The sequence below is a fragment of the Budorcas taxicolor genome, chromosome 6, assembly GCF_023091745.1.
Source record: "Budorcas taxicolor isolate Tak-1 chromosome 6, Takin1.1, whole genome shotgun sequence".
In the NCBI taxonomy this organism is placed as follows: Eukaryota; Metazoa; Chordata; class Mammalia; order Artiodactyla; family Bovidae; genus Budorcas; species Budorcas taxicolor.
In genome coordinates, this window is record NC_068915.1 from 102,248,706 (window position 1) to 102,311,514 (window position 62,809).

At 39.3% G+C, this 62,809-nt stretch overlaps 1 protein-coding gene across 1 annotated transcript; it reads left to right on the forward strand.

Annotated features, from left to right (window-relative positions):
- Positions 1 to 15,919: 15,919 nt before the first annotated feature.
- On the forward strand, positions 15,920 to 54,772 carry NUDT9 (nudix hydrolase 9). Its single transcript, XM_052642125.1, has 8 exons — positions 15,920 to 16,244; positions 27,728 to 27,967; positions 36,100 to 36,195; positions 39,894 to 39,980; positions 45,587 to 45,698; positions 47,429 to 47,575; positions 49,275 to 49,359; positions 54,301 to 54,772. The coding sequence occupies exons 1-8, from the start codon at positions 16,138 to 16,140 to the stop codon at positions 54,474 to 54,476; spliced, it is 1,050 nt and encodes a 349-aa protein (XP_052498085.1). The 5' UTR covers positions 15,920 to 16,137; the 3' UTR covers positions 54,477 to 54,772.
- Positions 54,773 to 62,809: the final 8,037 nt, after the last annotated feature.

The following is a 62,809-nucleotide window of genomic DNA, read 5'->3' on the forward strand; positions in this document are numbered from 1 at the left end:
AATCCCAAAATTATATAGGTCAGCACTAAATGAAATCCCAAGTGTCCTTATAATAGAGAGTCAGAAGGAGGACTGATACAAACAGAAAAGAGGAAAGCAATGTGATCGTTTGGAGTGCTGCATAGTGCTGTGACCATAAACCATAGGGTGCCAGCGGCCACCTGAGGCAAAGAAGGGGGATTGTCCCACTAACCCCCAGGAAGAGTGTGGTTCTGACACCTTGATTTTTTTTGTTGTTTTGGCTGTCCTGAGTCTTCTCTAGTTGTGGTGTATAGGCTTAGTTGCCCCACAGCCTGTGGGATCTTGGTTCCCCAACCAGAGATCCAACTCTCATCCCTGGCTTTGGAAGGCAGATTCTTATCCTCTTGATTACCAAGGAAGTCCCAACTGACAACTTGATGTTGGGTACAGTAACTAAATTAGGACTTCTGGTCTCCAGATTGTAAGAAAATAAATTTCTGATTTTTTTATACTACTAAGTTTGTGGTAACTTGTTACAGCATCCTGGGGAAACAAATACATCTGCGCTTACAAATTATTAGATATACTGTGTGATCTTGGGCATATTACTTAATCTTCTTGAGTCTGTATCATCCTCTCTAAAGCAGGGAAAATCACATGAGTCCTCTTGGGATTAGGGTCATAATTAAGTATGGTGATGGGACTTCCCTCGTAGCTCAGACTGTAAAGAATCCGCCTGCAGTGCAGGAGACCTGGTTTGATCCCTGGGTTGGGAAGATCGGCTGGAGAAGGGAACGGTTACCCACTACAGTATTCTTGTCTGGAGAATTCCATGGACAGAGGAGCCTGGTGGGATATAGTCCATGTAGTTGCAAAGAATCAAACACAACTGAACGACTAATGCTAAGTGTGGTACTATGTATAAAGACCATAAGAAAGGGTAGGCACCATTATTACAATTTTTGTTAGACATTTAGCAAAAGTTATTTTTAATTCTCATAGCTCTATGATGTTGAGTACCATGTTTCCTCATTTTGCAGCTAAAGGAAACAAGCATAGGGAAGTTAAGTAATTTGCCCAAATTATAAGTCCAAAGGAGGAAAAGAAATATGATGAGGACAGGACTTTGGAAATATCTTTAGAGGTGTTTTTTTATATTCTGTGTGACTTACTGCTCTGGGTCACCCCATCCATTGCCATAATAGTTTCAGTGTTTCAGAGGGAAGAACAGACATGAAATAGAACAAAGTAGTGACTGTCAAATGGGATTTCTGAGGCTCTAGCACAGGACTAATCTTGAAAGCCAGGCTTTGTCATGTGAAAAAGGGCTTTACAGTTTCCTTCAGCATGCAATAACTTAAGAAACAGGACTGGTGGGTGTGAAGTTTCTCCTGAAAAGAACATGGAAGATATGAAGAAATTCCTTGCCATAACGGAAGAGAAGAGGGAAGTAGGCTACTTCTGACACAACGGATTATGGGAAAAAAGAGAGAGCTAACAGTAGTGAATTCAAATATTAGGAATCCAGGGACTTCCCTGGTGGTTCAGTGATTAAGACTCCATGCTCCTAATGCCAGTGGCCTGTGTTCCATCCCTGGTTAGGAAACTAGATCCTGCATGCCACAACTAATTAAAAACAACAAAAAAGAAAAGAGTCTGCAGGCTGCAACAAAGATCCTGTGTGCCACAACTAAGATCAGGTGCAGCCAAATAAATCAAAAAAAAAAAAAAGAATCTAGTAACTTGGCTTCCCACTCCAACCCCCATCCTAATCTTTTATTTATCCAGTTCCAACTTTTATACACTTACTTCTTTATGTTATGAGGAATAAAGTTTGGCAGAGTATTAATGACCGATAAGACCTTATGTGATTTGAGTCTTGTGTCAAGATCTTCATATAAAATAAACCCTTCCATAGCAGCTAGCCAAATAGGGGCTTATTTTCCTCATTGCTCCTGAAGCAGTATATTCAGGATTGGTGCAACTACTTGAAGAAGTCATAAGAGACCCCGGCTCCTTCTTGTCATCCTAGTCTGCCAACTTTATAGGTGGCTTTTGTAATTACGGTCTCAAGGTGATTGCTCCTTCTTCAGAAACTGTGTCCTCCTTTCGAGGAGAAATAAAGGAGGGAGGGGGGAAATGGCAAATGGTTAATAGTTCCTGCCATATGAGATAGTCTCTTTTTCACCAGGAAAACAATAGCCTTCCCAGAAGACCCATACAGCAGGCTCCACTTTCATTTCATTGGCCAGGAAAGGTCAAATGACCACTTTACCTGCAGGGATTGCAAGGAGATAAGTTTTTATCTGGACATATTTCTCCATATGACATGGAAGAAGAGAGAGCAGGTAAACAGGTACTGGGAAGCAGCGAGCTGTGTCCACCATACTGGTTCACCTCTCTGGTTTCTTTGAAGATCAGGATTCCTCTGGTTTACTGCTTTGCCATAGTACACTGACCTTTCCTTTCCTTTTCTTTTTAAAATTAATTAATTAATTTTATTTATTTCTGGTTGCGTTGGGTCTTTGTTGCTGTGTGTTGGCTTTCTCTAGTTGCAGCCAGTGGGGGCTACTCTTCAATGCAGTCCACAGGCTTCTCATTGCAGTGGTTTCTCTTGCTGCAGAGCCTGGGCTCCAGTAGTTGCAACATGCAGGCTCAGTAGTTGTGGCAGACAGGTTTAGTTGCTCCGAGGCATGTGGAATCTTTCCGGACCAGGGATCAAACCCGTGTCCCCTGCAATGGCAGGCAGAATTCTATCCACTGTACCACCACCAGGGAAGTTTCTCCCTTCTTTAATTGGGGCCAAACTCTTTCCTATCGCAAACACTTTTGCATTTATAGTCCTCTCTGTCTGGAATGCTCTTTTCCCAGATTTTCCAGGGCCTGCAACTTCATGTCATCGGTAACTTGCAGAACTCCTCAGAAGGGCCTTGTCTGACACTTCTCCCTTGTCATCTAAATTAGCCACTTCTGCTCCAGTTAGTCTTTTCCACAGCAAATTGTCTGTTTCATCGCACTTCTTCTAATCTGTAATTCCCAGTTTGTTTACTTAGTTATAGTTGATTTCCCTCCCCTTGAAAGTAAGCTTCCTGCAAGCAGGACCTGGTCCAGCTTATTCATGAAGGGGTTCAGAACAAGTCTCCCTTAAATGTGTCAGTTTGGCATGTGAATTATTTTGAGGTGAAGAAAATCAGGGCCCCAATGACTCAGGAAGACCGTTCTATTGCCCCCAAACTGCCTAAAAGAAGTTAGAGTGTCTGGCCCAGAAAGAGATTACTACAAAGAATGTGGGCTAGGTGTGGTGGGCTGGGGAGAGCTCAGTGGATCCATTTACTTGAATTCCTCACTGTGTCCCATTGTCTCTGCATAGCATGATAAAACATTTGCTCTTCTCATCTTTCTGTGAGTTGTCTTCCTTCTCTTTGAAGACCCTTGAGCCTAATTCGTCTCCTTAGCTCTGGATGGCCTATAAGCTTTAATTGGCTGCCTGCCTTTGACCCTCTCATGTCCGTGTGAAGCTCCCATATGTATGAAATAAAATTAAATTTAGAAGCGTGGACTTCCAAGGTGACAAAGTGCTAAAGAATCTGCTTGCTAATGTAGGAGACTCCAGAGATGCAAGTTTGCTTCCTGGGTTGGGAAGATCCTCTGGAGAAGGAAATGGCAACCCACTCCAGGATTCTTACAAGGAGAATCCCATGGACAGAGGAGCCTGGCGGGCTACAGTCCATGCGGTCATAAAAGTCAGACATAACTGAGCATACAGGCACAGAAGGGTAGAGGAAAATTTTTTCCTCCCTTACATTCACAGTCATGTTCCTGACATTTCAGGAATGCGTGCCTACTAAGTAACTTCAGTCGTGTCCAACATTTTGGGACCCTAGGGACAGTAGTGAGAATTTAATTCTTAGGTAGATTGATAAGGAGTCTGGGGCCCTCAGGGAGGAAGGGGTCTGGAGCCCTTGAGAAGCAGAAAGGGGTCTGGGGCTTTCAAGGAGGAGAAAACGACAAACTTTTTTTTTCTACATTCCTTCCTCTTAGTCACATAAAACGTTTTTTCTTTAAATCCGGAGCTAATGGCCCAAGGGTATGGTTTTGCTTAAGCTCTGTTCAGTTCAGTTCAGTTCAGTCGGTCTGTCGTGTCTGACTCTGTACCCCATGGACCACAGCATGCCAGGCCTCCTTGTCCATCATCAACTCCTGGAGTTTACTCAAACTCATGTCCATTGAGTCGGTGATGCTATCCAACCGTCGCATCCTCTGTCATCCCCTTCTCTTCCTGCTTTCAATCTTTCCCAGCACCAGGATCTTTTCAAATGAGTCAGTTCTTCTCATCAGGTGGCCAAAGTATTGGAGTTTCAGCTTCAACATCAGTCCTTCTAATGAATATTCAGGACTGATTTCCTGAATCAAGAGTCTCAAGAGTCTTCTCCAACACCACAGTTGAAAAGCATCAATTCTTCAGTGCTCAGCTTTCTTTATAGTCCAACTCTCACTCCATACATGACTACTGGGAAAACTATAGCCTTGACTAGATGGACCTTTGTTGGCAAAGTAATGTCTCTGTTTTTTAATATGCTGTATAGGTTAGTCATAACTTTTCTTCCAAACTGTCACTGTCTGCAGTGATTTTGGAGTCCAAAAAAATAAAGTCTGCCTCTGTTTCCACTGTTTCCCCATCTAGTTGCTATGAAATGATGGGACCAGATGCCATGATCTTAGTTTTCTGAATGTTGAGTTTTAAGCCAACTTTCTCACTCTCATCTTTTACTTTCATCAAGAGGCTCTTTAGTTCTTCGTTTTTTGCCATAAGGGTGGTATCATCTGCATGTCTGAGGTTATTGATATTTCTCATGGCAATCCTGATTCCAGCTTCTGTTTCATCCAGTCCAGCGTTTCTCATATAAGTTAAATAAGCAGGGTGCCAATATACAGCCTTGACACACTCCTTTTCCTATTTGGAACCAGTCTGTTGTTCCATGTCCAATTGTAACTGTTATTTCCTGACCTGCATACAGATTTCTCAAGAGGCAGGTCAGGTGGTCTGGTATTCCCATCTCTTTCAGAACTTTCCTCAGTTTATTGTAATCCACACGGTCAAAGGCTTTGGCATAGTCAATAAAGCAGAAATAGATGTTTTCTGGAACTCTCTTGCTTTTTCCATGATCCAGCGGATGTTGGCAATTTGATCTCTGGTTCCTCTGCCTTTTCTGAAACCAGCTTAATCAACAGGAAGTTCACGATTCACGTATTGCTGAGTCTGGCTTGGAGAATTTTGAGCTTTACTTTATTAGTGTGTGAGATGAGTGCAATTGTGCAGTAGTTTGAGCATTCTTTGGCATTGACTTTCTTTGGGATTGAAATGAAAACTGACCTTTTCCCATCCTGTGGCCACTGCTGAGTTTTCCAAATTTGCTGGCATATTGAGTGCAGCACTTTCACAACATCATCTTTCAGGATTTGAAATAGCTCAACTGGAATTCTATCACTTCCACTAGTTTTGTTCCTAGTGATGCTTCCTAAAGCCCACTTGACTTCACATTCCAGGATGTCTGGCTCTAGGTAAGTGATCACACCATTGTGATTATCTTGATCATGAAGATCTTTCTTGTATAGTTCTTCTGTGTATTCTTGCCACCTCTTCTTAATATCTTCTGCTTCTGTTAGGTCCATACCATTTCTGTCCTTTATTGATATACCAAAGCCTTTGTGTGGATCACAGTCAAAGAACCACAGACTTGTGGATCACAAGGCTGTATATTGTCACTCTGCTTTAGTTTGACCCCAGATAAATAGCAGGGAGGGAACACAGCTCCACCCACCAACAATAAATTGGATTAAAGATTTACTGAGCAAGGCCATCCATCAGAACAAGACCCAGTTTCCCCCTCAGTCAATCTCTCCCAGCAGGAAGCTTCCATAAGCCTCTTATCCTAAGCTCTGTACTAAGGATTATATACTGGAGAAGGAAATGGCAACCCACTCCAGTGTTCTTGCCTGCAGCATCTCAGGGACAGGGGAGCCTGGTGGGCTGTCGTCTATGGGGTCGCACAGAGTCGGACACCGCTGAAGCGCCTTGGTAGTAGTAGTAAGGATTATATAACAAAAATGTATCTTGCTCAAGTGCCGGGGTCCAGCCCTCGCAGGATCCAGGGGAACCTGAAGGAAAAATGGTGTTGGCAGATGATTTAGAGAGAGATAAGGAAAGAATATTGTAGATAAAAAAATAGAGGAGAGAAAGAGGCTGATATTCCTTGGTTTACATAGAAAGCTAATAAAGTCTTAGAAGCCCAGGCAGGAAAGTGAACGCAGAGAGCCTCTGTGTTCCAAGGGATCAGCCTGAAAAAGAAAGTAATAGAGAAAAAAAGAGAAAAAAGAAAAACATGGGGTGACCAAGCTTCTTTGAGCAAGGCCCAATAGCTTTATTTTTAAAAGGTACTTTTATACCTTGTCTTATACATAGAGGGAAATGAAAGATGCAAAGTCATACAGAGTCAGCCCAAACATTACATCTTTTTTGTCTTTATTGAAACCAGGATTTTTTCTGCAAACCTTTCCCAGAAACAATATTGTGTACATTATCTTCTGGCCTTGGAGGCCTGTGAACATTTTATGACCCTCTTTTGATAAAGGCTGCTCAACCAGAAAACTTATTTTTCCTTGAAATGTTTTTTCTTTATATTTCTAATCTATGTCAGCCTCAGAAAGTATTAAACAAGTTACATTTCTCACAGAGCAAAGGTGCAGTGAGTTACAAGAAAGAACCAATTAGCTCAAAAGTCTGATGTGGTGAATTTCAAGGCTACACTTGTTTTTCTTACTTTCCAACTATGTTAACTAATGCACTCCCAGGTGCACAGTGGGTAAGAGATATGAGAACTTAGCAACAAGCATTGGCCCAATAATGAAATCCTATGCCAGCACTACTCTAACTTTTAACTCTTTAAAAGGCTCTATGTTTTAGGTTTTCCGTGCCTCTCACAGTTGGGAGGCTGTAAATAATCATATGCGTAGCTGCAAGATTCTGGATATACCTGCCAAGCAAGCTAGAATGCTAACAGAGGGGGTTTGATCTGAAATATTCCTCTCATGTCCAGGAGACTTATTAGCTATAGCCCTAAGGTGATTTTCTCCAGAGAAAGGTGGTCAGGAATAGCTCCCTGTTAATGTCAGAGGAGTTGGTGAAAGTCATGACAGATTCTGGTTTTGGGGTAGATGCTCAAGAAAGCCTAGGAAGCCCATTGAGTCCTGAAGCCTTGCTTAACAGTTCTCTTCCACATGACCTTGTCATGGGTGGGATCTCCCGTGGTGGCTCCCGGCACTCAAGGACATGTTTCTCCTTTTTAACAGGAACTTCTAATTAATCTTGTTATTTTATGTTGTGGGAGTGGGTCTAGTAAGACCTTTCTATTGTTAGTTCTAATCTTGGTTTTCCCAGGAGTCACGTATGGAGTGAGAGTTGGACTATAAAGAAAGCTGAGCACTGAAGAATTGATGCTTTTCAACTGTGGTGTTGGAGAAGACGCTTGAGAGTCCCTTCGACTGCAAGGATATCCAACCAGTCCGTCCTAAAGGAGATCAGTCCTGGGTGTTCATTGGAAGGACTGATGTTGAAGCTGAAACTCCAATACTTTGGCCACCTGATGAGAAGAACTGACTCATTTCAAAAGACTCTGATGCTGGGAAAGATTGAAGGCAGGAGGAGAAGGGGACGACAGAGGATGAGATGGTTGGATGGCATCACTGACTTAATGGACGTGGGTTTGGGTGGACTCTGGGAGTTGGTGATGGAAAGGGAGACCTGGTGTGCTGCGGTTCATGGGGTTGCAAAGAGTTGGACATGACTCAGTGACAAACTCAACTGAACTGAATTTTGTTAATTTAAGATGTATGTTGTGGGAGTGGGTCTGGTAAAATTACATAAGGCCTTGATAAGACTAGTGAGTGGGAGCACTCTCTGTTCCCCTTCTGATGTCTATGTCAGAAACTCTGTGTCCTTTTTTATACTTTAATAAAACTCTGCTACACAAAACTCTTGAGTGATCAAGCCTGGTCCCTGGTCCTGAAGCTAAATCTTCTTTGGAGATCATGAACCCAACATCGTTCACCATAAGCTATCAGTAGTTTGCCAGGCTCCTCCGTCCATGGGTATCTCCAGGCAAGAATACTGGAGTGAGTTGCCCTTCTCCAGGGCATCTTCCTGACCCAGGGATGCAACCTGTGTCTCTTACGTCTTCTGCATTGGCAGGCGAGTTCTTTGCCACTAGCGCCACCTGGGAAGCAGTTGCTGGTAAAAAGTAAGTGATCAGTTAATATCTGTGGTATACAAAATAAATGGAAAAGGGGGGAAACAGTTGGAATTCTTTTAGCATGTTTATCAATTCCAGTAATCTCCTACACTGCTTCCCTACTGAAAAGCATTTATTTCTCAGAGTCTTTTGTCTGTTTCACCCACTATTATAAGATGCCCTTAAGTGTGTGCAGACCTGGGAGTAGACATCTCTGAAGGGAGATGGAGACCTGAAGGAGACCTGGCTGGTGGAGCCAACTGTGGTGCAGGTCCAGGTCCAGGGACTTGGTTTTGTCTGCGTGGGACTTGGTTTTGTCTGCGTGGGACTTGGTTTTGTCTGAGTGGTTGTGTAGTTTCTTAAACTGTGTCCACTCCAACTTCCCCTCGAGGAATGTAGTGTTTGGAGACTAGGATTTGAGGAACTTCTATGAGGACACCTTCCTGTTTTTCCTGCTCTTTGGTCAGAGGTTTTGTGACTCAAACTGCCTCGTTCCTCTTCTCCCTAACGACTAATAAGTCAGCTGAACTATTGATAATTTGGTTGCTAAGCAGAGCCTTTTTTTAAACAGAGACTGCCTAGTACTTTTCCAGTGTTGAAAAAGGGACAACAGGTCCACACTAAAGTCACTTATGCTAAGTCCCCAGTATTCTTGCTTGGAGAATACCATGGACAGATGAGCTTGACAGGTGATAGTCGAAGGGGTCACAAAGAGTTGGACATGGCTGAGCAACTAACTCTTTGTTCACTTTATGCTAAGCCCCACAGAAGCAAACTAAAACTTCATACCCAATTGTGGTTTCAGGCTCTTTGAAATGTAATTTTTTAACACCAATCAGCCTGGAATTTCCTGACCAACACCAGTGAGGTGATACCCATCATAAACCCCAACGCTTCTCCCAAAGAAAGATGATCTTGCCTAAAATAATAATGCTTTTTTTTTTTTTTTTACTTCCTTTTCCTGCTCCTTCCTGCTTTTTAAAAATTTTTGGCTGCACTGTGAGGCATGGGGGATCTTAGTTCCCTGACTAGGTATTGAACCTAGGCCCTTTACAGCAGAAGCAGAGTGCTCTAACCACTGGCCCACCAGGGAATTCCTCTTTTCTGCTTTTAAAAACCTTCCATTTGTACAGCTCCTTTCTGTTTTAGATGGGATAATGCCTGATTCATGAATCATTGAACAAAGCCAATTAGATCTTCAAATTCACTCAGTTGAATTTTGTTTTTAAGTTTAAGCAGAGGTTAATGGCTATCAACAACTTTGACAACAAAGTTTATCTGACTTCAGGAAGCTAAGTCCAGATAATTACTTTTCAAAAGGTTTAAGTATATCTTAATAATAGTACTTTGCTACCTGGATAGATTGTTGAAAGTGAAAGTGAAGTCACTCAGTCATGTCCGACTCTTTTCAACCCCATGAACTGTAGCTTACCAGGATTCTCTGTCCATGGGATTTTCCAGGCAAGAGTACTGGAGTGGGTTGATCATCAAATCTGGACCCTAAAGTGGTAAGGACATATTTTGTTTAGTAACATTGTAACCAAAAGTGGGGTGTGGGGTGTGCCACGCAAAAGCCAATAATTAGGCCAGGTTGGTGGAAAGGCAATTGTGTTTTACTTTGGATGCTGGCAAGGGGATGGGGGGGTGGGAGGGGCAGTGGGTGTGGCCAAAGGCTGCCCCCCTGCAGCATCCCATGGACAATCAGGGGGCTAGAGCTTTTCTAGGCTGAGGAAGGGGCTACCTGAAGAAACAGCACAGTCAGCTCTGACAGTTATCTGGAAATTGGTCATTGGTGATTCGACTAGCATCATCTTGACTGTTTTAAGTACAGTTAATTTTAGGAAAGATATAAGCATCTGAATGCAGAGTTCAAAAGAATAGCAAGGAGAGATAAGAAAGCCTTCTTCAGCGATCAATGCAAAGAAATAGAGGAAAAGAACAGAATGGGAAAGACTAGAGATCTCTTCAAGAAAATTAGAGATACCAAGGGAACATTTCATGCAAAGATGGGCTCGATAAAGGACAGACGTGGTATGGACTTAACAGAAGCAGAAGATATTAAGAAGAGGTGGCAAGAATACACAGAAGAACTATACAAAAAGATCTTTACGACCAAGATAATCACGATGGTGTGATCACTCATCTAGAGCCAGACATCCTGGAATGTGAAGTCAAGTGGGCCTTAGAAAGCATCACTACGAACAAAGCTAATGGAGGTGATGGAATTCCAGTTGAGCTATTTCAAATCCTGAAAGATGATGCTGTGAAAGTGCTGCACTCAATATGCCAGCAATATTGGAAAACTCAGCAGTGGCCACAGAACTGGAAAAGGTCAGTTTTCATTCCAATCCTATAGAAAGGCAATACCAAAGAATGCTCAAACTACTGCACAATTGCACTCATCTCACATGTTAGTAAAGTAATGCTCAAAATTCTCCAAGCCAGGCTTCAGCAATACGTGAACCGTGAACTCCCTGATGTTCAAGCTGGTTTTAGAAAAGGCAGAGGAACCAGAGATCAAATTGCCAACATCCACTGGATCATGGAAAGAGCAAGAGAGTTCCAGAGAAACATCTATTTCTGCTTTATTGACTATGCCAAAGCCTTTGACTGTGTGAATCACAATAAACTGTGAAAAATTCTGAAAGAGATGGGAATACCAGACCACCTGACCTACCTCTTGAGAAATCTGTATGCAGGTCAGGAAGCAACAGTTAGAACTGGACATGGAACAACAGACTGGTTCCAAATAGGAAAAGGTGTACGTCAAGGCTGTATATTGTCACCCTGCTTATTTAACTTTTATGCAGAGTACATCATGAGAAATGCTGGACTGGAAGAAACACAAGCTGGAATCAAGATTGCCGGGAGAAATAGCAATCACCTCAGATATGCAGATGACACCACCCTTATGGCAGAAAGTGAAGAGGAGCTAAAAAGCCTCTTGATGAAAGTGAAAGAGGAGAGTGAAAAAGTTGCCTTAAAGCTCAACATTCAGAAAACGAAGATCATGGCATCGGGTCCCATCACTCCATGGGAAATAGATGGGGAAACAGTGGAAACAGTGTCAGACTTTATTTTTTGGGGCTCCAGAATCACTGCAGATGGTGATTGCAGCCATGAAATTAAAAGACGCTTACTCCTTGGAAGAAAAGTTATGACCAACCTAGATAGTATATTCAAAAGCAGAGACATTACTTTGCCGACTAAGGTCCGTCTAGTCAAGGCTATGGTTTTCCCAGTAGTCATGTATGGATGTGAGAGTTGGACTGTGAAGAAGGCTGAGCACCGAAGAATTGATGCGTTTGAACTGTGGTGTTGGAGAAGACTCTTGAGAGTCCCTTGGACTGCAAGGAGATCCAACCAATCCATTCTGAAGGAGAGTAACCCTGGGATTTCTTTGGAAGGAATGATGCTGAAGCTGAGACTCCAATACTTTGGCCACCTCATGTGAAGATTTGACTCATTGGAAAAGACTGTGATGCTGGGAGGGATTGGGGGCAGGAGGAGAAGGGGACAACCGAGGATGAGATGTCGGATGGCATCACTGACTTGATGGACGCGACTCTGAGTGAACTCCGGGAGTTGGTGATGGACAGGGAGGCCTGGCATGCTGCGATTCATGGGGTCACAAAGAGTTGGACACGACTGAGCCACTGAACTGAACTGAATTTTCGGTTGTAGGGTGGTTTCACTTCTATTTCTTGAGGCCAGTTCTCAGTATCATGGCAGCTTATGTCACACTTACCGTCTGGTCATCATGTGTTAACTTCTCCGCCTTGTGGAGCTTTCAGTACCTATATGACAGCTCATAGCATATGGCTCAGAATATCATCTACAGTCCTTGCTGCTGCTAAGTCGCTTCAGTCATGTCCGACTCTGTGTGACCCAATAGACGGCATCCCACCAAGCTCCGCTGTCCCTAGGATTCTCCAGGCAAGAACACCAGAGTGGGTTGCCATTTCCTTATCCCATTCATGAAAGTGAAAAGTGAAAGTGAATTCACTCAGTCACGTCCGACTCCTAGCGACCCCATCGACTGCAGCCTACCAGGCTTCCCCATACACAGGAATTTCCAGGCAAGAGTACCGGAGTCGGTTGCCATTGCCGTCTCCCTATAGCCCTTGAGAAGGAACTAAAGGTCCTTGACTGTACTTAATTGTTAAACTGATTCTTTGGTCCCTTTGACTATTTTCCTTTGTTTCTGCATGTTCTCATTTCTCTGATCAAACGTATTCTTTGGCTAAAGTTCTTCCACAGACAAAAGGCAGGCAGAGGATGTGAGGGACAAGGACGATAGGGTCTTTCAGGAAACTCCACTTCCTTGAAACAGAAGGCTGGAGACTATTCAAAGGCTGGAGTGTGCTAAGGGGTGGTAGAGAGGTGGGTGGGTGATCCATGTGACTAGGCCATCTGGGTTTAACAGGTATTTGTCAGAGGAGAAGCAGCAGTGCTAAAGAAAAGTTCTGGGTGGTAGATTTATACCACCAGGGCAGAGAAAAGATTTCTAATTGCAGGCTTTCTAAACTGCCCCAAGAGAGGTGTTTGGGGTCTGACTGCCTATCCAGGTTTTGCCTTGAACAAAAGGGGTTGAAGCAGAGGGTGGGGGTGGGGGTTGATGCTGGGATCACTCTATGGACAAGACCTGAGGTGCTAGAATCCATAACAGAGTAATGAAATACAATTTATCTTTTCAGGCAGGACAAGAAAAAAATTAAAATTCTCTGAGAATTGAGGCTCTTCCCTTCCTAACGTGCAGTGTGTATTACCCATTAACCAGAACTTCTCAAAGATCAGTTTGAGAATTTATAAAATTCTCAACAATAAAGATAAAATTTTCCCCTTTATTCTAACCCTAGCGATGTAACTTCTTAAAAGAATGTTCTTTCCCAGCGCTGTAGGGGGTCATAGTAACTTGATGCTGTCTTGGCATGTGCTTATCTGGGGTATGTATTTTGGTGAAATTGATATAAATATATCAATGATTTTGAAGGATCACCCTTTGTCTCAAAAATACATATGACTATACTTTCAACTTCTAACAGGCAGAACGGTTCTCAGAGCTTTCTGAGAATCTTCTTCCTGCATTAATATCATCAGTTCAGTCGCTCAGTTGTGTCCAACTCTTTGCGACCCCATGAATTGCAGCATGCCAGGCCTCCCTGTCCTCACCAACTCCTGGAGCTTACTCAAACTCATGTCCATTGAGTCAGTGATGCCATCCAGCCATCTCATCCTCTGCCATCCCCTTCTCCTCCTGCCCCCAATCCCTCCCAGCATCACAGTCTTTTCCAATGAGTCAGCTCTTTGCATGAGGTGGCCAAAGTACTGGAGTTTCAGCTTTAGCATCATTCCTTCCAAAGAACACCCAGGGCTGACCTCCTTCAGAATGGACTGGTTGGATCTCCTTGCAGTCCAAGGGACTCTCAAGAGTCTTCTCCAACACCACAGTTCAAAAGCATCAATTCTCTGGTGCTCAGTTTTCTTTATAGTCCAGCTCTCACATCATCAGTTAAAATCATCAGTTTGGCTCAAATAAAATTCCCTTTTTTTCTTCTTAACTTGATAGTTAACTGAATTTTCATCAACAAAAGTCTGATTCAGTTTCTCAGTACAGAGGTTCAGATGGAGCCTTCATGTGCCAAGAACTCTACAGTCTTCAGAAAAGTTGTTAAGGTTTGATAAATCTGGCTTTTGAGATGGTGAGAAGTTTTATGTCAGTGTCCATACCCCACCACTGAAACAGTGGATTACATACTTAAAAGGTAAATATCCACACACTTTAATAAGAGAATTAAATACATGCACCCCAATGTTCACAGAAGCACTGTTTACAACAGCCAGGATATGGAAGCAACCTAAATGTCCATCAGCTGAAGAACAGATAAAGACGTGGTACATATATACAATGGAATATTTCTTTGCCCTGAAGAGGAATGAAACTGTGTTATTTGCAGAGATGTGGATGGCTGTCATACAGAGTGAGGTAAGTCAGAAAAACAAACATAGTATATTAACACATATATGTGGAATCTAGGAAAGTGGTAAAGATGATCTTATTTGCAAAGCAAAAATAGAGGCACAAATGTAGAGGGAAAAAAAGTATGGATACCAAGGGGGAAAGAGTGGGGAGTGGAATGAACTGGGAGAATGGGGTTGACATATATACACTATAATGTATAAAATAGATGACTAATGAGAACCTGAGGCTGTATAACTAGAGATTATCATACTGAGTGAAGTAAGTCAGAAAGATACTAACCATAGGGTATCACCCCTATGTGGAATCTAAAAGAACGACACATAGGAATCTATGAAACAGAAGCAGAACCATAGACAACAGATCTGTGGTGACCAAGGGGTAGGCGAGGAAGAAGAGACTTGCTCCTGGAAGCTTGAGGTTGGTAGATAGAAATTATCACATTTAGAATAAAGAAAAAAACAAGGCCTTAATGTACAGCATACGGAACTACAGTCAACATCCTGTGATAAACTATACTGAAAAAGAATATTAAAAATACATTAAAAAATATATTTAACTACTGCGTCTTACTATGGTTTTTCCAGTAGTCATGTATGGATGTGAGGGTTGGACTGTGAAGAAAGCTGAGCGCCGAAGAATTGATGCTTTTGAACTGTGGTGTCGGAGAAGACTCTTGAGAGTCCCTTGGACTGCAAGGAGATCCAACCAGTCCATTCTGAAGGTCAGCCCTGGGTGTTCTTTGGAAGGAATGATGCTAAAGCTGAAACTCCAGTACTTTGGCCACCTCATGCGAAGAGCTGACTCATTGGAAAAGACTCTGATGCTGGGAGGGATTGGGGGCAGGAGGAGAAGGGGATGGCAGAGGATGAGATGGCTGGATGGCATCACCAACTCGACGGACGTGAGTTTGAGTGAACTCCGGGAGTTGGTGATGAACAGGGAGGCCTGGCGTGCTGCAATTCATGGGGTTGCAAAGAGTTGGACACGACTGAGCGACTGAACTGAACTGAACTGCGTCTTATCATTTCAGACCTAAAAAAAGATAATGACAAACAAAGTGTCAAACAAAAATCGCATTACAAACTGTTCTGAACAATGTTGATTTACAATTTCCGGTTCGGCTAATCGCTGCCTCTGAAGTTATATATCAGATGTTGCCCTTGTCCCTCCTCCACGCTGTGTGCTTATTTCACAGCTGGTTTTACTCCTCCGCAGGTTTGCTAAGGCCACACACGTCAAAGCCTCCTGAAATTTACCCATGATGTGAACATCTTGGTAAAAAAGGAATTGAAAAGCCTCAGATATGGGAATTCCAAGTCTGTCACCTACCTCCTTTCCCTGTAACCACTTGTAATCAGATATGACTTGGATTGTAACCCCTTCCTCCCCGGGGAAAAAAATTTAAAAAAAGGAGGGCACACTTTTCTTAATCCCCTTCCTTTTTCTTCTCCTTTCCAACTTCTCGGTTTCTTTCATCCTCCCTTTTCCCTACCGCTTTCTCGATGGTACCCCGAGACCCCTGTCCAACCCCCCTCATCATCACCGGATCCACATGAACGAGAAGCCGAAGAAAGTCGGCGCTACGAAGCCCGCACCTCCTCGCTTTGCGGCGCTGTCGTAAAGTGCCGTCACGCAGCCGGGCGTTACGGCCGCGGCGGCTGTTTTCCAGGCAACTGGAGCTGGTACCTCGCGCGTCACTTGCGGGTTCAAAGTGGGCTGTTAGTTTGGGAGGGCGTCTAGTCGCTGTGTGTTAATGAGACTGACGTAGCTACTTCTTCTCCGGAACCGGAAGGCTGCCCGGTCCCAGTACCCGCTGGACACTCGGGGCTCAGGGCTGTGGGGCAGCTGGAGGCTGCGGCTCAAGCTAAGAGCTACCTCGCTCCGCGAATCTTCCGCGGGCCGCTGATGGCCGGAGGCTTCCTGGGGAAGACTTTGGCCGCCGTGTCCCTCTCTGTCGCCCTGGCCTCTGTGACTGTCAAGTCCTTGGGCGGTTGCAGCGTCGCGGCGTGCAGGTATTCCCGCTTCTAGTGCTGACTCCTTTTCCCGAGTCTTTCCGTTGCGGCTGGGAACCAGCTTCTGGTCGGGTGGTTTCAGGAGGCTCCGCTTGGGCCCCAGCTTTTTACAGACATACGCACGTTTTTTAAAAAAGACTCTAAAATTTTTTACCTGCCTTTTGAGAAAAGCAAGTGGTGGCACGCTTTCTTACGATACTTGAAATTTGTCGTCTTCCGTGAGTCACTAACATTGTTTGTCCCCAGAGAGTTTAAATAGCGAACCGTTTAAATGGTGTAAAATGAAAAGTGCAAGTCGTCATTTCTCTACTTCTCCATTTCAGTGTAGATAATATATTTATTATTTACCTCTTTTTAAAAAAATTGCCTTGGATAAATTTAGGGATTTGTGGTATCTCATACTGTCTCCTCTTATTCTTTTCTCCTGGTTTCTGAACACATGTCCTAGGTACCATGCCCATGCTAGGCACTGAGTAATAAACAAGTGTTGTGAGGCTGCCTCTAGGAGTGTGTGTGTTTTTAATTACTTTTGTCACCTCATTAGACACAAGGAAATTTTCTTCTATTTCTTCCATTTTTTTCTTCTATCTCCCCCCCCCCGCCCCCACCCCCTGCAACTCCAGTGATAGCCCTCTGGACTGGAGGGTTTCGGTTGAGGGTGTGTGAGCAAGTTGCAGCAGGTGGACAGGCTGGAAACGTCCCCTTCCTCTTCTGGTCCAGACTTTACACTTGTGGAACAATTTCCCTGCTGACTGTAGCTGCCTCAACTTTATTTCCTCAGTGTGAACTGTACAGATATTAAGCCGAAGTTTCTGCTGTGTTCTTTAATACCTAATTGACCACAGAGGTTCTAGCCCTTTTCTTTACATTTTGGTTTTGTCCTGGGGATCAGCAAGTACTGCAGACTTTGTTTGTAGGATGGGGAGGGAGAGAGGGCTGATTTCTGTGGTTACTGTCCCACTGCTCATGTAGGATGTTTCGGCCCCCTTATTTCAAAGGTATTAACTTCCCTCGTGGCTCAGACAGTAAAGCGTTTGCTTGCAATGTGGGAGACCTGGGTTTGATCCCTGGGTTGGGAACATCCCTGGAGAAGGAAATGGCAACCCATTCCAGTACTCTTGTCTGGAAAATCCCATGGATGGAGGAGCCTGGTAGACTACAGTCCATGGGGTCCAAAGTCGGACACGACTGAGCGACTTCACTTTATTTCAAATGTAACTCTCTCGTGGGGCATGTTGGTGGTGGGGCTCTTTGTGTTTGTGGTGAGGAAACTGGGGTTATATGGGAGCTCTGTTATTTTCTGCACAATTTTGCTGTGACGCTGAAACTGCTTAAAAAAACAAAAGTATTAAAAAAGCAGGTAGAATCCTTTGTTACTTTCCTCAAAGCACAGAGGGACTGGTATGTGGAAAATAAAAGACATAATGCTCTTGTTTTTTTTTAAAAAGTTGACAAAACCAATGAAAGCATAATGTTTCAAGCAAGAATGGTTTGAGTATCAAAGGAGTAAAGGAGATCTTGGGGGAATTTTGATAAAGGCTTCTAATACTTTTACTAGAATTGATTTGACTCCGATTTGACTTCAGTTCAGTCACACAGTTGTGTCTGACTCTTTGCAACCCTATGAACCACAGCATGCCAGGCCTCCCTGTCCATCACCAACTCCCGGAGTCTACCCAAACCCATGTCCATTGAGTCGGTGATGCCATCCAACCATCTCATCCTCTGTCGGCCCCTTCTCCTCCTGCCCTCAATCTTTCCCAGCATCAGGGTCTTTTCAAATTAGTCAGCTCTTCGATGAGGTGGCCAAAGTACTGAGTTTCAGCTTCAACATCAGTCTTTCCAATGAACACCCAGGACTGATCTCCTTTAGGATGGACTGGTTGGATCTCCTTGCAGTCCAAGGGACTCTCAAGAGTCTTCTCCTTGACTATGAAGGTATAAAAGTAAAGTTTGTTGTATAATGCAGTTATGTATAAAATGTAACAAACAGAATAAAAACAAAAATTGAATTGTTTGTTTGAAGACTTAGTATATAGATTTGGTTTTAATCTATTTACCTGTAATATAAAATTTATTTTCCCTTCAGTTTTATTGAGATAAAATTGATATACAGCACTGTATAAGATTAATGTGTATATCATAGTGATTTGAAACACAAACATCATGAAATGACTGTCACAATAAATTTAGTAAACATCTGTCATCTCCTATAGACACAACATTAAAGAAGTAGAATAAAAAATTTTCGTTGTGAAGAGAACTCTTAGGATTTACTTTATATATAATATAGAGCAGTATTTGTTGTATATATCAAGTTGTACATGTTGTACATTATATCCCTAGTACTTATTTATCTTATAAAGATAAAGAAAGTCATATGTACTTTTTGACCACCTTTACTCAGTGCCCCCCTCCCCTCCACAACCTTTATGAGTTAGTTTGTTTGTTGAAGTATAATTGACCTGTATAACACTATGTTAGTTCCTGTTATACAGTGTAGTGATTTGATATTTCCATACATCTTAACATGATCTCCAGGGTGTTTAGTTACCATATGTTGCCACACAGGGATAACAGTTATTCTCCACGTCTTACATTTCATACACATGATTCGTTTATTTTGTACTTAGAAGTTTGTACCTCTTAATCTTATCCCTTTACTACTTCTTTCCACCCCCTACTATCCTCTCTTTTGGTGACTGCCTGTTTGTTTTGTGTATCTATGACTGTGTTTCTGTTTTGGTACGTTTATTTGTTTTGTTTTTTAGATTCTGCATATTAGTAGAATCATAGAGTAGTTGTCTTTCTCTCTTTTCTGACATTTCACTTAGCATAATACTCTCTAGGTCCAACCATGTCATCACAAATGGAAGTATTTCTTTTTTTAAAAAAAATAGCTGAGTAATATTCCATTATGTGTGTGTGTGCATGATATCTTTATCCATTCACTTATTGATGGGCAGTTAGGCTACTTCCTACTGGTGATAGAAGCAAGGTCCGATGCTGTAAAGAGCAATATTGCATAGAACCTGGAATGTCAGGTCCATGAATCAAGGCAAACTGGACGTGGTCAAACAGGAGGTGGCAAGAGTGAATGTTGACATTCTAGGAATCAGTGAATTAAAATGGACTGGAATGGGTGAATTTAACTCAGGTGATCATTATATCTACTACTGTGGGCAGGAATCCCTTAGAAGAAATGGAGTAGCCATCATGATCAACAAAAGAGTCCAAAATGCAGTACTTGGATGCAATCTCAAAAACGACAGAATGATCTCTGTTCATTTCCAAGGCAAACCATTCAGTATCACGGTAATCCAAGCCTATGCCCCAACCAGTAACACTGAAGAAGCTGAAGTGGAACGGTTCTGTAAAGACCTACAAGACCTTTTAAACTAACACCAAAAAAAGATGTCCTTTTCATTATAGGGGACTGGAATACAAAAGTAGGAAGTTAAGAAACACCTGGAGTAACAGGCAAATTTGGCCTTGGAGTACAGGATGAAGCAGGGCAAAGGCTAATAGAGTTTTGCCAAGAAAATGCACTGGTCATAGCAAACACCCTCTTCCAACAACACAAGAGGAGACTCTACACATGGACATCACCAGATGGTCAACTCCGAAATCAGATTGATTATATTCTTTGCAGCCAAAGATGGAGAAGCTCTATACAGTCAGCAAAAACAAGACTGGGAGCTGACTGTGGCTCAGATCATGAATTCCTTATTGCCAAATTCAGACTTAAATTGAAGAAAGTGGGGAAAACCACTAGACCATTCAGGTATGACCTAAATCAAATCCCTTATGATTATATAGTGGAAGTGAGAAATAGATTTAAGGGACTAGATCTGATAGAGTGCCTGATGAACTATGGAATGAGGTTCGTGACATTGTACAGGAGACAGGGATCAAGACCATCCCCATGGAAAATAAGTGCAAAGAAGCAAAATGGCTCTCTGAGGAGGCCTTACAAATAGCTGTGAAAAGATGAGAAGCGAAAAGCAAAGGAGAAAGGGAAAGATATAAGCATCTGAATGCAGAGTTCCAAAGAATAGCAAGGAGAGATAAGAAAGCCTTCCTCAGCAATCAATGCAAAGAAATAGAGGAAAACAAGAGAATGGGAAAGACTAGAGATCTCTTCAAGAAAATTAGAGATACCAAAGGAATATTTCATGCAAAGATGGGCTCGATAAAGAACAGAAATGGCATGGACCTAAAAGAAGCAGAAGATATTAAGAAGAGGTAACAATAGTACACAGAAGAACTGTACAAAAAAGATCTTCACAACTCAGATAATCACGATGGTGTGATCACTCACCTACAGCCAGACATCCTGGAATGAGAAGTCAAGTGGGCCTTAGAAAGCATCACTACGAACAAAGCTAGTGGAGCTGATGGAAGTCCAGTTGAGCTATTTCAAATCCTGAAAGATGATGCTGTGAAAGTGCTGCACTCAATATGCCAGCAATATTGGAAAACTCAGCAGTGGCCACAGAACTGGAAAAGGTCAGTTTTCATTCCAATCCCAAAGAAAGGCAATGCCAAAGAATGCCCAAACTACTGCACAATTGCATTCATCTCACATGCTAGTAAACTAATGCTCAAAATTCTCCAAGCCAGGCTTCAGCAATATGTGAACCATGAACTTCCAGATGTTCAAGCTGGTTTTAGAAAAGGCAGAGGAACCAGAGATCAAATTGCCAACATCTGCTGGATCATGGAAAAAGCAAGAGAGTTCCAGAAAAACATCTATTTCTGCTTTATTGACTATGCCAAAGCCTTTGACTGTGTGGATCACAACCAACTGTGAAAAATTCTGAAAGAGATGGGAATACCAGACCACCTGACCTGCCTGTTGAGAAATCTGTATGCAGGTCAGGAGGCAACAGTTAGAACTGGACATGGAACAACAGACCAGTTCCAAATAAGGAAAGGAGTACGTCAAGGCTGTATATTGTCACCCTGCTTATTAACTTATATGCAGAGTACATCATGAGAAACACTGGGCTGGAAGAAGCACAAGCTGGAATTAAGATTGCCAGGAGAAATATCAATAACCTCAGATATGCAGATGACACCACCCTTATGGCAGAAAGTGAAGAGGAACTAAAAAGCCTCTTGATGAAAGTGAAAGAGGAGAGTGAAAAAGTTGGCTTAAAGCTCAACATTTAGAAAGCTAATAAGATCATGGCATCTGGTCCCATCACTTCATGGGAAATAGATGGGGAAACAGTGTCAGACTTTATGTTTTTGGGCTCCAAAATCACCGCAGATGGTGATTGCAGCCATGAAATTAAAGACACTTACTCCTTGGAAGGAAAATTATGACCAACCTAGATAGCATATTGAAAAGCAGAGATATTTCTTTGCCAACAAAGGTCCATCTAGTCAAGGCTCTGGTTTTTCCTTTGGTCATGTATGGATGTGAGAGTTGGACTGTGAAGAAAGCTGAGTGCCGAAGAATTGATGATTGATTTTGAACTGTGGTGTTGGGGAAGACTCTTGAGAGTCCGTTGGATTTCAAGGAGATCCAACAGTCCGTCCTAAAGGAGATCAGCACTGATTGTTCACTGGAAGGACTGATGCTGAAGGTGAAACTCCAATACTTTGGCCACCTCATGCAAAGAGTTGACTCATTGGAAAAGACTCTGATGGTGGGAGGGATTGAGGGCAGGAGGAGAAGAGGACAGCAGAGGATGAGATGGCTGGATTGCATCACTGACTTGATGGACATGAGTTTGAGTGAACTCTGGGTGTTGGCTATGGACAGGGAGGCCTGGCATGCTGCGTTTCATGGGGTCACAAAGAGTTGGACACGACTGAGCGACTGAACTGAACTGATGGTTGGTGATGTTGCTGCTGCTGCTGCTAAGTCACTTCAGTCATGTACGACTTGTGCGACCCCATAGACGGCAGCCCCCCAGGCTCCACCATCCCTGGGATTCTCCAGGCAAGAACACTGAATGGGTTGCCATTTCCGTCTCCAATGCATGAAAGTGAAAAGTGGTGTTGAGCGTATTTTAATGTTCCTGTTGGCCATCTCTATGTCCTCTTTCAAAAACATATGTATTTGGAGCTTCCACCCATTTCTTAAGTTGGGTTCTTTGTTTTTTCTAGTGTTGTATTATGTAAGTTCTTTGTATGTTTTAGCTATTAACCAATTATCAGATATATTGTTTGCAAGTATATTCTCCCATTCAGTAGGCAGCCTTTTTGTTTTGTTGGTAGTTTCCTTTGCTGCTCAAAAGCTTTTTAGTTTAATGCAGTCCCATGTGTTTATTTTTGCTTTTGTTTCCCTTGCCAGAGGAGACATACCCAAAAAAATCTTGCTAAGACCAGTGTCAAAGAATGTACTGATTATGTTTTCTTCTAGAGGTTTTATGGTTTCAGGTCTTGCATTTAAGTCTTTAATTCATTTTGAAATTATTTTTGTGCATGGTGTCCGAGAGTAGTCTGGTTTGTTTCTTTTGCATCTGTTGAAAAGGCTACCTTCCCTATTGTGTATTTTTGCCTCCTCTGTTGTAGATGAATTGCCCATATAAGTGTGGGTTCATTTCTGGGCTTTCTTTTCTGTTCCATTCATCTTTTGGTTTTTAGTCTCTGCTTCTTTAATTTTTGTTCTGGTCTTTATGATTTCTTTGCTTCTACTAGTTTTGGGTTTTGTTTGTCCTTCATTTTCTAGCTCCTTTAGGTGTAAGGGTTGGTTGGTTGGTGGGTTGAGATTTTTGTTTTATGAGAAACAAGAGACCTTGTTTCACGAAATAGGCTTGTAATACTATGAACTTGGGGTTGTAAAGAGTCGGACATGACTAACTTTTATTTTCCATCTTAGAACTGCAGGTCCTTTAATTGTTCTGAAGTTGATTGAAAATAAAATTGTTTAGAAAATAAACCGTGCTAAGAAATAATAAAACAGAAGTAAAAAGTAGATTTACATTGGGATTGGTGGTGCTGAGCTCTGTTAGATCAGCTTCTGATCTCTCTACGACATCTGAATGAAAGCCTTGGGGCTACGTGAAAGTCTTGCAGCCCTGTGTACATGTTGGTTTTAGCCCAGCAAGACTTTTGTCTGACTTCTGACCTGGAGATAAAGATAATAAGGTAATAAATTTGTATAGTTTTAAGCTGCTGAATTTGTGGAAATTTGTTATGGCAGCAGTGAAAAAATGAATACATTATGTACATACTCTTAAATATATGTTCTTTATTTTTTCTACCATTTCTGTGTAAGATGGGATCATATTATACACACTTTCTTGCATCTTGCTTTTCATTTTCAACAATATCATATAAAATACTGTCACTTGATGTCATTATTTTTAATAGCTACTTAATAGTCTTCCCATGGTGTAGCTGTTCTAATATTTATTAAGCCATTCTTACATTATTGGGCATTTCCTTTAATTCTCATTAAACATTGCTGAAATAAATACTTTTTGTATGTATAATTGGTTATTTCATTTTTATGGGGTAGATTAGTGGAATGAAATTACTTGAGTTGCAGGATGTAAGTATATTCATCTTTATTGCCAAATTACTTTATAGAAATTCTGTAGCAGTTCACATCTGTACCAGCAATGTATGGGAGATGGTGTTACCTTTTTAAAGGTTTGTCAGTCTAGATGGAAAAATGAATTTAAGGTTACTTAAATTTTCATTTCTTTAATTGCTAGTGGTTATAGCTGTCTTTTATGTTTATTAGCCGGTTGGATCTGCTTTTTTTGATTGTTTGGTCATAATCTGCCCAATTTCCTATTCCAGTTCAGCCTTTGTCAGTTTATACAAACTCAGTATATTATAGTTATAACCCTTTGAATGTCATCTACAGTATAGTTTGTGATTTGCTTTTTTCACTCCATTGATTGTGTCCTTTGATACACAGAAGTTTTACTGTTGATACAGTCTGATTTAACGATTTTCTTCTGTCGCTTGTGCTTTCAGTCATATCTGAGAAATCATTGCCAAATTCAATGTCATGAAATTTCCCTCTGTTTTCTTTTCAGAGTTTTATAGTTTTAGGTCTTAATGTTTGGGTCTTTGATCCATTTCAAGTTAATGTTTGTGTATATGTAAGGTATGGGTGTTTGCATGTGGATATCTAACCTTCCCAGCACCATTTGTTGGAAAGACTGTCTTTGCCCTTTTGAAAGTTGACACCCTTTTTTGAAAATCATCTGACTATATACATAAGGCTTTTTTTTTTTAAGCTCCTAACAGTCTTTTTTTTTTTTTAATATTTATTTATTTATTTATTTTTTAAATTTTACTTTATTTTACTTTACAATACTGTATTGGTTTTGCCATACATCAACATGAGTCCACCACGGGTGTACATGAGTTCCCAATCCTGAACCCCCCTCACACCTCCCTCCCCCTCCCATATGTAAGGGTTTATGTCTGGACTCTCTATTCTATCCTATCGGCCTGTATACACACACACATGCACATATATATCTTTTTTCTTATTCCTTTTCCATTATGGTTTATCACAGGATATTGAGTATAGTTCCCTGTGCTATACAGTGGGACCTGGTTGTTTGTCCATGTTATATATACCAGTTTGCATCTGCTAATCCCAAGCTCTATTCCTTCCCTCTCCCCCTCCTTCTGCCCTTTGGCAACCACAAGTCTGTTCTCCAAGACTGAGTGTGTTTCTGTTTAGTAGATATGTTTATTTGTGTCATATTTTAGGTTTCACACGTATAAGTGATATCATACAGCATTTGTCTGACAGAGACATTTTTGGGCATCAGTTGAGAGTATCACATGCTTTTTTCCTTCATTCTTTTAATGTGATATGTTATATTGGTTCATGTTTGTATGTTGAACTGTTCTTGAATTTCAAGAATAAATCCCACTTGATGATGATGTATAATCCTTTTAATGTGTTGCTGAAATCCGTTCACTACTATCGTTTTTAAAAAATTATTTATTCATTAATTTTTGGTTGTGCCAGGTCTTTATTGCTGTGTGTGGGCTTTCTCTAGTTGTGGTGAGTGGGGGCACCCTTTGTTGTGGTGCACGGGCTTCAGTAGTTGTAGCCTGTGGGTTCAGTAGTTGTGGCTCGTGGGCTTTCGTTGCTCCTTGGCATGCAAAATCTCACAGGATCAGACCTCTGTCCCCTGCATTGGCAAGTGGATTCTTATCCACTGCACCACCAGGGAAGTCATGTTCACTGCTATCTTGTAGAGGATTTTTTCATTGATATTTTCCAGGGATATTGGTCTGTAGTTTCTGGTAATATCATTGTTTAGCTTTGGTATCAGGGTAATAATGCTGATCTCATAGAATTTGGAAGTATTCACTCCTCTTCAGTTTTTTGGGGAAGCATTCGAGGAGTGTTAGTGTTAATTCTTGCAGAGAAGGCAATGGCACCCCACTCTACTACTCTTGCCTGGAAAATCCCATGGGTGGAGGAGCCTGGTGGGCTGCAGTCCATGGGGTCGCTAAGAGTCAGGCACGACTGAGGGATTTCACTTTCACTTTTGACTTTCATGCATTGGAGAAGGAAATGGCAACCCACTCCAGTGTTCTTGCCTGGAGAATCCCAGGGACAGAAGAGCCTAGTGGGCTGCCGTCTATGGGGTCGAACAGAGTCGGACACGACTGAAGCGACTTAGCAGCAGCAGTGTTAATTCTTCCTTAAATGTTTAATAAAATTTATCAGTGAAGCCATCTGTTCCTAAGCTTTTCCTTGTTGGGAGTAAATAAGTTTTTTAAAAAAATTATTTATCCTACCCCATTCACATTTCAATACTTGTCCTTTTTTTTTTTTTTTTTAAATGATTCATCAGATAACCCAGGATCATTGATTGCACTTAGTTTTCATGCTCTCTATCTGGATGAGTTCCTTCAACTTTTATCTTTCACGACCATAGCGATTTAAAAAGTATGGACCTTTATTATGTAAGATATCCCTTATTGTGAGTGTGTCCTGTGTTTCCTTATATCTAGACTCTGATCGTATATTCTCATAAGGAATCCTCAGGAATGATTGCTGTATACTTCTCAGTGTATGTATGATATCACATGAATTTGACTTATTTCAACACCCCATCAAGTTAGTGTTTTTCCCATTGGCCATTGATCTCAAGTAGGGCTAATCGTTATTGTGAGAGCAGAAGGGACCTGATCTATACTAGAGACCCTAACTTAGGGCCATTAGGGATTTTGATCTTTAAGAATAATGAGAAGGCATTTAAATTTTTAGTCAGGAGGAGAAATGAAAGATCTTTGTGTATGTTATGGTGTAAAGGTTAAGTTTCAGTTTTTTGTTTTCCTTTTTGTGTATATACTATGTAATTATTTTAGCTCTACACTTACTTTACTCTAAAGTGCTTTTTTAAAAAATTTATTTTATTTATGTTTATTTTTGGCTGTACTGGGTCTGTGTTGCTGCATGCAGGTGTTCTCTAGTTGCAGCAAGCAGGGTCCTGTCTAGTTGTGGTCCCTGGGCTTCTCATCATGGCGGCTTCTCTGGTTGCAGAGCACAGGCTCTGGAGTGCGTGGGCTTCACTAGTTGAGGCACATGGGCTCAGTGGCTGTGGCTTGTGAGCGTGTGTGCTTCAGTCGTTGCAGAGCATGGGCTTAGTTGCCCCATGGCATATGGAATCTTCCTGGACCAGGGATTGAACCCATGTCCCCTGCATTGACAGGTGGTTTCTTAACTACTGGATCATCAGGAAGCCCTACTCTAAAGTTTATAATATGTACATCTATCAGAGTCTGGCTTCAAGTACTATTACATTAATTTGAGTACAGTGTAGGAACCTAACAACAGTACATCTCCATTTCGTTTTCTTCTTTTGTGCTATTTCTGTCATCCATTTTTTACATATGTATGTTAGACCAGAGATCCCCAACCCCCGGGCCCCATTGGAAACTGGGTCACAGAGCAGGTGAGCAGTGGGCGAGCAAGTCAAGCTTTACCTGCCGTTCCCCATTGCTTGTATTACCACCTGAACTGTTCCCACCTCAGTCACTCCCATTACCACTGGGCCTGAATTATCCATCCCTGCCCCCTCACCCTGATCAGTGTAAAAATTGTCTTCCACAAAACCAGTTCCTTGTGCCAAAAAGCTTGGGGATTGCTGTGTTAGACCATTAGTTTATTATTATTTTTTTAAAATGGATTCCTTCATGTAGGCTTTAATAGTCTTTCTTTACATTTGTTTTTATGGTTGAATTTTTATTATAAAATTATCTTCTCCAACATTTGTGCTAACAAAAGTAAACTTCTGTCCCTTTTTCTCAGCTAAAATAAACTCTGTGAGCAAGTTTCAATTAGTAAGATTTAGCAATATTTTTATGTTTATAAACAGTTTCACAGATATTGGACCTTTATTCCAGTATGCATCAAATTAGGATTTTCTGATTTTGAAATTGGAAAGTTGTATTTTGGAGACTGTGAATTAGGTTTTTAAGTTAATTTAAGTATTTTGTACTTACATAAAACATTTTTATTTTTTCTCCCCTCTCAGAAACTCACTTTCATCCTGCAGATTTCATGTTAAATCCAACATGATGTCTGGTTTTAATGGTACCATAGAGAATTCCCACAACAAGGCTCGGACATCGCCTTACCCAGGTTCAAAAGTTCAACGCAGCCAGGTTCCTAATGATAAAGTGGGCTGGCTTGTTGAGTGGCATGACTATAATCCTGTGGAATACACTGCAGTTTCTGTCTTGGCTGGACCTCAGTGGGCAGATCCTCAGATCAAGTGAGTAAATTAGCTGGTGTTAGCTGGGTAGGAGATTCTGGAGAAGATAATGGTTGTATTTGTAAATTGTCATTTGATAGCAGAAAAATAATTTTTATCTAGTGCTTGACTTTAACTCTTTCCACATGTACTTGAAATTTGCCAAAGCTATTCAATTCATGTTTGTTATTCTTTTGGGGGTTTTGTGATGATCTTTCCAAATAGGTAAATCTATTTTATCGTGGAGTTTTTTATTTTATGAAATGACAAGTGGTAGTTTCTGTTTTCATTTCTTCTGTTTGGGTTATCAATAACATCTTTTGTGGTTATTTTCCAACATAGCTAGACTGTGTTTGAATAGTGAAAATGTTTTTCAGAAACTTTTTATGGGTTACTAACAACAAGATGATCATAAGATTTGACCAGTGTGAGACGATGGAAAAGGGATAAATAAAGAAGAGAGGAAAGAGGAAAACAAAAAACTCAAGCAGAAATGTTTTGATTAGAAGTAGAATGGCTGAATGAATAAAAAAATAAGACCTGTATATATGCTATCTACAGGAGACCCACTTCAGACCCAGAGACACAGACTGAAAATGAGAGGTTGCAAAAAGATATTCCATGCAAATGGAAGTAAAAAAAAAAAAAAAAAAAGCTGGAGTAGCAATATTCATATCAGATAAACAAGACTTTAAAGACTTACAAGAAACAAGAATGCTACATAATAATCAAGGGATCACTCCAAGAAGGAGATACAACAATTATAAATATTTCTGCACCCAGTATTGGAGCACCTCAATACATAAGGCAAATGCTAGCAGCCCTAAAAGGGGAAAATGGCAGCAACACAATAGTGGAAGACTTTAATACCCCACTTCCCCAATGAACAGATTATCCATACAGAAAATAAATAAGAAAACACAAGCTTTAATGACACAATAGATCAGATAGAATTAATTGATATTTATATGACATTCCATCTGAAAGCAGCAGAATATACTTTCATCTCAAGTGCACATGGAATATTCTCCAGGATAGATCATATCTTGGGTCACAAATCAAGCCTTGGTGAATTTAAGTGTATCTAGCATGTTTTCTGACTTCAACACTATGAGATTAGAAATCAATTACAGGAAAAAAAGAAACTGTAAAAACATGAACACATAGAGGCTAAATAATAGACTACTGAATAACAAAGAGATCAATGAAGAAATCAAAGAGGAAAGAAAAAAATATGTAGAAACAAATGACAGTGAAATCAGGATGACCCCAAACCGTGGGATGCAGTAAAAGTAATCCTAAGAGGGAAGTTAATAGTAATTCAGTCCTTCCTCAAGAAATGAGAAAAATCTCCAGTAAACAACCTAACATTGTACCTAAAGCAGCTAGACCAAGAAGAACAAACAAAACCCAAAGTTAGTAGAAGGAAATAAATCATAGGCAGAGCAGAAGTAAATAAAATAGAAATGAAGAAAACAATAGCAAAAATCAATGAAACTAAAAGCTGGTTTTTTGAGAAGATAAACAAAATCAATAGACTTTTAGCCAGACTCATTAAAAAAAAAAAGTATTCAAGTCAATAAAATTAGAAATGAAAAAAGAGAAATTACGACTGACACCCCAGAAATACAAAGAATCATTAAAGACTACTATAAGCAACTCTATGCCAATAAAATGGACAACCTGGAATACATGGACAAATTCCTAGAAAGGTGCAGTCTCCCAGGACTGAAGCAGGAAAAATAGAAAATATAGACAGACCAGTCACAAGTAATGAAATTGAAACTGCAGTTAAAAATTGTCAAACAAGTCCAGGACCAGATGCCTTCATAGGTGAAATCTATCAAGCATTTAGAGAAGAGCTAACATCTATCATTCTCAGACTCTTCCAAAAAATTATAGAACACTCCCAAGCTCATTCTGTGAGGCCATCGTCTCCCTGATACCAAAACCAAAGATACCACGAAAAAAGAAAATTGCAGACCAATATCACTGATAAACATAGTTGCTAGAATCTTCAGCAAAATACTAGCAATGTGTTACAAGAATCATACACCCTTGATCAAGTGAAATTTTCCAAGGGATGCAGGGGTTCTTCAATATATGTAAGTCAATCAGTGTGATACACCATGTTAACAAGTTAAATTTTTTAAAAAAAAGGATCATCCCAATAAATGCAGAAAAGCTTTTGACAAAATTCAACACCCATTTATGATAAAAACTCTCCAGAAAGTGGGCATAGAGGGAACCCACCTCACCATGATAAAGTCCATACGTGACAAACCCACAGCAAACATCAGTGGTGAAGAACTGAAAGCATTTCCTTTAAGATCAGGAACAGGACAAGAATGTCCACTCTTGCTGTTATTCAGTATGGTTTTGGAAATCCTAACTGTGGCAGTCAGAAAGGAAAAAGAACTAAAAGGAATACAAATTGAAAAGAAGAAGTAAAACTGTCACTGTATGTGGATGATATGAGTATATATAGAAAATCCTGAAGATGCCACCGGATAATTAGAGCTAATCAATGAATTTGGTAAAATTGCAGGATACAAAATTAATGCACAGAAATCTCTTACATTCCTATATACTAACAATGAAAGATCAGAAAGAGAAATTAAAGAAATAATCCCAGTTACTATTGCAGCAGAAAGAATAAAATACCTAGGAATGAACCTACATGAGGAGGTAAAAGGCTTCCCTGGTGGCTCAGACGGTAAAAGAATCTGCCTGTAATGCAGGAGACCTGGGTTCGATTCCTGAGTGGGGAAGATCCCCAGAGAAAGGAATGGCAACCCACTCCAGTATTCTTGCCTGGAGAACTCCATGGACAGAGGAGCCTGGCAGGCTGTAGGCCATAGAGTCACAAAGAGTTGGACACGACTGAGTGACTAACACTTTTACTTTCAAGGAAGTACTTGAAAAAGTCCTATATTCAGAAAACTATAAGACATTTATGAAAGAAATCAAAGATGACACAAACAGATGGAGAGATAGATATACCATGTTCTTGGGTTGGAAGAATCAATATCGTGAAAACAACTATACTACCTAAAGCAGTAGTTTTGATGAAAGTTTTACCTTCATTTTTGTTTTGAAGGATTTATTAACCAAAGAAACCACACATCACACAAACAATTTCAGTATTTAATAGAAGGTTATTTGCCTTAATTTCTGTATACAGTCAATAAAAGAAGAGAAATAGAAACAAAGAGAAAAGTAATAGTGTGTACATCACCAAATTTGGGTCAACCAACCTCCAGACCTAGACAGTGCTGGTAAGTCCCTCATTAACAGCAATCTGGAGTCCTAATTGGGAAAAAGTCCTAGGTGGTGTGTCCACCCTGTGGGTGAGACTTCAGATTGTAGTTTTGGGGGCTCCCACTTACAATCCCAAGCAGCAATTGATATCATCATCAATTTGTCTACAAAAATGCAGCTGTGGTTTTACTTTAACTTGTTGCTGTTTGTTTCACCTTGTGAGTCTTAAAGGGTAGGGAAGTCTCAGGCAGTAAAGAATCCACCTGCAATGCAGGAGACCTGGGTTCAATCCCTGGGTGGGGAGATCCCCTGGAGAAGGGAATGGCTACCCACTCTAGTATTCTTGCTTGGAGATTCCATGGACAGAGGAGCCAGCTTCTTAGACCCTGGAGGTGGAAGGTGGGGTTAGGGGAATTGGCCAGACCCATTAACCCTCAGGGGCTTAAGAGAATCTAAGACCCATTCCCTATCTTATCTAAAGTGCCACCTGACTTGCTTTCCTTGCAGGCAGGCACAGAATCTTTGCAGTATCCAGGGAGATCAGAGGCTGGCTCTCCTCCTCTTGATGTCTGCACAAGACTTCCTCCATTTTAATTTCCTTAATATAAGTCTATAGATTCAGTACACTCCCTATCAAATTACCAATGGACTTTTTTACAGAATTAGAACAAAAAACTTTTTACAGTTTTTGTGGATCAATAAAAGATCCCAGATACCAAAGCAGTCTTGAGAAAGAAAAACGGAACTGGAGTAATCGGGCTCCCTGACTTCAGACTATACTACAAAACTATAGTCATCAGTACAGTATGGTACTGGCACAAAAACAGAAATATAGATCAATGGGACAGGATTGAAAGCCCAAAGATAAACCCACATACCTATGGTCACCTAATCTATGACAAAGAAGGCAAGAATATTCGATGGAGAAAAGACAGTCTTTTCAACAAGTGGTACTGGGAAAACTGGACAGCTACATGTGAAAGAATGAAAGAGAACACTCCCTAACATTATATATAAAAATAAAACAACATGGAATAAAGATCTAAGTGTAAGACCAGGCACCTATACTACTCTTAGAGGAAAACATAAGAAGAACATTCTTTGACATAAACCACAGCAATATCTTTTTTGACCCACTTCCTAGAATAAGGAAAATAAAAACAAAATAAACAAATGGGACCTAGTTAAGCTTAAGAGCTTTTGTACAGAAAAGAAAACTATAAATGAGATGAAAAAACAACCTTAGAATAGGAGAAAATATTTGCAAATGAAAGCCACCGAGAAAGGACTACCATATGACCATAATTCCAGAAGACACATGCACGCCATTGTTCATTGCAGCACTATTTATATTAGCCAGGACATGAAAGCAACCTAGATGTGCAACTACAGATGAATGGATAAAGAAGATGTGGTATGTATTTGCAGGGGAATATTACTCAGCCATAAAAATGAACAAAATTGGGTAACATTTGTGGAGATGTGGATGGACCTAGAGTCTGTCATAGAGTGAAGTCAGTCAGAAAGAAAAAAAGTATCATATATTAATACATGTATGTGGAATACAGGAAAATGGTATAGGTGATCTTATTTTACAAAGCAGAAATAGAGACACAAATGTAGAGAAGGGGCATGTGGGCATGGACTGGTGGAGAAGGGGGAGTGGGGTGAATTGAGAGGTTGGGATTGACCTATATACACTACCACGTGTAAAATAGACAGCTAGTGGGAAGCTGCTGTATAGCACAGGGGACTCAGCTCAGAGCTCTGTGGTGACATAGATGGGTGGGATGGGAGGGGGTGGGAGAGAGGCCCAAGAGGGAGTGGGTATATGTATACATATGGCTGATTTATTTTGTTGTACAACATTGTAAAGCAGGTATACCTCGATTAAAATAAATACTTTGACTAAATTCAGAGAAGTGCTGTGTTGTTTCACATTTTATATTTATGTTTCTTTGATAAATATAATGATAGAGTTGTAAAATGTACTGACTACAAGCTAGGCACTGTATACTAAATGTCTTATAAGCACTGTTTTATTATAACTGTTCTGGAAGGCAGACAGGGTTGTTATTTCCTCTTTATAGGGGAAAAAAAAAACACACAAAAATGGAAGGACAGAGTTTGTCCTTTACATATGGTCATGGAGCTGGTAGATGGGATAGCTTGGCCTTTAACTCAGTATGACTTTAGAATTTATGCCCTTAACTACTCTGCTGCTAAATGGCCATTCTAGTTTTGGAATATTTTATAAGTTTGATTTAATTGATAAATTTATTGTAAATGATAGTCCTCTTAAGGCATTATTTAGTCAGTTAAATAAACATTTTTGCTAGTTGGGTTGATCTAGTATTAGTTCATTAGGTTGTTAAACTTTACCAGTCACATATTGCTGTGACTTAATTTTGATCCACAGTTTCCTTATTTAATCCAAAGATGTGTTTGTGATAGTATTTGGGTTGTTAATTAATCATGAAGCCAACTTGTAGAGAAATTATTACCTGTAAATGAGTTCCATTTCCCTCGTTTTAGAGGATGTATTAATATATATTTACATGTACATTATACATGTGAGCGTGTGTTAGTCGCTCAGTCGTGCCTGACTCTTTGTGACCCCATGGACTGCAGTCCATCAGGCTCCTCTGTCCATGAGATTTTCCAGGCAAGGATACTGGAGTGGGTTGCCATTTCCTTCTCCAGGGGATCTTACCAACCCAGGGATCGAAGCCGGGTCTCCTGTACTGCAGGCAAATTCTTTACCGACTGAGCTACAAGCATGCACAATTAGCATTAGTGACATTACAAGGGGTGCTATACAGTATAAATAGAGAAAGACTGAATGAGTCTTCCTCTGTTTCATTCAGTTTATTTTTTATAAGTTAAATTTGTATCACTGTCTAAATCAAGCCTTACTAATGTTAATGTTTAAATTATAACTAGATTCATGCTTCCCCCTCCCCAGAAAATGGCTCTCTTTATCTAAAATTTTATTCTGAAACATTTCCAACATATAAGAAATTTGAAAGAACTTTACAGGGGACACTCATAACTCACCACTTTAATTTTCTTATTACCATTTTATTATACTTAATTCATCACATATATATCCATCTATCCCTCCTTCATCCATCTTGATTTTTGATATATTGGTACATTTCTGCCTGTATATGCAACAAGTATTTCATTAACTAGCATTCAATATTTATTTAGCTTCTTTTATTCTAAAAAATTTTAATAGAGTATTGTTGATTTACAGTATTGTGTTAGTTATCAGTTTAGTTCAGTTGCTCAGTCGTGTCCAACTCTCTGTGACCCCATGGACTGCAGCACACTAGGCCTCCATGTCCATCACCAACTCCCAGAGCTTGCTCAAACTCATGTCCACTGAGTCGGTGATGCCATCCAACTATCTCATCCTCTTTCGTCCCCTTCTCCTGCCCTCAATCTTTCCCAGCATCAGGGTCTTTTCCAATGAGTCAGTTCTTCTCATCAGGTGGCCAAAGTATTGGAGCTGGAGCTTCAGCTTCAGCATCAGTCCTTCCAATGAATATTCAGGACTGATTTCCTTTAGGATTGACTGGCTTGAATCAGTTATATATATATGTATATTCACTCTTTTTTAGATTCTATTCCCATATAGGTCATTACAGAGTACTGAATAAAGTTCCCTGTGCTGTATTAGTGAGTTCTTATTAGTTACCTGTTTTATACATAGTAGTGTGTATATGTCAATCCCAATCTCCCAATTTATCCCCCTACCCCACCCTAGTAGCCATAAGTTTATTTTCTACATCTGTGACTCTATTTCTATTTTGTAAATAAGTTCATTTGTACCATTTTTTTCTTTTGAAGATTCCACATTTAATGGTGAAATTCTAGAGTTCCAAGAACATTATAACTCTGGCTTTGTAATGTCATGATTTTTACCATTTAATTTTATAGGTATGTTAGAAGTCTTGGGAAAATGACTGGATCATTCAAGTTGGAAACTATTTCCAAAACAGAGCACAAATATCTCTATGCTCTTGCTTACTGGAATTAAAGCAAGAAAGGAAGTGAAACTTGTGTCAGAACTGCCCATGAACTGTCCAGTGCTATATAACTCTTTATTCACTGTCAGTGCAGTTATGTCAGCAGTTTCATAATGGTGAGGAAAGTAGTTTGTTTATAGCTTTTAAAAAATATTTTTATGGAGTGTGACATAAATGCAATTAACTATACATTTCTTAGGTGTGCAGGTGTAGCTCAGTTAGATTTTATATTTATCTAACTCTGTAATCCAGATCTGTGTCCAGATCAAGATCTGGAGTAGTTACAGCTTATAGCTGTTTTAATCTACATCACGGTTATTATTTCCAGTTTATTATATCTATTTTAATCTGCATCATGGTTATTATGAAGTTTGTGGGGTGTTTTCATGTTTTGTGGGGTTTACTTTCATACAGATATTAATCAGTGTTCATTAGAAGACATTGAAATTAAGTCTTTGAGACAGAAACAGCAAAATGTCAGAAGGAATCTTATTTTTAGAAGTGTTTATTAATAGGAACCAGTAATTGCCATATTGTGCCCACAGACAAATCTGCTTTACTGATAGTAATGTATTCTTTTCTGTAGTATGTAGGAGCAGCTCCAGTTTGCCTGCCATAAGTCCTTCCCCACAGGGGTTACAACATACCTTCTTGTCTTAGAAAGTCTTTTGATTAAACAAAAAATTTTTGCCAGAAAGTGTTTTGAAGGAGTTGATGAGTTTGTAAATAAAAACTAAGTTTGTAACTAAAAATTTAGTTTCAAGGATACTGGTTGTTATAAATAACTGGCTGGCATTATTAAGCTGTTGGTAGTATTGGATCATTATTTCTTATTTTGCATTGGTATTCTCATTACAGTGAAAGCAACTTCTCTCCCAAGTTTAATGAAAAGGATGGGCAGGTTGAGAGAAAGAGCCAGAATGGCCTGTATGAGGTTGAAAATGGAAGACCTAGGTAGGTACTGGGGTGGGGCATCTTATAATAATGGGTCTTTAAAAGATAGAAAATAATTGTCAATGAAAATTCACTTAACAATCAAGGTAAGAAGAAAAAAGCAAATTTTATGTAAACCAAACTGAGTTACAACTTGGAAGACAGACTCTCAAGAATCTCTGAGAAGTGTTCCACCTGTTAGAAGATACTGTTGTTGTTTAGTCGCTAGGTTGTGGTGAACTCTTTTGTGATCCCATAGCCTGCCAGGCTCCTCTTTCCTTAGGATTTCCCAGGCAAGAAGGGGGATCCTCCTGACCCAGGTATCAAACCCACATCTCCTGCATTAGCAGGTGGCTTCTTTACCACTGAGCCACCAGGGAAGCCCTGTTAGAAGGTGTAGTCATACACATTTTCTAGACAAAGGATTGTACATCAAAATGGGGTAAAATACTGATATTTTACATAAGGTTCCCCACAGATACATAGTACAGGTGAGCATGTGCAAAGCAAGCAGTGAGACACCATGTCGCCTTGCAGAGTTGGGAGAGCATGCTGTTTTTTTAAGAAGTTACATTGCTAGTGTCAGAAGAAAGGGGAAAATAATAATCTTTATGGTCAAGAAAGCACTCTTATCTTGGAGGAGGTCTGGTTGATGTGCAGATACACTGCACATTAGGGATGCTAGGAGGGGCCCAGATGGACACAGAAAATTTTAGGTCTAAATTTTTTTGTCCTGCCTTAAAATACACATTTTATTTTATCAATGTAATTAACATTTATTGAGGGCTTGCATATGCCAGGCCTTGTCTGAAAGAATTTATATATGTGATCTAATTAAATCATAGTAATAACCCTGTGGGTGGATATTTTTAGTTCCATTTACAGATAAGTAGAGAGAATGCGAGTAGTTTGCATATGGTGAGTAAGTGCTAGAAGGGATTGAATGCATCTTCTTATAACTTTACCTTGAAATAGAAATAATAACAGTTGACTCTTAAACAAAATGGGGTTTAAACTACACAGGCCCAGTTATACATGGATTCTTTTTCAGTAGTAAATATTATAGCGCTACTCCATCTGAGTTTTGTTGAATACCTGAATGTGGAGCCACAGATACAGGTGAACTGTGTGTACAGACAGTGGACTATAAGTTTATATGGAAGCATTGTTCAAGGGTCAACTGTAATTGAATAAATTAACAGAAGGAAAGGATTAAGAATTGTGTTTCAGTGATTATTTATAAAATGAGATAATGCTTTTAGGAATTTATCCAAATATGTAAGAGTAAAAATAAAAACAACCCAACAGTGTAACATCATTTTTTTCTTTTGGCCATGTCCTGTGGCAAGTGGGTGGGATGTGGGGATCTTAGTTCACCAGCGAGGGATCAAACCTGTGTCCAGTGGAAGCATGGAGTCTTAACTACTGGACCACCAGGAAATCCCTCTTTTTGTACTTTTAAAAGTGATTTTTCAACACAACTCAAAAATTTTCAGTTTTTCTTAAGTCATCATAAAAGGAAAAAATGTAAAAATTAACATGCCTCCAATAAAAAAATAGAAAAATCACAGATTTGGTAATTATACATATCACCTTGTAGAAATGTTGCAAAAGCTAAAAATATTTTTAGTTCTTCTAAAGCAAGGACGTAGTAGTGCTCCTCTCATGCCAACCTGGTCTTTGCTAAATTCTTTCTTTGTTCATAGCTTACTCACTTTTCTGTGTTACTGAGTCTTTTCAAGTCAAACTTGCCTTGCATTTGACTTACTCCTTAAGTTCTCTTCTGGGCAAAATATATTAAAAGATATGTACACATATAAAAGGACAGAAAGGGCAAAGGAAAGATAGCCTATTGTTTTAGTCAAGACTCTCTTGACTAATGGAAACCAACTCTAGCTTGCCTGAGTAAAAAAGTGAACTTTACTCCACGACTATAGGATCATCTCAGGAATCCAAAGCAGAAATGCAGCTAACTTTAGGAAAGGGTAGAGTTTGGAAATCCATTAGAACTGTCTCTGCCTTATGTCTGCTTTCCTTTATATGTTGCCTTTGTTTTGCTTTTTCTGCAAATAGCTTTCTCTGTTGCTCAGGCGGTAGAGTAATCTATATGTCTTTTCTACAGCTTTTAGTTTATCAGTTACAGGCTTGGTCTTTCTCTCTCTTAATATTGGCTTTGATCATTTGTATTCAAGGGTGTATGGTTACATGGAATAAAACATAGTTACTGACCACCCTGCCCCTCCTCCTGAATTTGAAAAGTAGAATAATTGCAACCTGGCCAAGTGTCTTGCCTTTCTGTTTTTATTTCTAAGTCTTGCTGAAATATTTTTGAGTCCAGTATAAAACAATATAAAGATTGACTCAATTTTAATAACAGTTGCAAGGAAGAGCGAAATAAAACAGAGTGGCTGGAACTTCCCTGGGGGTGTAATGGTTGAGAATCCACCTGCCAGTACAGGGAACATGAGTTCGATCCCTGGTCCAGGAAGATCTCAAATGCTGTGGAGCAACTAAACCTGTGACCCACAACTTCTGAGCCCAGGTGCTGCAGCCACTGGAGCTCCTGTACCTAGAGCCCATGCTCCGCCACAAGAGAAGCCACTGAAATGAGAAGCCTGAGCACTGCAGAGGAGAGTAGCCTGTGCTTGCAGCAACTGGAGAAAGCCGCTACAGCAACAAAGACCCAGTGCAACCGTAAATAAAAAAATAGTTAAAAAGATAGCTGAAAGGGAAAACTTGACAAGTTGTTTATTTACTTTCACATACTGGGAGGACCAAAGATATTAAATAGACAAGATTGCAGATTAGGGCATCTCATTTTATATAATGAAAGTTAAACATTTAAGGAATATTGACTGGAAGAAAATTACTCAGGCGTGAGTGTGCCCTGTTTATCTGACAGACTTTTATACATTGGGTTGTGGCATTAGGTTAAATAGTTGCTAGCATTTTTATAAAATTGTTTTTAAAAATTGAATTTGGTATATATGAAATCTTAAAATATTAAGTATTTCTACTTCATTATATGCTGTGTGCTGTGGGCTAAGTCTCTTTAGTCGTGTCCGACTCTGTGCAGCCTTTATGGACTCTAGCCTGCCAGGCTCCTCTGTGCATGGGATTCTCCAGGCAAGAATACTAGAGTGGGTTGCTATGCCCTTCTCCAGGGCATCTTCCTGACCCAGGGATGGAACCTGTGTCTCTTATGTCTGCCTTCATTGGCAGGCAGGTTCTTCACCACTAGCACCTCCTGGGAAGCCCTCATTATATGCTACACAATATCTATTCCTGATAATAAAAATCTAGAACCCAGTATGAAAAAAATGGACTTTAAAATGTAATCAAAACTGTATGAGTGAGACAGGTTGTAAGAGAGTGACGTATGAAAAGAGGATGATGAGAAAGGGAAGAGAAGTGTGGATATATTGGATAAAGTGTTGCTGTTGCAGAGTTAGACTGTGATTAGGTGCCGAGCATTTCAGTCTTCCAGATTTAAAACAACTTTGGAAATGAGATCCTCCTCCTCAATCAAGCCCAGGCATGAAAGAAAAGTTAAGTAACACTGTAAAGAAATACGTACTTTGAATGTCGAACATGTAGTAGTGCTACTGGATTTGTGTGGAGATCTTATTTCCCTCTTGGTACCTTGTTGTGGGCCATATCAAGTTCGATTCAAAAAGATGAGTACATTCAGTTGGTTTTATAGTTTTTTGTTTTTCCAGAAATCCTGCAGGACGGACTGGACTGGTTGGCCGGGGGCTTTTGGGGCGATGGGGCCCCAATCATGCTGCAGATCCCATCATAACCAGGTAAGAGCTGAAAACACATTTCAGTAACAAAGAGACAAGTAATTGGAAAAATACAGACACTAACCATGTTTTTGGCTGCATAGAATATAATCAATATATTGAATTAAGTAAATAAATTGAAGAAGGTAGGGAAAACCACTAGACCATTCAGGTATGACCTAAATCAAATCCTTTATGATTATACGGTGGAAGTGAGAAATAGATTTAAGGGCCTAGATCTGATAGATAGAGTGCCTGATGAACTATGGAATGAAGTTCATGACATTGTACAAGAGACAGGGATCAAGACCATCCCCATGGAAAAGAAATGCAAAAAAGCAAAATGGCTGTCTGGGGAGGCCTTACAAATAGCTGTGAAAAGAAGAGAGGTGAAAAACAAAGGAGAAAAGGAAAGATATAAGCATCTGAATGCAGAGTTCAAAAGAATAGCAAGAAGAGATAAGAAAGCCTTCTTCAGTGATCAGTGCAAAGAAATAGAGGAAAAGAACAGAATGGGAGTGACTAGAGATCTCTTCAAGAAAATTAGAGATACCAAGGTAACATTTCATGCAAAGATGGGCTCGATAAAGGACAGAAATGGTATGGACCTAACAGAAGCAGAAGATATTAAGAAGAGGTGGCAAGAATACACGGAAGAACTGTACAAAAAAGATCTTCATGACACAGATAATCGTGATGATGTGATCACTAATCTAGAGCCAGACATCTTGGAAAGTGAAGTCAAATGGGCCTTAGAAAGCATCACTACGAACAAAGCTAGTGGAGGTGATGGAATTCCAGTTGAGCTGTTTCAAATCCTGAAAGATGATGCTGTGAAAGTGCTGCACTCAATATGCCAGCCAATTTGGAAAACTCAGCAGTGGCCACAGAACTGGAAAAGGTCAGTTTTCATTCCAGTCCCAAAGAAAGGCAATGCCAAAGAATGCTCAAACTACCACACAATTGCACTCATCTCACACACTAGTAAAGTAATGCTCAAAATTCTCCAAGCCAGGCTTCAGCAATACGTGAACCGTGAACTCCCTGATGTTCAAGCTGGTTTTAGAAAAGGCAGAGGAACCAGAGATCAAATTGCCAACATCCTCTGGATCATGGAAAAAGCAAGAGAGTTTCAGAAAAACATCTATTTCTGCTTTCTTGACTATGCCAAAGCCTTTGACTGTGTGGATCACAATAAACTGTGGAAAATTCTGAGAGAGATGGGAATACCAGACCACCTAACCTGCCTCTTGAGAAATCTGTATGCAGGTCAGGAAGCAACAGTTAGAACTGGACATGGAACAACAGACTGGTTCCAAAGAGGAAAAGGAGTACGTTAAGGCTGTATATTGTCACCCTGCTTATTTAACTTCTATGCAGAATATATCATGAGAAATGCTGGGCTGGAAGAAACACAAGCTGGAATCAAGATTGCTGGGAGAAATATCAATAACCTCAGATATGCAGATGACACCACCCTTATGGCAGAAAGTGAAGAGGAACTAAAAAGCCTCTTGATGAAAGTGAAAGGGGAGAGTGAAAAAGTTGGCCTAAAGCTCAACATTCAGAAAACAAAGATCATGGCATCGGGTCCCATCACTTCAAGGGAAATAGATGGGGAAACAGTGGAAACAGTGTCAGACTTTGTTTTGGGGGGCTCCAAAATCACTGCAGATGGTGACTGTAGCCATGAAATTAAAAGACGCTTACTCCTTGGAAGAAAAGTTATGACCAACCTAGATAGCATATTCAAAAGCAGAGACATTGCTTTGCCGACTAAGGTCCGTCTAGTCAAGGCTGTGATTTTTCCTGTGGTCATGTATGGATGTGCAAGTTGGACTGTGAAGAAGGCTGAGCACTGAAGAATTGATGCTTTTGAAGTGTGGTGTTGGAGAAGACTCTTGAGAGTCCCTTGGACTGCAAGGAGATCCAATTAGTCCATTCTGAAGGAGATCAACCCGGGGATTTCTTTGGAAGGAATGATGCTAAAGCTGAAACTCCAGTACTTTGGCCACCTCATGTGAAGAGTTGACTCATTGGAAAAGACTGTGATGCTGGGAGGGATTGGGGGCAGGAGGAGAAGGGGACGACCGAGGATGAGATGGCTGGATGGCATCACGGAGTCTGAGTGAACTCCGGGAGATGGTGATGAACAGGGAGGCCTGGCGTGCTGCGATTCATGGGGTCGCAGAGAGTCGGACATGACTGAGCTACTGAACTGAACTGAACTGAACCATGTTTTTACATGTCCATCATATACATATACATATGCAAATATATGTATACATATGTATGTGTTTAATAATATAGTTATCCCTTGATATTTTAGGGTATTGGCTCTTGAAGAGGCCCCTGTGCCTCAAGCAGGTAGCAAAATCTGTGGATGTTTAGGTCGCTTACATAAAATGGAAAAGTACGGTTGACTTGTCTTATCCGTAGGTTCTGCATTTGTGGATACAGAGAGCTGACTGTGTGTGTGTGTTTGTGTCGGTATATACACAGGCATATATATATATGTATGTATACAACCTTGAAATTAAAAGGCGGTTTCTCCTTGGAAGAAAAGCTATGACAAACCTGGACAGCATATTATAAAGCAGAGACATTACTTTGCCAACAAAGGTCTGTCTAGTCAAAGCTGTGCTTTTTCCAGTGGTCATATATGGATGTGAGAGTTGGACTATAAAGAAAGCTGAGTGCTGAAGAATTGATGCTTTTGAACTGTGGTGTTGGAGAAGACTCTTGAGAGTCCCTTGGACTGCAAGGAGATCCAACTAGTCCATCCTAAAGGAAATCAGTCCTGGCTGTTCATTGGAAGGACTGATGCTGAAGCTGAAACTCCAATACTTTGGCCACCTCATGCGAAGAAGTGACTCATTTGAAAAGACCCTGATGCTGGGAGGGATTGGAAGGCATGAGAAGGGTATAACAGAGGATGAGATCGTTGGATGGCATTACCAACTTGATGGACATGCGTTTGGGTGGACTCTGGGAGTTGGTGATGGACAGGGAGGCCTGGCATGCTGGGGTTCATGGGGTTGCAAAGAGTCAGACACGACTGAGCGACTGAACTGAACTGAGCTGGTTTTTCTTGCTTTCAGTCTTGATCACCTCCAAACCAACTTCCAAACTTTTGTCAAAATGAATGAGTTTTCTGAAATACAAATGCTAACAGCTTTTAACCTGCTTTAAAACGTTCTCTGGCTGTCTAAGCAGATGAATTTGATGAATGGTTTGCCTACTTCAACCTCATCATCTATCTTTCCCTCACTGATGTTCATACTCCTGTGTATACTTTCAGTTTCTTGAATACATTATTTTATTTTTATAACTTTGTTTCCTCCCTCTGCATCCTTGAAATCAGATTTGTCTTATACTAGCTGTTCCTTAATTTCTAGCTATCTGTACTCGTCAAGCTGTCAGTCTTACAGTTTATTCATCTACATATCTAGCTCCACGGCTAGGCTGTGAACTCTTCTGGGGGGAATTACGGATGGGGCTTCCCTGATAGCTCAGTTGGTGAAGAATCCACCTGCAGTGCAGGAGAACCCAGTTCGATTCCTGGGTCAGGAAGATCAGCTGGAGAAGGGCTAGGCTACCCACTCCAGTATTCTTGGGCTTCCCTTGTGGCTTAGCTGGTAAAGAATCCGCCTGCAATGCGAGAGACCTGGGTACGATTCCTGGGTCTGGAAGATCTGCTGGAGAAGGGATACACTACCCTCTCCAGTATTCTGGCCTGGAGAATTCCATGGAGTGTATAGTCCATGGGGCCGCAAAGAGTAGGACATGACTGAGTGACTTTCACTTTCATGGGTTAGATGTAGTGTTCAGCCACATCATAAAGATTTGGACACTCATATCTAAGCTGGTGTATTTTAATCTCATGCAGAGTGAAAATTAGATTGTAGGCTTTCTGTTTTGGTTTTGTACTGCAAGTTCAAAATCTTTATCTTTGCCTAAGGGACCATTAGAACTATTCTTAACAATTGGCAGGGGGAGGTAGATGTGGTGTAGGGAAGGGGAAAGGGAAATTTATCAACATCTTTGGGAAGGAGGCTCTGATTACAAAAAGCACATTTTGAAATTAATGTTGCCTTGATGCTTTAAAAATATTCAATTAAATTTGAAATATAAAATTAAAGGATAGAGTGAGATTTCTTCTATCAAAAAAGGGGATAAAGATTCAGAAGCATTTTTTTTTTTTTTTTTGAGACCAACTGGATATGGAACAATAGACTGGTTCCAAATAGGAAAAGGAGTATGACAAGGCTATATATTGTCACCCTGCTTATTTAACTTCTATGCAGAGTACATCATGAGAAACGCTGGGGTGGAAGAAGCACAAGCTGGAATCAAGATTGCTGGGAGAAATATCAATAACCTCAGATATGCAGATGATACCACCCTTATGGCAGAAAGCAAAGAAGAACTAAAGAGCCTCTTGATGAAAGTGAAAGAGGAGAGTGAAAAAGTTGGCTTAAAGCTCCACATTCAGAAAACGAAGATCATGGCATCTGGTCCCATCACTTCATGGCAAATAGATGGGGAAACAGTGGAAACAGTGTCAGACTTTATTTTTTGGGCTCCAAAATCACTGCAGATAGTGACTGCAGCCATGAAATTAAAAGACGCTTCCTCCTTGGAAGAAAAGTTATGACCAACCTAGATAGCATATTAGAAAGCAGAGATATTACTTTGCCAACAAAGGTCTGTCTAGTCAAGGCTATGGTTTTTCCAGTGATCATGTATGAATGTGAGAGTTGGACTATGTAAAAAGCTGAGCACCGAAGAATTGATGCGTTTGAACTGTGGTGTTGGAGAAGACTCTTGAGAGTCCTTGGACTGCAAGGCGATCCAACCAGTCCATTCTAAAGGAGATCGGTCCTGGGTGTTCTTTGGAAGGAATGATGCTAAAGCTGAAACTCCAGTACTTTGACCACCTCATGTGAAGAGTTGACTTATTGGAAAAGACTGATGCTGGGAGGGATTGGGGGCAGGAGGAGAAGGGGACGACAGAGGATGAGATGGCTGGATGGCATCACCAAATCAATGGACATGAGTTTGAGTGGACTCCGGGTGTTGGTGATGGACAGGGAGGCCTGGCGTGCTGCAATTCATGGGGTCGCAAAGAGTCAGACATGACTGAGCAACTGAACTGAACTGAACTGAACTGAACCTGTATCACATAATCTTCTTTTCCGAAATCAGGGTGAACTGTTAAAAGCAATTATTACAGATCTTTTTCACTAGTTATAGTAATAAGTCTTAAAAAGATTCCTTGGATGAAAAAGAAAAGAAACTCTTAATGACCTTCCTTTAAAATTCTGTTCTGCTTTAAAATCCTTTTGATAAATTTTACTTTAGTAAAAAGTATATCTTGAATTTTTATTATGGAGACTATAATATCCTTTATTGAAAGTAGACATTTGCCTTGATTTGTAACAGTGCTAATTAAAGAGTATTTTTTAATGCAAAACAATATTTCTTTATAAAAGTAGCTGATTTGAGGTAAATGTATATACACTCTATTATAAAGAAAAATACTTCTTTATATTTTTGTCTTAAGCTTGGTTTAGGACCTTGATCTTTGTTCTGAATCACTTATGATCTTACATTACTGTTTATAGGTGGAAAAGGGATAGAAGTGGAAATAAAATCACCCATCCCGTTTCTGGGAAAAACATCTTGCAGTTTGTTGCAATAAAAAGGAAAGACTGTGGAGAATGGGCAATCCCAGGGGTAAGCATTAAAATAAAGTCAAATCAATGTTTTCAGTTCTTTTTAGTTGCTTTACTTATATAATGCAAGGTTATTGCATATGGATCTTTTCTACTCCCTTAAGTCTCTCTCCTCCCTACTTCAGTTAATAATTCCTTTGCAGTGAAGTATCATTGTTAATGACAAATGTAGAATAATACAACAAAGCTGTTAAAATCTGAGTCTTAATTCTAAAACCCTTGAGAAAGAACATGGACTTTGATGTGAGATCTGGGCTTGTGTTTAGCCTTTCCACTTGGAGCTGAGTGCTGTGGAGTTCAGACCTTTGTTCTAAAAATAATATTTATTTCACAGGATTATTAGAGAGAGCATTTAAAGCACCTGGTATTGTAGATACTCACATGCTGAGTCTTGACTTAGAACCCATCCCCTACTCTAAGACCAAAGTAACATTTTTAGTATTTTAAAAGTAACACATTACTTACTGTTCCTTACAGTTTTTAAACTTTCTATAATATCATCAGGAAGCGTATACTTTTATTGAGTTCATGTCAGTGGTATCTCAAGTGGCTTTAAAAAAATGTGTATGTGTTCAAGAGCGGGTTTTATATTTTGTGCCATATTGTTAAACGGAGATAGTTTGATAAGAGGATGACTCATCATATACACATTCTGCTATCTGCAAGAATGGTTTCTTTCTTTGTAGGGTAAAATGGAATGAAAATGAAGATTGTAGCTGACTGTACAAGCCAAATAAACTTCACACGTGCTGAATGCAAAATACAGTGATATCATCATGGGATTTTCTGTTTTTATTGTCATTTGAAATTCTGATCAGTCAGGGAACTGTTGTCGTTAAATATAATTTTGAGAGTCGTTCATCTCAGTGTATTTTGAGCATCCAAGCATCCGAGCATACGGCAGGGCTGCATGAACAAGCATCCCTGTCTTCTTGGTGCTCACCTTCCGATGAGGGAGACCATACAAGATAAATAAATTATTGTATGTTAGGTGATAAGTATTAAGGAAACTAAAGCAAGGAAGGGGACTAGGAAGTGTTGGGAGAGCTTGCAATTTTAGATAGAGGGTGGTTATAGAAGGTCTCCTGAGAGAAGGTGGCATCTAAGTGAAGATCTTGAGGAGGTGAACAAGTTACCCATGAAGATATCTGGGGAAAGTGCCTTTAGGTAGAAGCAATACAGTTGCAAAGGCCTTAAGGTTGGGATATGTCTGGCCCATCCTGGGAACATTGAGGAGGTCACTGTGACTAGAATGGAATGACCAGTGGGGAAAGTATCAGTTTGTTGTATTCTTGCCTCCAGCCCTTCCTTCTGTAGCTTGACTTTGGAAAATACCAGGAAAGGAGTCTGACAGGGCTCAATTATCATAGGCTAACCTTGGACCATTTACTGTGGTTGAGTGTATATATGGTTGATAACCCTGCTAAGCTCCTTCTACTAGAAACAAATGATTTAGAGAAGAACATATTACAGAAGATTATGGGCAGATAGAGCAACATATCCCTGGAGAAGGAAATGGCAACCCGCTCTGGTATTCTTGCCTGGGAAATCCCATGGACAGAGGAGCCTGGTGGCCTACAAAACATGGGGTTGTAAGAGTCAGACACGACTGAGCGCCTAAACCAACACCCACCACAAAGCAATATATGTCCACTGTGTCAGTCAGTAAATATTTATTGATTGAATTAAAGCTTTTTCCTTTTTCTTTTTAAACAAAAATGTGACTCGCAGGGGATGGTGGATCCAGGAGAGAAGATTAGTGCCACACTGAAAAGAGAATTTGGTGAGGAAGCTCTCAACTCCTTACAGAAGTCCAGTGCTGAAAAGAGAGAATTACAGGAAAAGCTGCACAAGCTCTTCAGCCAGGAACATCTAGTGGTAAGAAATGATTTCTAAGAAGGATTTAGTCCTGGGGATTAATGAAAATTACTTAAAATTCACCTGAAAATCTGGTAGTTTATTCTCTGAATAAAGTGAAATACCTGTATATTTGAAATACATCTTAATAAAACAAATTAAATTGTAGCTCTTCTCTGTGAATAGATTCCTACTTAAATTTTTATAGCCCAACTTTACATCATTTATTATAATACATTTTTTCCTCATAGTTTTTCTTTAGACTCAGTGTGAGCTAATGTGATACTGAGTTCACCCATCTAACAGTAAATCTTTTCTGTTTATAAAATATTTGCAAGAATTCAGCTGTTTTGAGAAGACATTTACATTTTAACTTAGGTTGTTCAGAGCTTTTCTCATTCGTAACAGTTTAAGTCTCATGTCTGTTTTGCTTATGTATCTTTTGTGATTTAAAAAAATCACTATCAGGTATACATGTGCTAGTAATAAGGAGAAGAATGGGTTTTCTTTTTTGTTGCTGTTGGCTTTTGTTTGACGTGTTTTGTTTTCTTCCTAGAATTAGGATTTCTTAATTGTTTATATTCCTTCCCTGGTGGCTCAGAGGTTAAGGCGTCTGCCTCCAACGCGGGAGACCTGGGTTTGATCCCTGGGTCGGGAAGATCCCTGGAGAAGGAAATGGCAGTCCACTCCAGTATTCTTGCCTGGAGAATCCCATGGACAGAGAAGCCTAGTAGGTTACAGTCCACGGGGTCGCAAAGAGTCGGACACGACTGAGCGACTTCACCTTCAATTGTTTATACTGTCTGGGTTTTGGGTCACATTTGTGTTAGATGGCTGGATCCAAGTCTTTTCATGTATTAAGAGCTTAAATATTAGTCTTTACTAACCTTGTTTATAGATCTTTGTTTAACTAGAAGAATCTTTCTTTGTATGTCTAAAACTGTAATCATGGAAATTACTTTTAAATTGGTGTATAATTGCTTTAGAGCATTGTGTTAGTTTCTGCTGTACAGTGGCATGAATCAGCTATATATATACATATATCCTTTCCTTGAGTCTCCATCTCACACCCCCTGCAGAAATTATTAAAACAGAAAAATATTTATATGAAAAGTCTTAAAAAAATCATATGGCCCAAATATGATTATTCTCACATTCTGAAATTAGAATCTGAGGTGTTGAGGGTTTTGTGAATGTTAGAGCTACCTCAGAATGTTCTTGAGACTATTGTTTCCTGGGAAATTTATTTATTTAAAAAAATATTTTGTTCATTTGATCCTATTATAAATGGAATCACTTTACTTTCTTAATTTCATTTTCACATTGACTTTTTTGGCCACTTTTTCATTTTGAGGAATCTTAGTTCCCCGACTAGGGGTTGAACCTGGGCCCTGGTGAAGGCACCAAGTCCTAACCACTGGGCCACCAGGGAATTCCCTCCCTGGGACATTTAGAACAAACATATGGAAGGTTACATTAAAGGTTCTGTAATATTTACATTTCTTTTGTGTGTGTGTGTAATAAAAAGCACATAGCATATAATATGCCCACTTAAACATTTTTTAAGTGTACAATTAATTAATGTTAATTAATTAATGTTAATTAAATGTGGATTGTTTTGCAACGGATATTTCTGATTCTGAAGAAGGCAGCGTGCTCTGCTCTACCCGTTCCTTTTCACCCTATACTTTTTCTTCATCTGTCTCCTTTTAAAAAATAGATATATAAAGGTTATGTTGATGATCCTCGAAACACTGATAATGCATGGATTGAGACAGAAGCTGTGAATTACCATGATGAAACAGGTAATTTTACTAATGTTTATTAAACTAACTGAATTAGTGGATCAGTTTAAGTCCAGCAGCCTGCTGCTGCTGCTAAGTTGCTTCAGTTGTGTCCAACTCTGTGCGACCCCATAGGCGGCAGCCCACCAGGCTCCACCGTCCCTGGGATTCTCCAGGCAAGAATACTGGAGTGGGTTGCCATTTCTTTCTCCAATGCATGAAAGTAAAAAGCAAAAGTGAAGTCACTCAGTCCTTAGCAACCCCATGGATTGCAGCCTACCAGGCTCCTCTGTCCATGGGATTTGCCAGGCAAGAGTACTGGAGTGGGTTGCCATTGCCTTCTCCAGCAGCCTACTAGGACACAATTAAATTTGGACTATTTCAGTATTTTAAGTCAATCATCTAGTGATTATAGAAGTATATTTGTATGAAATCAGATTGTTGATATTAAAATAATATGTTTAAAAAAGGAAAGAATATGTAGAAGAAAGCTTTAAAAGTGTTACCAGTAACGAATCTATTTTAATCCACTGGTAGCATATAAAATTAAGGTTAAAATTATAAACTATGTGCCTTAAAGTTGTCAAATTGTTTGAGTCCATTTGTAAAAAAACAAAAGCAAAAGCAACTGGAGATTTGAGTAGGAAGTATAGGTATAATAAAGGAAATGGGATTTATGTCTGTCTTAATGTTTGAAATAATTTTATAATAAGCATGTATTCTTAAAGTGCAAAATAATACCAAAAAAATTACAACTGTTGAACAAACTTCAAATGGATGATTTTTTTCTGGTCAATGGATTTAAAAAATTTAGCAGGTGGGTGGAAATCTGTTAGTATAAAAAGAAAGGGGGAATCTGCTATTTAGAAAATTAATTGCAATTTTAATATATGTTGAGTGGCTTCTCTTGAAACATTTTATTGCTAAATTGGATGACCTTTTAGATACTTTGTTTTCATCTGTAGCAAAATGAAGTGGTACCATATCAGGGAACTAATTGTTGCATTCATGGTTCCTTTCTGAGCTGAACTGTTACTGGAAACATGGGGGGAGAGAGACTGGTGTGTCTGAGGTCTCAGGTGAGTCCCTGGGATAGACTGCCAAATGAGAGTCCTTGGCTTCGTGCAGGAAGGAATTCAAGAGTGAGCTGAAGTAGAGTGAGCACAGATTTATTCAGGGAGGTACACACTCCATAGACAGAGTGTAGGCTGTCTCAGAAAACAAGAGACTCTGAAATATGGGGTGTTTGGTTTTTATGGGCTGGGTAATTTCATAGGCTAATGAGTGGGAGAATTATTCCGTCTGTTTTGGAAAAGGGGAAGGGGATTTCCAGGGATTGGATCACACTCACTTTTTGACCTTTTATGGTTAGCCTCAGAACTGTCCTGACTCCCGTGGGTGTGTCATTTAGCATATGCTGTTGTATTATAATGAACATATAATGAGGCTCAAGATCTAGTCTGCCATCTTGGACCTAGTTGGGTTTAACCAGTTTATCTTGTGTCCTCAATGGCTGTGTCATTCTCTTAAAGGTTATGCCTTGCCCCTTTCCTGTCTTGGTATAACCCTGTGCAAATCTCGTGTTCTCTTGGACTCAAGTTTTTCCTTATAAAATGGGCTGCAACTAGAAGATTTGTCACTTTTACATTCTTGCTGAACTTGGGGGAACTCCCAGCACAAATTTCATTACTTCTATACAACAACTGTAACCAAAGTATTAGAACAATTCATTTTGGTGTTAAGAACTTAAATATTTCAGAAGGAAAAATAATGCATATGTAATTTAGAAGCAGGTCTCTGCAGCTAAAGTACTAATATATTTGTTAGCTATTTATTTTTGAAGTTAAAAAACAATGACTGATCCTCTAGTGGTTGGTTATATAGTGTCTGCATTGTTCAAATCACTGTTTTCACTGTTTCATTCTTTCTCTAAATGTAAAAAAAAATTTGCAGTCTGATAATTTCAGATCTCTGCCGTATCTGAGTTTGATTCTGGTCCTTTGTCTCCCTTTAGCATGCCTTCTAGTTTTTTTGGAAGGTGACCATGATGTATCTAGTAAAAGGGACTGAGGCAAATAGACCTCTAGTGTGAGGCTTTATGTTTGTCTAGACATAGCTAGGAGTTAGGCTATATTTATTATTTGCTATAATTGTAGGTGTCAGAAACCAAAATTTCCTCCCAGTGTTTTTTTTTTCACCTCCTTTCATCTTTTGATTTCCCTAGAGACTACTTAAATAAGGTCTGAGCCACGCAGTTCTTTCATTTAATGCTCCCTTGTTATTTTATGGAATCTCTGTTGCTGTGGATGGTAAGTTGGGAGCGACACTAAAAGTTGAGCTTCTCTGAGCTAGTGCCAGATTGAATCTCGGAGAGAGTTTTGGGTGACGTTGAAAAGCATAGCTTTATTGCTTTGCCAGGCAAAGGAGGACATAGCAGGCTCCTGTGCATATTCAAGAAGAGTTGTTGATTTTCAGTTTGTTTGTATTTTTTTGGTGTGAAGATGGGAGTGATGACTTGCAGGCTCTTTAAATGTCAGATGTATAAACTTTACTAACTTTTTAAAATTTCGCTTTGTGTTGTTTATTAGTTGACCAGAGGGGAATATACTTTTCAGATGTTATTGGATCTGATAAAGAGCGTGTTGGAGAATATTGTTATTTAGATAATCATTTTATTTTAATTTTTAGATTCAGGTTTACTTCTTAATTCTGGTTCTCCATTGGTTATCGTTCATTGTATTTGCTATGAAGGTACACAAAGAGCTGTCATTTTAGCACTGGGATTTAGAAGCCTTTGTGCTGAAATGGGCTTCCCTGGTGGCTTAGATGGTAAAGAATTCTGCAGTGCGGGAAACCTGGGTTTGATCCCTAGGTTGGGACGATCCCTTGGAGAAGGGAATGGCAATCCACTCCAGTATTCTTGCCTGGGAAATCCCATGGACAGAGGAGCCTGGCGGGCTATAGTCCTTGCGGTCACAAAGAGTTGGACACGACTGAGTGACTAACACTGTCTCTTTCATGTGCTAAACTATTCGATTGATTCTTTCAAGAAGCAGCGTTATTATTTTATTATTACAAATGTAATCATTGCAAAGGATATGTGTGTTTATAATGAGTTATTTAGAAAATAGGTGACATAAAGTGGAAAGAATTTTAAAGCAGCAGTTATTTCATTTCCCAAAGATAATGACTGTTAACATTTTGATTTATTTTCTTCCAGATTTGTACAGCTGTTTTTAAAACAAAAATGGGCTAACACTCTACATTCTATTTTGTTACTTACAATTTCACTTAATGTATTAATACATAATGGACATATTCCCATGTCAGTATGTGGAGAGCTTCTTTACTTTTAATGATTATATGGGAGTCCAATGGACTCTTATCATTTATTTAATCTGTGCCCTCTCAATGGAAAGTTTGGTCATGTCCTCTTTTTCCTCTTTGTTTATAAATAGTGTTGTCTTGAATACTTCAATAAGCTTGTCTTTTTATTTACTTAGGGTAAATCCTTTGAACTGAAATTATTTGGTTGTTTATGGTCTCCCTAGAGCCTCTTACAGAGTCTGGTGCATAAGAGGCAATCTGATATTTGTTGCATGAATGCTTATCAAAGAGCACTTTCTTTTTAAGAGCGCTTGATAAATACTGCCAAACTGTCCTACAGAAATATGCCATTTAGATTGTGAATTGTGATTGAAAACATTTATTTTTAACTTTTGATAATTATAAATATTTTAATAAATATTTATAAGTATATGGTTTCTGATTTGGTGTAATACTTGAAAAAGTGTACTTATGACTCTAAAGCGAATCATTTATAATTGTTTTCTTTCTTTTTTTTAATGTTTAAATCTAATCCCTCCGGAATTTTGACGTGAGGTTTCATGTTTATTTAATGTTAAGTTTTTTTTTTTTTGTTTAAGACTAATATTTTTACTTTTTAAAGAGAAAAGCTGGACTTCCCTGGTGGTCCATGGTTAAGAACCTGCCTGTCAATACAGGGGACCTGGGTTCAGTCCCTGGTCTGGGAAGATCCCACATGCAGCGGAGCAGCTAAGCCCACATGCCCATGCTCAGCGATGAAGAGTAGCCCCCGCTTGTCACAACTAGAGAAAGCTGGCGCAGAGCAACGAAGACCTAAATGCAGCCATGAATTGTTGTTCAGCCACTCAGTCGTGTCTGACTCCTTGCGACCCCATGGACTGCAGCCATAAATACATAAATAAATAGATAGAGTGGTGTTGAAGAAGACTCTTGAGAAGCCCTTGGACAGCAAGGAGATTCAACAAGTCAATCCTAAAGGAAATCAGTCCTGAGTATTCACTGAAAGGACTGATGTTGAAGCTGAAGCTCCAGTGCTTTGGCCACTTGATGCAAAGAACTGACTCACTGAAAAAGACCCTGACGCTGGGAAAGATTGAAGGCAGGAGGAGAAGGCGACGACAGAGGATGAGATGGTTGGATGGAGTCACTAATTCAATGGACATGAGTTTGAGCAAGCTCTGTGAGATGGTGAAGGACAGGGAAGCCTGGCATGCTGCATTCCCTGGGGTCATAAAGAGTTGAACAGGACTGAGTGATTGAGTTGAACTGAGAAAGAGCGAGAGAGAGAAAAGCTTTTTTTTTTTTGCTGCACCCTGTGTCATCTGGGATTGTAGTTGCCTGACCAGTGGACTGAGCACACACCCTCTGCATTGGAAGTGCAGATTCTTCACCACTGAACCTCTAGGCAAGTCTGAGAAAAGCTTTCTTATTGGTACCTTTACTTGAAATTTAGAAACTTGGTTAAAATTTGAGCATTTGGGAAATTTGAAATATTCTCATTTTTAATTCAGTCTGCCACTTAATATGATTTAAAATTATTTTGAGTAAGAATACTTGAAGGTACAGGATTATGCAGAAACAGAAGTGATTAAATAAATTACATTTTCTTGATGATGTTTTTTCTTTGGTAACCAGGTGAAATAATGGATAACCTTGCCTTAGAAGCTGGAGATGATGCTGGAAAGGTGAAATGGATGGATATCAGCGATAAACTCAAACTTTATGCTAGTCATGTTCAGTTCATCAAACGTGTGGCAGAGAAACGAGATGCACACTGGAGTGAGGACTCTGAGACTGGCTGCCCTGGGTAACAGCTCACAGTCTCCATGTAAGCCAAAAGCCAGGAACGGAGCATGTACGGAGAAGAAGACAGTATCACAGAACTCATATATAAAAAGGGCAGGGCAGGTCACTTGGAAATGACTTTATTCATTAAATGACAGGCAGTTTGGTTTTGCACCAGAATAAAATTAGTAGGTGTGGTGAAACAACACAGAATTTTCTGCTCTTCTGTCAAAAGCGCTGTAAACAATCATTTTGTATGTATTCTATTTAAGCATGGCTTAAACCAAATTGAAAGAACTGATGCTCTTTGAAGAATCAGCATTCGAACAAAGATAAATTGAGATAAATTTCTGTTCAGCCATAATTTCTGCTTTCTCTGTAATTCTTGTCTGTCAGTTTTGTTTTTCTCCACTGACTTTTGAGGTATGAAGGATATTCCTACCATATCAAGCGTCTCTCAGTGGAGTGCCGATCACCATTGCCTAATCTTGATTTATCTTTAAATTATTTGGTTCACACTTTGCTTTATTTGATCTTGTTGAAGCTGGTTTCAAAAACGGAAACCTTTTGTATTCTTGACTTTAGAGTTGTAAGTTATATGAGGACATTTCAGTCACTCTTTTAGTCGAAAAAGATCAAGATCGATGAACAAGAGATCATGTCCTCATTTCCAAAAATTCTGAATTACAAAAATGTGTCCAGAAAACCAGTAATTTAAATTTATATATGCATTCCACTCTATTCTAACTGTGGGAAAGGCTACCCACTCTAGTATTCTGGCTTAGAGAATTCCATGGACTGTATAGTCCATAGGGTCGCAAAAGAGTTGGACACGACTGAGCGACTTTTACTTTCACTACTGTAACTGTATGTACCGTAAGGGACCTAAAAATGATGTTCAGAAAATAAGTGAAATGAGACAGAGACAGAGGAGGTCTTTGGGAGTTAAAGTGTCCTTTGTTAGGAAGGGATTGTTAAGGACTGACTGAAGTTTTTGAGACTCACTGTTAACATTGTCATTCCTTGAGGAAAGGTGTTCTAGGTGTTCTTAGAAGCAGGGAAGAGGAAGGAAAATAAGACTGCCTTGTCTCAGTGGTCATTTATATCACTTTCTGGCCTATATATCCATTGGGAAAGTCCCATAGTACTAACACCTATCGACCTGAGGTAGGGACTGTCATAATTCCATCCTCATTCGGGTTGGGCTATAGGTGGGTCATTTGAAGAAAAGGTGGTTTAGGGAATAGAGGCATGATTGTTTTCTTCAGATATTTGGTAAAGGTATTAGGCTAGAGAACAAAATGAGGGCTAAGATAAATTAACAAAAAAAGGTTTTGCTTTTTTCCCCCCTTATTTAGTGTCAAAGCTCTTGGTGGTAAACTTTAATGGAACTGACAGGAGGCTTTTTTCCCCTCTGTTTTGCTGAGAAACATTAGAATGTTTGATTTCAGGTTGTTGCCTCAAACCCCTCTGAAAGAGTTATAAGGTTTATGTTCAGTATTAGTTTTCTAAAATCCATAAAATCCTGGTCCTTGGGTGTGTAATACGGGACTTGTGCTTGTCAAGGATGTGCTTCACTGAGTGAAGGGTAGAACGACCTTGATCCAGGGTGAAAGAATTTGATTCTACTTTCATTGTTTGGCAGGAAGAGATTGCTTCTTGCTGACACTGAGTAGGATTTTCTAAAACAAGCTGCTCACAAAAGCTCTCGAGAAAGCTTGAGTACTTGCCTGAAGAATGACGTTTACATGTGTTTTAATAGTTTTGATGCATCTAAACTGACATTAGGGAAGATTTTAGGTTGTATTAAAAATTGTCTTTAAGGAATAACTAAAGCACATGATCCACATGTTGCATTTTATAGTTTTCATTGGAACATTTACAAAGTATGCAGAATGATAGAACTACTATGCACGGTAGATAGGGTAGAGACAGATAATCTTCTCACTGTGAGTATCCAGCACCATCTGTAATAGAGGAAAACCTGATCAAAATTTTAGTTTAAGACATTTCTGGAGGAATATCTGCTCCTATAATAGGTGATATTGCCTTCACATTTGCCTTTCTTATATTTTAGATATTAGGAACATTTTTGTTTTTTAGAGACATTTAGTAAAATAAATAGTGTGGATACCATTTCTTGAATATCTGTGTTATAGCTCTCAATCCTCACAAGAATCCTATGAAGTTAGGTATTAGGTATCCTATGAAGTGGGTATTATTCCCACTTCACAGATGAAAATGAAATTTAGAAACATTGCCCCAAGGTTTATTCAGTAAGAAACAGCTGGGTTTTGCGAGGTCCCAGAAACAATTCTGTCTTTTGTATTCCTTACTAAGGTTATGAAGCTTTTATTATTTCTTACTTTAAGTTTGTAGTTTGGTAGATTCTTTATCACTTAAGCAATACTCATGTTATCCATAGTACATTTATGGCTTGTTACTTGAAATTTAAGAGCCACGTCTGATTTGGCTAGTGTTACTGAACTTGTTGGCATAATCATGGCCCAGAGGCAATTTATTGATGGTATCTTAGCCTATGGATGAGTGGTTGCACCCAGTGTTTGTCTTGGTAGCAGCAGGTTGTTCTTAAGACCTTAAAGCATTTCCGACGCAAATAGAAGCAAGATACTAAACCTGCTAAAGAGGGCGCCTAAAATTTCTAACCACTTTCAGAGGCTAAATGCTACTTTGTCTTACAGTATAAGAACTTATGGTGGTTGCTGTTATTTTCTAAAATATTTGTGAAGTTTTAATAAAGATATTGATTTTAAAGTACATCATTTGAAGAAGCACTTGTAATTTATTTGGTCTTGTTTACATCTACTTTAATCATATTATTAACATCAGTATGGGCATAATCTGAGGCTATTAAACTCTTAGGATAAAAGTATTTAAAATGTATAGTAATGCTTGAGGGACTTCCTTGGTGGCCCAGTGGCTAAAACTCCATGCTCACAGCACAGGGGGCCTGGGTTTGATCCCTGATTAGGAAACTAGATTCCTCTTGCTGCAACTAAGAGTTCACATGCTGCAACTGAAAAAGCACCCTGCAAGCCACAAGGAAGATTAAAGTTTCCAAGTGCCACAACTAAGCCCTGATGCAGCCAAATAATTAAATCAATTTAAAAAAAAGATATTTGGAGATTTTACTCACCGTGTAACTTCTGACATAGTAGTAAGAGAATTATTTCTGCCAAAATAAACAATACAGATTACAGTTACTAGGTAGTTTTGCCATCATTTTTTTCTTGCCTCCTCCCATGTCTCCCATATTATATTTATTTAACATTGATGGATTAGTATTGGTACAGTCATGTGTGTTGGGAGAAGGAAAATAATGTGGTTCTTTTATACCTAAATGCTGATAAATTGAACCATTAAGTGTCTTTTCTGCAACACAGAGCTTAATTCCTCTTACTTCACCCTTAGTGGCCTGATAAGATCATTTGAAGTGGTAAGAAACACAGAGTAAGTACTTCGGGGCAACGAAACTTTGTCAGAAGGAAAACTTGGGTGAAATCCAGTTTCTCAAAATTCAGATTGAAAATACTTTGATTCATCAGTTTTTCTTGAGATACATACATAAAATAAATACATACTGTATATAATCTTCAGTTAGTTCAGTTGCTCAGTTGTGTCCGATTCTGAGACCCCATGGACTGCAGCACACCAGGCCTCCCTGTCCATCACCAACTCCCGAAGTTTACTCAAACTCATGTCCATCGAGTTGGTGATGGCATCCAACCATCTCATCCTCTGTTGTCCCCTTCTCCCGCCTTCAATCTTACCCAGCATCAGAGTCTTTTCTAATGAGTCAGTTCTTTGCATCAGATGGCCAAAGTATTGGAGTTTCAGCTTCAGCATCAGTCCTTCTAATGAATATTCAGGACTGATCTCCTTTAGGATGGATTGGTTGGATCTCCTTGCTGTCCAAGAGACTCTGAAGAGTCTTCTCCAATAGCACAGTTCAAAAGCATCAATTTTAATTTTACTTGACATGAATTCAGATATTTAAAAGGAATATACCTTTTGGTCTCTTTCTCTCTTTTATATATATTTTAAATGAAAGCAAACTTGGGTGAGAATCTTTGTAGAAGTCTCAAGGTTTGTAGAGTTTCCATCAAGAGTGCTGATGCTTTTGTGTTAAGGAGATTTGTTGCCTTGCCTGGAGATGAGAGCATTTCTAGATTTGGTAGTTTCAGAGTGGGCAAAAATAAGCTTGAGGTAAAATGTACTGTTTGAAATTTCTTAACCTAATTTCTGTAAGCTGAAATTTTGTCAAATGCTATGGGCATTATGAAAAGAATACCTTTTTAGACCTGCTGAAATTCTGATCTAAAGATCTTGGAGGAAAATGAGTTTATAACTCATGAGTTTTACCTTAGGTTGATTGCTTTGGTTCCATTCTGCCATGAATTTTTATGGTTCAGAAGAATTATTCTTACCTTTTCTGAGATTAAATATCAATTGCTTTTATCAGTAAAACCATAGCAAAAAAGTCTTACCCAAAGAAGCCCTAAAAAAAAAATTATTGTGAGAGCTTCAGCCCATTAAGTAGATTTGTAGTTTATAGTAGCTAAAAAATGAATACTTACCCCAAGTTGGTTCAAGATAGAAATGATTAACTGGGGAAGAAAAAAATATCAAAGATCAGTGAATACAATGGGTTTAACTTTTAGCTTATTTTAACTTTGTATATAAGCTAAAATATTTTCTATATGAAAATCTTTGTTTTTGCTGAAAAATTAATTCCATTTTGCTGCTTGTGTTTTATTTATGTGATGTAAGATTTTAAAATGAATATGCAATATTTAGATTTGAACTCCCTTAATTCATAGAAGTGTTTTTTTGTAACTGCCTTGTAATGGTATTCACTATATCTGAAATACAGAAAATTGATGTGAATGGTTGAGAAACTGGCTGTATACACTCACATACAAGTGCTATCTTTCTTAAATTATGTGTGAATTCCCTGTGTGAACAATACTTGAACCAGAATTTTAGGACAGCTATGATTTTGCTTCAAGGATTTGCTTGTACAGGCAGTTTCACTGGTTAAGTATTGCCTTGTAGCTTTCATGTGGCCCTGTTTTAAGAGACTGGCAGCTTGCTTGAGGAATTGACCCGTGTCAAAAAGGCAAATGCCTCTATTTATAGTGCTGTCCATCCCAACATATATGCAAGAATGTGTAAGCTAAACACTGATCTGCTTATTCTTAGGCAAGAACAATACCCTTAAATAAAGTTCAGAAAAATAAAGTATAGGTATTATGAAATCAGATTTGGTAACCCTTGAATAAGTCGTATGTGGAAGAGACTTTGGAGGTAAATCAATACATCTACCCAAGGTCACACAGCAAATTTAAAGATGAGCTTAGAATCTGGACTTACCCACCACAGGCCAGTGCTATTTTAGCCGTGTTTTGATGTGAAGGTGAACTTGCCGATTTTGGAATCATCAATAATTAACTATTGAAAGTAGTTTCCCCAGACATTTTCAGAACATGTATTCATATATATATGTATGTATACATATAAATTTTAACATGATTAGGAGTATGCTAGAACTTCTATGATTTACATTTGGAAATGGACTATCATAATGCTTAGAGTGGATTGTAGAAAGAGCACTAATTAAAACTTGGCTTGCGCTCTTATTTAGTTTGACCTTAAAGTTTTTGGAACACTTAAATATTCCTCAAGATGATTGCCTTTAAATAATCTATATAGACAAATCCTGAAAAGTTTTACCCCAGGCACACAATGTTTTAGGCCTGACTTTCTGCCATTTTAATGAAATACTGCAGGTCTCTAATTCTAAGATGCCATCAACTATAAAGTATACCATTTAGTTAATGATGCATCTTAAAGAAAAAGATATCCCAGGTTAAATACATCCGCTGTGAGATGTATCTAGATTTCAGAAAATGTTTGTGTGCAAAGTATGTGGGAAATGAAATTTTTTAGTTTTCTGTTTTTTAACTCCCAAGTACCTGTGTTTTCATAAACTGAGATTCAATATAACTATATCAATGTAGGGCCTCACTAAAAAGTTGAACTTTGTGCAGTTCAGTAAAAAATTATCTCTTGGGATTTAAGTTTGATTATAATATATTATGCATTTATGCAAATGCTTCATCAGTGAAGAAATAGTCAAGTCTATTTCATCTCTCCTAAAGTAGTTTCTTCTATAACTCTTAAATCTTTTGACTCTTCACCTTCATCCTCATCAATGATAGAACAGGTTGTCTTGTCAGTTTATGGTTCGGAGAAGATGAATAAGTGCATGTAGAACTGCTTGCATGCATTGAGGTAGTTTTCTGGCTTTGAACTTAACAACTGTGCTTTATTTCATTTCCAAATGAACTGGATTAATAAATACAGTAATTTGTAGGATGAACTGGCTCATCTTAAATGTAATGTGTTGTTGTAGGTGTTGAATGTAGTATTTTTATAAACTTTATAGATTAACAGGGCAGTATTTACTGTTATGAGATCATTGAGTGTCAGGACCTAGAATAAAGAAGATACAATCAAATAATCAAGAAGTTATAATTCAGCATTTTATCTTTTGTATGTTATATATTTTATAATAACTTGATTAATGAAAACATGCTTTTTGGAATTCTTAGCATATATAAAATTACATCAGTAAGATTGACATTCACTGATATTTTAAGGCTTCCACTCCCCGCCACACCATGGTACCCACCTAGCCTTCACACCTGCTATCTCTGGAAACATAGTCCAAATTTTTTATTCTGTTGTTGTTGTTGACTGCAAATGTAGCTGGGATTTCTTGGAAAGATGATGAAACTTACACTTATGAGTTGGAAAAAAGACTACATTTGGAAATCTTTTTTTTTTCTTTTTTTGGGCAAGACTCACAGCTTGCAGAATCTTAGTTCCTTGACCAGTGGAACCTGGGCTCATCAGTGAAAATGCCAAGTCCTAACCACTGGACACCAGGAAATTCCCAACAGCTTCACAACTTTAATAATATAATTTCCTATAATTGTAATAGAAGTATCGTTAAAAATTTGGAATTAATATGCTGTGTTATACACTATTTTTTGGTTTGTGACTTTGTCATTCTGTGTAATTTTTCCTCATCCAGTAAAGTCTTGTCAAAAGTAAAATTTACATAATCCTTTTATACCATAACCCACCCTCCTAGTTCAAAGGCTTCACTAATGGTTTCCACTAATGGTCCCCAAAGGATAAAGATAACCATTATTTTTGGTATCAACTTCTTTTCCAAATGAATCTCAAGAGTTTTCAAGGTTTTTGTTTTTGTACCCATTTAAATACTTTCTGAAAGGAAAACTTTCATTACCTGATTTGGATTATTAGGAAATGGAAAAGGAAGAGGAATTGGAATCTACAAAAAAAAGGTGGAGGGAGGGGAAGTGAGTTGTGAATAAAACAAAGTAGAACATTTTGTTTTAGCTTTTTTTCCTCATGTGTTCATTGATTACTTATCCATCCATCCATCCACCCACCCAAGTATTTATCAAGCAATTATATGCTCTCATGGAGCCCACCTTCTAATTGGTGGAAATTAAACTCTAGAGTGAACTTCAAGTCATATTTTTCTTTTAAAAAGTATACTTGTTTTGCTTAATTAGTCAAACCTAACAAAGCCCAGAAACCTGCCTTAATCATTGATATAGTTACGGTAGGCCATCTTTGCCTGATTTTTAATACTGTTCTGCCATCTGGTGGAAGGAAGAGCATCTGTTTCAAATACTAGTAATTCTTTTTATTGCCACATGTGTGTGCTAAGTCGCTTCTGTCATGTCCAACTCTTTGCGATCCAATATACTGTAGCCCACCAGGCTCCGTCTGTGCATGGAATTCTCTGGGCAAGAATTACACATAGACTTACATAATTTTAGGCATATGATTTTAGTAGCAATTAATAAATTCAAATTATAAACCAAGACTCCAGGGTTTTGCATCAATTTAAAACAAATTTTACTGGATTTCAGCAAAAAAAAAAATACCAAAAACAAAAACAAAAAAGGAACCAGTGTACCTGACTGGAAACAAAATAAATAGCAGTTAGTTATAAATGCAAAAGCTTAGAAATTTAGTGTCTTAAGAGTCCATTGCATGCAGGCTAAGTCCTTATGCTTCAGTTGTGTCTAACTCTTTACGACCCTATGGACTGTAGCCTACCAGGTTCCTTTGTCCATGGAATTCTCCAAGCAAGAATATGGGATTGGGCTGCCATCCTCCAGGGGATCTTCCTGACCCAGGGATTGAACCTGTGTCTCTTAGGTCTCCTGCATTGGGAGGCAGGTTCTTTACCACGAGTGGCACTTGGGAAGCCTAAGAGTCCATTCAGTTCAGT

Bases quoted from the DNA above. Each gene is read 5' to 3' on its own strand.
- NUDT9 (XM_052642125.1), top strand. From the start codon at position 16,138: ATGGCCGGAGGCTTCCTGGGGAAGACTTTGGCCGCCGTGTCCCTCTCT. The intron at 16,245-27,727 runs GTATTCCCGCTT...CTCCCCTCTCAG, and splicing joins TGCAGCGTCGCGGCGTGCAG to AAACTCACTTTCATCCTGCA. The intron at 49,360-54,300 runs GTAATTTTACTA...TTTGGTAACCAG, and splicing joins GAATTACCATGATGAAACAG to GTGAAATAATGGATAACCTT.